General features: G+C 33.6%; 1 protein-coding gene across 1 annotated transcript; it reads left to right on the top strand.

Moving 5' to 3' along the window:
* Nucleotides 1-34,833: 34,833 nt before the first annotated feature.
* LOC110658852 (calmodulin-7) lies at nt 34,834-37,820 on the top strand. Its single transcript, XM_021816615.2, has 2 exons — nt 34,834-35,022; nt 37,171-37,820. Exons 1-2 carry the CDS (start codon nt 34,947-34,949, stop codon nt 37,542-37,544), a joined length of 450 nt encoding a protein of 149 aa, XP_021672307.1. The 5' UTR covers nt 34,834-34,946; the 3' UTR covers nt 37,545-37,820.
* Nucleotides 37,821-72,089: the final 34,269 nt, after the last annotated feature.

Genomic DNA, 72,089 nt, shown 5'->3' with positions numbered 1-72,089 from the left:
ATTGAATTTCATGTGATCAAAGTCATTTTATACAGATGATTTATATTATTGGCAATGAATATTTTGATTTTTGGAATTTGATGAGTATCCAGATTTCCAAATTATTTGCTGTAATTTTGCTAAAGTATATTGTACTATGTTTTAAGTTATAGTTGTGCACCACTGAGTTCACCACTCAGCGATAGCTTTGTATGCTGTCGCAGGTGAAAGTAAGGATAGAGCAACTGAGTAAGAATTCCTGTAGCTGCGCCTTGAAGACACATTCAAATCAGCTCCAGGTATATCATAGGTATACCCATGTATATAGATTTAATGTATGCATGTAATAATATGTATGTAAATTATTTGAGCAGTTGTATAAAAACTCCTGCAAAATATTTTGGTATGTAATTAAATGCAAATTATTGTAATATAAATTTGAGATTTCATTTACCTGTATAGTTTTGTAATATTAATTTTTGAGTCTTGTAATCAATGAAATGTTTCTTTCATGATGAGGTTGGTTTGAAAATGAATTGATTTGATTAATGAGATTGAACTGTGAGATGAAATAAAGCTTATTGGAGTTGTATTTGAGAAAACATATTAGGAGTGTTTTCCTTTTTAGGTTTGAAGAGTTGTTTTCTCAAAATACAGCCGGCACTCTGCCGAAATTTTAAAAAAAATTTTTGTAACACTAGATTTTAATCGATGATTTTATCCATGACCAAAACTTCACTTAAAGGCTTTTTAAGAAATATTCAACATTCCCACCACTATTTAAACGAAAATTGTTTTAAAATCCCCTGTAGTATATTTAATGGGTTACAGGTAGGCGAAGTACGGTAATTCATTAGTTGTACTACGGGATCATGTTACATCTTACGGAGGAGTAGGGTGTGACACCAGGGCCTTGTAATTCACTGGAGCTTCGAAGACTGCATCTCATATTGGCACAAGAGATTACATGGGAGTATTGCTAGTTGCACGGGTCCAAGTAAACGACCTGTGTTCTTTTGCTCTTCAGAGAATTCTTCAATCTGGGCCAGGCAGAAACTTACATGGGTCTTCATGATTTACACGGGTTGTGGTACACAACCCGGTACTTCATTTCTTCCTTGGCTCCTTAGTTTTCTCTTAGCAGTATGTTACACGGGTCTGTGGCTTTGCTTACATAACCCGTGTAAAGTGTATCAGCAACATTTCTCTTTCCTTTAGTCTTTCCAAGCTTTTTTTTGCACTTCTATGCCTTAGAACTTTATCCAAACACCTAAAATGATGCAAAACACATGGAATTTAGAGCTTGACAATGGAATTTACAAAAGTTGATGAAATTAATGATTATGCATGAGATTACTTATCTAAATGCTGTGAAATAATATACAAATGTGCTTAAAAACATCTATATAATACAAGTGTATCATCCCTCTTCTAATCTCTATTCTTTCTGCTTTGTTCTTTTGCCTTAACTCTTTTAATATTTAAGGCAGCTGACACTAATCTGGAGAAGTCGTCTACCTGCATCCCAGTGAGCTAGAGTATGAGGTAATCATTCAAGCCATCCTCAAACCTTCTACATCTGATCTTGTAACACCCCTATGTTCGCTAGTGTGTTCTACTGTTCCTGTAACCAGTGTTGTCCGGATAACTAGGATGCCTAGAACTACACTTAGATATTGATGAGGAGACATAAAATAATGAAATACAAGCAAAGAAAATACAATAAAAACAAAGGAAAAATAATAGCAATTAAATGTAACCAAGTTAAACGAGTCGAGAACCCTAGCGATGGGTGACCGCACCGGGAAATCGCGGCGTGGACTGTTGACTAACCCTAGACTGTGGGGAACCCTGGAAAATATTTTTAGGACTTAAATAAATGTCTATTAAAGTATAAATACCATTAGAAATATCAAAGAAAAATTAATTAATTACTACAAAGAAAAGTGAGCAATCGAAAAACGGACAAAAGTCGGTGTTACCGAAAAATTGGCAATGCAACCCAAACAGGGGCATTGTGGTCATTTGACACCCCGAGTTGTCTTTTGACCTAAATTTCCATTAAAAATACATGATATTACACTTGGAAAATATCATGAAAAATTAAATTAGTGGTACCTAATGTAAATAGCAAAAATGGGGAGTTAAAAGTTGGAAAATGAAACTTATGAATAAACTAACATTAAACAACACTTAGTGCTCCACTCACCCACCAAAGTGGATCACTTAATCTTCATCTTGGACCAACGGATTGTCATCTTCCTCACTTCTCAAAATTTCAGCCGAAAACTTTCTTGAGAGAAACTCCATTGCCGCATGGTTTTGGAGCTCCATGCAAGTGTGATCCAAGCTTCCTTCCTTGCACTTCCCTTCACTAAAAGTTGTCCATACACCTTGGGCAGTAGATAGGTAACAAGAAGATCAAGTTTTGGAGAGGTTTTGAAGAGTTTCCAAAGCGGTTAGTATGTGTTTTTTATTATTGCTTCATTAAAGTTTGTGAGGATGTTATGGGTACTTGAATTGTGGAAAGAATTTTGGAGTTTGATATTCTAAGGGAGATGTTTATTTTTGGCAGCCATGGAAACTCCTTAAGGGCAGTTTATTCTTGTATGTAAATGGTAGATTAAAGTGTTGATGAAGTGTTTGTATGTGTAGGAATAAATTTGGTGATGTATATTAGATGTATGTGAATGTACACTTGATTTTGGAAGCTTGGAAATTAATCCAAGGAGAGGTATGAATCGGCAGCCTAAATTATGGACCAAAAATATGTTGCTTTATGGTTTGGTTTATGGAATATTATGGTTGAATTATGGTACTTGTTGTGGTAGCTTGTACATATGTATAAAGATTTGAGTTTAGACATGTGAATGAGCTTGGTTATGTAGTTAAATTGTGTGTAAATTGGACTTGGTAAATTCTGTACTATAAGGTGCATATTGAGTGTAGTTATAAGCTGCCAAAGTGACCAAAATTGTGTTGTGAAATGTGTTTAGGTTATGGTACAAAACAGAAATGGCATGAATGTGTAACTTGGTAAGTGTTAAAAGTGTCCTTGGATGAGTAGTGAACAAAATGCAATAGGGCAGTTTATGTTTTGGCCTAGAACCTTAAGTGTGTGGCTCTAATTGGTATGAGACCAATTGTAGGTGAAACTAGACACAAAATGTGCCAACTTTCATGAAGGAAGCTTACCAAAATTCTGCTTGTAAGGTAACTTGAAAAATGACCAAATCCGGATTAGTGCATTTAAGGCCTGAAAATTGACCATTTGGGCAGCAATTAGTGTTTTGGCCATAACTCACTCAAAACAGGTTCAATTGACCTGAAATGTTTACCATGAATAGCTGAGACATATATCTACAAGTCTTATGAAGACACCAAAGCCCAGAAATGACCATAAGCAAGTGAAATAGCTTGCACAAGTTCGGGTCCAAAAACTGGCCGAACCAAAAGTGACCTAAAGTGATCAATTTTGGTACATTCTGACCAGTAATAGTAAAATGACCATAACTTGGTCTACATAACTCAGAATGACCAAAATTTTGCTCCGCGTGCAATAAGACATAGATCTACAAGTTTATAGTTTTGACTGAAACCCGAAAACCGAGAGAACTAGGTCATCCGGTTAGGTCAAATTAGTATACCGGAATCCGACAAATTGCACTAAAGTGCACTATACATGGAAATGAATTGGGTAACATATACCAACACTAAAAGGCTATAAAATGTGACATATTGATAACATTGAAACCTAATTCACCTAGACTGCATCGAGGGTCGACATCTTAGGTTGACTAAGGAAATAATAGAATTCGATAAATTAATTATTGAACCTTATTCTTAGAGACAGTTTAAATGAGTACTGAAACACTTCAAATTGTGTGTTTCAGTTAGCAAAGACACAGGGAAAGGGAAGGAAACACTGAGTCAGAGCCAAGAGACAGTTATCAGAGGTTTATGCACAATAGTTATTACTTTTGAATTTTTCAATTGAAATAAATTATGATTATTTGTATGTTATTATTTTAAATTATATTTGTGCATAATAGTTATTACTTTTGAATTTTTCAATTGAAATAAATTATGATTATTTGTATGTTATTGTTTTAAATTGTGTTTGTGTACAATAGTTATTTCTTTTGAATTTTTCAATTGAAATAAATTATGATTATTTGTATGTTATTGTTTTAAATTGTGTTTGTGCACAATAGTTATTACTTTTGAATTTTTCAATTGAAATAAATTATGATTATTTGTATGTTATTATTTTAAATTGTGTTTGTGCACAATAGTTATTACTTTTAAATTTTTCAATTGAAATAAATTATGATTATTTGTATGTTGTTGTTTTAAATTGTGTTTGTGCACAATAGTTATTTCTTTTGAATTTTTCAATTGAAATAAATTATGATTATTTGTATGTTATTATTTTAAACTGTGTTCGTACACAATAGTTATTTCTTTTGAATTGTTCAATTGAAATAAATTATGATTATTTGTATGTTATTGTTTTAAATTGTGTTTGTGCACAATAATTTTGACTTCTCATTTTCTACTTAAAAATTTAATTGAACATTATAGTTTTAAATTGTGTCCGTGCACAATACTTTTATATTAACTGCTTTTACTAGCAAATTTATTTGGAGAAATGAGTTATGAATAATTTTTTATTGTTTTGGTTTTGGGAATATTATTTAGAATTTATTGTGTTGCCTACTTTGTAAATGGAAATTTTAAGATAAATTGTGTTTAGTGATATCGGAGCAAAGCAGGACGGCGATACGTAACGCCTACGATTCCTGGGAACTCTCACGCGTGAACCCAGGAGCTTGCAGGGATGGCGATACGTAACGCCTGCAAGTGCTCTGATAAGTGCACTATATTCCTCCCTCTTTGACTTGTCAGTCTGAGGTGAGTGTGGATGAGTACTCATTATTTAGCTAGCTTCCTCCCTCATTGATTTTGATTATTGGGGTGAGTGTGCCTTGTCATGGTGTACAACACGGCATGTTCGAAAAAATTTGTGTCATGGCCTAAATTGTGTTATTCATTGGCAAAACTGTGTTTTTCAGTTATTTGATCAAATTGTGTTATTGATTTGTAAAACTGTGTTATTCAGTTATTTGATCAAATTGTGTTATTGATTGGCAAAACTGTATTGTTTAGTTATTTGATCAAATTGTGTTATTGATTGGCAAAACTATGTTACTCAGTTATTTGATCAAATTTGTGTTATATGAACTTTGTAAATTGTGAAATGGAATTGTGAATCATTTGATTTGTGAATTGTCAATAAAAGATTTATATATCGCATTTCAAATTGTTATTGTGCACCACTGAGTAAATTTTACTCAGCGATAGCTTTTCATTCTTTGTGAGTAGACAGAGCGATGAGACTAGGCTATTAGTGCTTCAGTGAGAGATCATCGGGTATATTGAGTATACCATAGTTGCATTTTGTATTGTAATGTATGTTCACTGTATGTATATAGTGTTCTTGATTTTGAGCAGTTGTAAATTAAAATTGTACATTGAAGTTGTAAAATAAATTGTAAATTATTTTGGTTTGTAAATATTGTGTTATATTTCTTTTATCTCAGCCTTTGAAAATACTGAAAAATTATTGTGGACTTGTGTTGATTAAATGTTGGAGTTGAGATTGAGAAATATATTTGAAGTGCTTTTTACAGGCTTTTGAAGAACTATTTCATTTAAAATACAGATGGCACTACGCCAAATTTTTACAGAAATTGCTAATAATTCAAATGTGTTAGCTATTTCACTTCAGTTCTAAAGAAAGTTTTTTTTTAACACCTATAAATAGTGCTCAACACTGTGGAAAAGAAGTAAGAAAAGTTTTAAAATCCCTTGTAGTGTATTTAATGGGTTATCAGTGGACGAAGTTGGTAAATCATTAGGTATACTACGGGATCATATTATGCCTTATAGAGGGGTAGCGTGTGACATGTTTTAGTAGTATCAGAGCTAGTTTTTAAATTCTGTTTTCACCTATAATTTGAATATTCTTTCTTCATAGTACAACTGCTCAATGTCATTGTTTGATACATACAGTACATTACATTATAAATATGCACTAACGGGAAGAAGTCTCCTTGAGCTATTTGTTCAGGAGGTCTAAGATCCTCGAATTGACTATGAAAGAGGGTGATCATTCAGTCGATCAATCGATAGAGGTTGAGGTACAAGTTGAGGCCCCAGCTCCACAAAGTGTCGAAGGCCCGACTATACCAGTTTTACCGGTACAAATTACTGCACAAATGGCCCAGCAAATGGCCACTTTCTTTCAACAAATGGCTGATAATCTGTCAGCCCAAGCCCAAGTATAGACCCAACCCCCACAAGGGCAACATGAAATAGAGAAGAGGGAGAAACCTATGGGTCAGAGCTCAAGCAATAATTTGAGGAGCCCCATGCTCAGGGATATAACAGAGGTGGATCATCAAGGCAGAGACCACCAAGGTCCAGTTGTAGAACAACTAAAAGTTCCTACCCTCTCTGCCAACGTGAAACTTGTGGTAAAAATCATGGTGGGGTATGCTACAAGGCCATAGGAGCCTGTTATAACTGTGGAGGCATAGGACACTTTGCTAAGGACTGCACCAGTACCCGTAGAGTTGGACCACCTCCTACTACTGCTGAAGGGTTAGTTCAGAGCCCTGTCTCTAGAGGTTCACAACCACCCAGCAGAGGTAGAGGCAGGGGTAGAGGTAACCCAGTAGGCAGCCAAGGCACAGTGAAACAATCAGAGCAAGACAGTGCTCCAGTCAGAGTCTACGCAATGAGACAGAGAGAAGAAGCCGAGACATCTGATATTGTGGCTGGTACCTTCTCAACTTTTAATCAAGATATGTTTGTGTTATTTGATCCGGGTTCTACCCATTCTTATGTGAGTGCTAGCATCATTGATTGCATTGCTATTCCATATACAAAAAATGAACTTTGAGGTGCTAATAACCAGTCCGTTAGGACAAGAGGTCAGGGTTAATAGAATGTATAGGGATTGTCCTTTGGTGATCCAAGGACACACTTTTCTATCTGATCTCATTGAAATGCCCTTCAAAGATTATGATATCATCTTGGGCATGGATTGATTAGCCAGGCATCACGCCATGATTGACTGTAGGCTGAAAACAGTCACTTTTGGTCTCCCTCAGTATAGTGATGTGGTAATACATGGGGAGAGGCAGCTATTGTCATCAAATGTCATTTCGGCTGCACTAGCCAGAAAAATGATCAGAAAGGGGTGTGAAGCATACTTGGCACATGTGGTAGACACCTAAGTGGGGAGTTCAGCATTGAGGGACATCCCTACAGTATATGACTTTCCATATGTGTTTCCTGATGAATTGCTAGGATTACCTCCAGAAAGAGAAGTGCAGTTTGAAATTAATGTTCTGCCTGGTGTCGATCCAATCTCCATAACATCATACAGAATGGCACCAGCAGAGTTGAAGGAGTTGAAGGTACAGTTGCAAGAACTAGTTGAAAAGGGCTTCATCCGCCCTAGTGTGTCACCATGGGGAGCACCAGTATTGTTTGTTAAGAAGAAGGATGGCACTCTTGGTTTATGTATTGTTTGACCTGGAATCTGCATACTTTTATGTTAGTGTTAGAACTATATGTTCTATTGTTATTCCTTTACAGGGGAATAAATTTTGATGCATTAGTGATTAGTCCTTTAAGATAAGGATTGTGATAATAAGTGAAATTAGTTTTGAAAGAGTTTATCGACGAAAAGTATGTTCTAACACACAATAAATTATAAAGCTGAACGGCAAGCCTACTTAATGTAAGGCAAGAGGACGTAAAAGTAAGTTACAGTAATAGAATTGCTCTAGAAGAGGGCAAGGATGTTACTGTTAGTAATTGTTAATGGATATTGTAATCAGAATAAGATTCGAATATCACTAAATTCGAAAAGGATAAAATATCAAAAAATTTGATCTATTGGGATGTATCGTAGTAACTATGCAATGTTCTTGATGTTAATACTATAAGCTGCAGATTACAGTACTGACTTGAGATTATTGTATAGAGCTACGTACTACTCAATAGTATACCAAGATAAGAATAGTTGCCAACAGCATCTGTTTTGGTATAGTTATGCCAGGATAGAATTTAATTGTTAGAAATAAGTTTTAAAATCCTACTTAGGGATTTAAAACTCAAAAGTTAGAAAATCAAAAGGTTATAGTTTAGTACAGAAGGAAGTAAGTTATAGAATATTAAAAGATAAAAAGAATTGTGAAAGTAAAAATTTGAACAGTTGATTCAGATATAACAAAGAAATGTTACGAATGTGAGGAAAACTATTGACTAGAATGGTCAGAGGACCAATGACTAGATAAATCATTCTAATATGACCTCAAGGGTCATTCAAGAAGGACCATGAATCGAAATATTAGACAGCACAATAGTAAGAGAAGATTGGTGTTATACAAACAAATTAAATATTGTATTAGATTGTTAAAAGTCTTATACAAATTCGAGGGAAAGAAGATTATATGATCATATAGAAAGGAGAAAATAAACGTATGACTATTGTAAGATGGCTATTGGGTAAAATTTCGCAGACGAAATTTATTTTAAGGGGGGGAGAATTGTAACACCCCTATGTTCGGTAGTGCGTTCTACTGTTCCTGTGACCAGTGTTGTTCAGACAGCTAGGATGCCTAGAACTACACTTAGATATTGATGAGGAGACATAAAATAATGAATTACAAGAAAAGAAAATACAAGAAAAACAAAGGAAAAATAATAGCAATGAAATGTAACCAAGTTAAACGAGCCGAGAACCCTAGCAATGGTGACCGCACTGGGAAGTCGCGGCGTGGACCATTGACTAGCCCTGGACTACGGGGAACCCTGGAAATTATTTTTAGGACTTAAATAAATGTCTATTGAAGTATAAATACCATTATAAATATCAAAGAGAAATTAATTAATTAGTACAAAGAAAAGTGAGAAATCAAAAAATGGACAAAACTCGGTGTTACCGAAAAATCGGGAATGCAACTCGAACAGGGGCATTGGTCATTTGACACCCCGAGTTGTCTTTTGACCTAAATTTCCATTAAAAATACATGATATTACACTTGGAAAATATCATGAAAAATTAAATTAGTGGTACCTAATATAAATAGCAAAAATGGGGAGTTAAAAGTGGGAAAATGAAACTTATGAATAAACTAACATTAAACAACACTTAGTGCTCCACTCACCCATCAAAGTGGATCACTTAATCTTCATCTTGGACCAGCGGATTGTCATCTTCCTCACTTCTCAAAATTTTAGCCGAAAACTTTCTTGAGAGAAACTCCATTGCTGCATGGTTTTGGAGCTCCATGCAAGTGTGATCCAAGCTTCCTTCCTTGCACTTCCCTTCACTAAAAGTTGTCCATACACCTTGGGCAGTAGATAGGTAACAAGAAGATCAAGTTTTGGAGAGGTTTTGAAGAGTTTCCAAAGCGGTAAGTATGTGTTTTTTATTATTGCTTCATTAAAGTTTGTGAGGATGTTATAGGTACTTGAATTGTGGAAAGAATTTTGGAGTTTGATGTTCTAAGGGAGATGTTTATTTTTGGCAGCCATGGAAACTCCTTAAGGGTAGTTTATTCTTGTATGTAAATGGTAGATTAAAGTGTTAATGAAGTGTTTGTATGTGCAGGAATAAATTTGGTGATGTATATTAGATGTATGTGAATGTACACTTGATTTTGGAAGCTTGGAAATTAATCCAAGGAGAGGTATGAATCGGCAACCTGAATTGTGGACCAAAAATATGTTGCTTTATGGTTTGGTTTATGGAATATTATGGTTAAATTATGGTACTTGTTGTGGTAGCTTGTACATATGTATAAAGGTTTGAGTTTGGACATGTGAATGAGCTTGGTTATGTAGTTAAATTGTGTGTAAATTGGACTTGGTAAATTTTGTACTATAAGGTGCACATTGAGTGTGGTTATAAGCTGCCAAAGTGACCAAAAATGTGTTGTGAAATGTGTTTAGGTTATGGTACAAAACAGAAATTGCATGAATGTGTAACTTGGTAAGTGTTAAAAGTGTCCTTTGATGAGTAGTGAACAAAATGCAATAGGGCAGTTTATGTTTTGGCCTAGAACCTTAAGTTTGTGGTTCCAATTGGTATGAGACCAATTAGAGGTGAAACTAGGCACAAAATATGCCAACTTTCATGAAGAAAGCTTACCAAAATTCTGCTTGTAAGGTAACTTGAAAAATGACCAAATCCGGATTAGTGCATTTAAGGCTTGAAAATTGACCATTTGGGCAGCAGTTAGTGTTTTGGCCATAACTCACTCAAAGCAGGTCCAATTGACCTGAAATTTTTACCATGAATAGTTGAAACATATATCTACAAGTCTTATGAAGACACCAAAGCCCAAAAATGATATAATCAAGTGAAATAGCTTGCACAAATTCGGGTCCAAAAACTGACCGAACCAAAAGTGACCTAAAATGACCTAAAGTGACGAATTTTTGTACATTCTAACCAGCAATAGTAAAATGATCATAACTTGGTCTACATAACTCAGAATGACCTGAAAATTTGCCCCGCGTGCAATAAGACATAGATCTACAAGTTTGTAGTTTTGACTGAAATCCAAAAACCAAGGAAACTAGGTCATTCGGTTAGGTCAAATTAGTATACCGGAATCCGACAAATTACACTAAAATGCACTATACATGGAAATGAATTGGGTAACATGCACCAACACTAAAAGGCTATAAAATGTGACATATTGGTAACATTGAAACCTAATTCACCTAGACTGCATCGAGGGTCGACATATTAGGTTGACTAAGGAAATAATAGAATTCGATAAATTAATTATTGAACCTTATTCTTAGACAATTTAAATGAGTACTGAAACACTTCAAATTGTGTGTTTCAGTTAGCAAAGACTCAAGGAAAGGGAAGGAAACACTGAGTCAGAGCCAAGAAACAGTTATCAGAGGTTTGTGCACAATAGTTATTACTTTTGAATTTTTCAATTGAAATAAATTATGATTATTTGTATGTTATTATTTTAAATTGTGTTTGTGCACAATAGTTATTACTTTTAAACTTTTCAATTGAAATAAATTATGATTTTTTGTATGTTATTGTTTTAAATTGTGTTTGTGCACAATAGTTATTTCTTTTGAATTTTTCAATTGAAATAAATTATAGTTATTTGTATGTTATTGTTTTAATTTGTGTTTGTGCACAATAGTTACTACTTTTGAATTTTTCAATTGAAATAAATTATGGTTATTTGTATGTTATTGTTTTAAATTGTGTTTTTGCACAATAGTTACTACTTTTGAATTTTTCAATTAAAATAAATTATGATTATTTGTATGTTATTGTTTTAAATTGTGTTTGTGCACAATAGTTATTTCTTTTGAATTTTTCAATTGAAATAAATTATGATTATTTGTATGTTATTGTTTTAAATTGTGTTTGTGCACAATAGTTATTTCTTTTGAATTGTTCAATTGAAATAAATTATGATTATTTGTATGTTATTGTTTTAAATTGTGCTTGTGCACCATAATTTTGACTTCTCATTTTCTACTTAAAAATCTAATTGAACATTATAGTTTTAAATTGTGTCCGTGCACAATACTTTTATATTCACTGCTTTTACTAGCAAATTTTTTTGGAGAAATGAGTTATGAATAATTTTTTATTGTTTTGGTTTTGGGAATATTATTTGGAATTTATTGTGTTACCTACTTTGTAAATGAAAATTTTGAGATAAATTGTGTTTAGTGGTATCAGAGCAAAGTAGGGACGGCGATACGTAACGCCTACGATTCCTGGAAACTCTCATGCATGAACCCAGGAGCTTGCAGGGATGGCAATACGTAACGCCTACAAGTGCTCTGATAAGTACACTATATTCCTCCCTCTTTGACTTGTCAGTCTGAGGTGAGTGTGGATGAGTACTCATTATTTAGCTAGCTTCCTCCCTCATTGATTTCGATTATTGAGGTGAGTGTGCCTTGTCGTGGTGTACAACACGGCATGTTCGGAAAAATTTGTGTCATGGCCTAAATTGTGTTATTCATTGGCAAAACTGTGTTATTCAGTTATTTGATCAAATTGTGTTATTGATTGGCAAAACTGTATTGTTCAGTTATTTGATCAAGTTGTGTTATTGATTGGCAAAACTGTGTTACTCAGTTATTGATCAAATTTGTGTTATATGAACTTTGTAAATTGTGAAATGGAATTGTGAATCATTTGATTTGTGAATTGTCAATAAAAGATTTATATATCGCATTTCAAATTGTTATTGTGCACCACTGAGTAAATTTTACTCAACGATAGCTTTTCATAGCTGTCGCAGGTAGACAGACTGACAAGGCAGTAGACTAGGCTGCTAGTGCTTCAGTGAGAGATCATCGAGTATATTGAGTATACCATAGTTGCATTTTGTATTGTAATGTATGTTCGCTATATGTATATAGTGTTCTTGATTTTGAGCAGTTGTAAATTAAAATTGTACATTAAAGTTGTAAAATAAATTGTAAATTATTTTAGTTTGTAAATATTGTGTTATATTTCTTTTATCTCAACCTTTGAAAATACTGAAAAATTATTGTGGACTTGTGTTGATTAAATATTGGAGTTGAGATTGAGAAATATATTTGAAGAGCTTTTTACTGGTTTTTGAAGAACTGTTTTATTCAAAATACAGATGGCACTCCGCCAAAATTTTTATAGAAATTACTAATAATTCAAATGTGTTAGCTGTTTCGCTTCAGTTCAAAAGAAAGTTTTTTTTTAACACTTATAAATAGTGCTCACCACTATGAAAAAGAAGTAAGAAAAGGTTTAAAATCCTTTGTAGTGTATTTAATGGGTTATCAGTAGACGAAGTTGATAATTCATTAGGTATACTACGGGATCATGTTATGCCTTACAGAGGGGTAGGGTGTGACAGATCTCCTCAGTGGCAACTATCTCTCTAGCATATCTACTGAGTCTGATAAATTCTCTCTCATACTCAGTGACTGAAATTGTCTCTGCCTCAATTAAATGAACTCCCTCCTCTTACTTTCCAAATACTATCGACTGATGTATTTCTTTCTGAATTCAGTTATGAAAAGATCCCAAGTAATGTCCATTGGAGGCTGCATCTTCTCTGCATGATCAATCACTGTCAACCACCATTGGTATGCCTCCTATTATAACAGAGATATTGCACACTCTAAACTCTAATCTGGTGTACAGTGGAGCTGATGTAGAACTCTTTCTGTCCTTTCCATCTAGAATTTAGCAGTGGAGGGATCATTATCCTTCTTGCCATAAAAATCTACTGCCCCATACTTCTTGAGTTTCTCTAGATGGCTTCTCTGTGGAGCCTGTGGGATAGCCCCTATCATGTATCTGAAAAAGTCGAGCATTTGTTGAAATAAAGCATTTTGGCCTTGATTAGATGGGCTAGCCAAGGCTTATAGAGGAGCATTTTCTAGGTTTCTGTTGCCTATACTGATGGGGTTTACTTTATACAGCCTCATCTGCAGCTCGTCGCGAGGCAAGATCCATACCTAATCCCTACAATAGACAAGAGAATATATATGCATTAGTCGTATAAATCCTATTTGTTATACCCTATGTGACTTATTAACATTTCCTTTATCTAGTTCTAAAACTGCCTTAACCTTACTCTGATACCAAAAATTGTAATAACCCCCAATCCAGCAGCATCACGGCTAAACTGGGGTGTTACCAGTAATTCACACAACCTGTAATAAAGACTATATTTAAAGTGCACATAAAAAATCCACATTTACTAAGTAAATTTTTTTCTCACAAGTGGTTTAAGCAAAATACAATATTTACAAGCATGTCATTTATTTAAATACATCTTTTCATCATTTAGTTACTTATACAACTTATATAAAAGTTAATTACAAGAGCAAAGTTAAGGCAACCCTAATTTAACCCTGACAATCACTGCTCCTCTAATGCAGACTTTGATGATCTACTCTCTGTGGACCCTCGCTTCAGTACCTACATGAGGTAAAACCCACCGTGCTAAGCATATAGCTTAGTGGTGCATGTTTAGCTTTAGACGACTAATTAATAGTCATTTATAAATATACATACTATGAACATTTATTCAAGCAATTCAAATAATTTTAAGCAAATAACAATTTATAACAACCTTGCAAAAATGAGCAAAGCATTCCACTGTAACTATTTAATTGAAATTAACTGATCCTACTCATGAAATATCCATATAGAAACATGTTATCCATTAATAGAAATATTATTTAAATTTTCAAATAATTGGAGATTTTATCCGACATGGATGATTATTGTTTCCATATTTCCATTTAATAGCCCAATTCCTACTTACTATAATTTTCCTTATTCCGGATACTAGGGTTTTAATGTGACACCTTCTTTCAGATGTCTTCTTACATTTTCTTTTTACCACTGCAACATCTTCTTTTGGATGTCGTCTTACATGTGCTTTTTACCACTGCAACACCTTCTTTCAGGTATCGTCTTATGTGCCCCGTTTAGAACCAGAACATACATTGTGTCACCGTCTTTCAAATATCATCTTTAAATTATCATTGATATAGATATAACTCAGTTTGTAGATCTATTAACTTATTTCCCTATTTGGCATGCCAAACTATTCAGTTTTTATTTTCAAGCTAGGTGGAATTTTGGGCCTTAACAATCCTACAACATGATCATATATGTATTTCCAACATTCTTATATCCACAAAGGATTGACATTCATCATTTTAACATTATTTGTCATCATCATATAATCAATTGCATTTTCAGAATAAAGACATAACCATGTAACATGTCATTTCATTTAAGCCAAGTAGTGAGACCTTATCACCTAGCATTTAGAATCAATCATATTACTTTCCAATGAGGGAGATTTTCCAACTCATATGGCAATCATAATTAGACCTAGAGAAAGACATTTTCAAGACTAATTCCTTTTATTAAACATGTCAATTTATGTCTTAACTTTCATTAGAAATTAATTTGATCCAATTTAAACATGCAAGAACTCATTTACAACTCTTATTTTATAAATTATTCAAAGGGCAACTTACCATTTTAGGAAAACATGCATTTAGTACCTTATTTTCAATCAATTCTTTGAGTAATCTAGAGACAGAATTAGCTTTTATGGTCTACATACAAATTATAGCTTAAGGTCTTATCTTTCATTCAAATTAAAAATCATCTCATTCCAAGGTCTAGATCTTAAGTTATGCTCCACCTTTTATATACCGTCCAGTTTTTAGATAATTAGTTTCAGCTACAGGTAGGATTCATAGTCCATGTTTATAGGCCATTTTGACCATTTTATAGGTAGTTTCACGCAATGTGGTCCTCATAAAATATCTTTCTACATGTTTTAAGTTTTCAACAGTTCAAGAATCACCTAATTTGGAGACCTACATTATGAGTTATAGCTAAATTACCAACTACTATTGCCAAATGCAATTTCCTAAAAATTTCAAGTTTTTAGATTATCAATTCAAGTTTGCACTCCAAATTCAGGTACTTTACACTCAGAATTTGCACAGGGTCTCTGAAGCAAGATTTTAGGCTTATGTCTTAAGTTTTCAATGCATCTTATAGCACCTCAATTGGAGGTGTACCGAGGGAGATATGCTCTATTTACTACACAAAGGTCACAGGGCTAAATTTGCTAGAATTCCTAAAATTCCAGATTTGCAATATCAAATTTCATTAACATTTCAGCCACTTGACCCTTAAAATTAAGCCCAGGTCAAAACATAAAAATTGTAGGTCTATGTCTTAAAAAAATTTTGGTTTAAATTGCATCCCAATTGGAGCTCTATAACTCAACTTATAAACAAATTAGTAAAGGCTGCTCATTGGATTCACTAATCCTAGCAATTCACAATTCAAAGATTCATAATGTAGCAATTTTGCCTACAAGCTTAAATAAGCACTTTCCTCAATTTAGCTCCAGCAATTTACTCCCAATTATAGCAACTTTTCATCAAAAATTCTAAGTCTAATTTAGTGTATAGGTCTTGGTTATCCACACTAACAATTCTGCCTCACCCTTGGTTTACATTCAGCTTCACTTTCCCACCAATTCCTACACATAATTTTCCCCAAATTATCAATATGCATTACACTCCATGTCCCATTTAACCAAATTCCAGCCAATTACCTTCACTTCCATGCAATTCCTAAGGTGAATTCTCCATGCCAAGCTTTAAGAAAATAGAACACTAATTCTCCTCCTTGCAGCCGTGAGCCTCCCTTCACATTAGGCTCAATTTTCCTTCATCATTTTCATCCAAATTTCAGTCACCTCTCAACTAAAGCTCAGTGTATACAAGACTTAAGAAGACAGTAGTGTTCTTACATAGAATTTAAAGCTCAACCTAGCTGTTTCCTTCATTAAATTCCAGCTCTTTCCTCTTGAATTTCAGCTCACCAATTCTTCATTCTTCCTTCTCTTTCACTTTGATTTCATGGCTTGTTCATCAATTTCTTTAATTCCCTCATAAAAAAGCATTTTAGATTCATGAAATGGAGTTTGTATGAGAGTATTGAAATAAGAAAATAAAGAAAAAGAGAGGGAGAGGTTCGGCTGAAGCTTGGAGAAGAAGATACACTTTAATTAGTTTAAGTGCTCTTATATTCCTTATCCTATCTTGCCATGTGTCCTCATTTCTACTTATTGTAATTAGTGTTTAATTAACTTAATTAATCACACTTAATGATCTTAATTAAACTTAATTATATGCTAAGTTGAAAAATTTTAATTTTTTCCCCCAAACTTCATTAACTTTGCAATGAAGTCCATAGGTGTCTTTTACAAATAATTAATTTGACTACTCATTTAATCTAATTTACACACCATATTCAATATTCGATATTTTTACTGAAATATACTAAATACAATCTATAAATTTGAAGCATTACATGGTTGTTCAAAGTGTTTGATCAAGTTTCATGACTTCTCTTGTGATGCCCCTTACCCGTCTACTGTATAGCCGAGCAAGAAGTGCCACATTCGGTGCCGGAGCACCCTATCTTGTCTTATCATGTCCATTGTTAATTTTAAAATTTATAGAAAACATGTGAAAAAAAAAAATTTTTTTCACAATTTTATCTCTGTGGAAACCCTAGTAGAGCCTCCTCTGTTTTATTGGCATCTGGCAGGTTTCAATAGTTACTTGTCAAAACAATTTCATATCATATCAGTTCTATTCATCTTATCATATAACATATCTTTTCTTACTTATACAATTTCAAGAGAATATACTTTCATTCATTCATTCATATGGGAATTATATGCAAAAATCCATAACTTTATTTACAATCCAAAATATATTTACAATTTTTATTTAAATCACAAACTAGTAACTACATCATGATTATACACAATGAACCAAAATACTAGTCTATATATGGGCCCTACCAAAATACAAAAAGAACAGATGAGGTGACTCTGGACGGTAGCAGATTTGGTCGGAGCTTTGTCCGAACACTACTATGGCGGCTGCTACTGTGGCGGCTGCTGATCTCCAGTACTTACGTGATAGAAAATTCAACGCGCTAAGCAAATTGCTTAGTGGTACATAATCTTAAAGCAGAATAACTAAATGATTTAAAATGACAATAATATGTGTAATTTCATAATTCTAGGTCAATTGCATATTTTATAGCACTTTAGAATCAATAATTTTATCAGGATCTTATCTACGCATATATTTCATTTTCAGTCTTCTTAAACTCATATCAGTGAAATTATCATGAATTCTAAGACATTTATAAATTTCCTACACTTTGGGAACAGTTAAATTTAACAATATCTTTTCTGTTCATTTCTTATATAGTCTATGTCATTTATGACTTTTCTATACTTTGAAAATAAATAAATTATTAGTATCTTTTATGTGTATTAATTTCATTCTCTGGCTTTTTAAAATCATATTAGAGTCTTTAGAATTATACCAGCGTATTTTATGTCATATCGGTGTATTTCATATCATATCTGTATATTTGTGCCCAAGTAACCTATAATAAACTATAATGCTGGATACACGGGAGTATACAGGTTAGATAGCCATATGTCTCCCCTGTATACATCTGTCAGACACAAGGCCAGTGTAGGAGCGGAAGCGTGAAAAACACAAGTTTATACCATTGAATTCAAAAATTTTCACCTAGGGTCACATGCATCATGCAAGATTTATTTTTATCTATTTGATTTCAATGATAAACAACATATTAAAAAACTTTTAATATGTTTTTGGATCTATATTTGCCATTTAAGATTTTAAAATTAATCAGATTAATTTTAGAACCCTAGATTAGATCAAGAACAAATACACTAACCTCTTGATACACTGCAGTGTATTTGTGCCTTTTAGATGCGTCTTCAGGACACCAGATGTTGTCCCTCTAGCTTGTCCACGCCAAGAACACCTATGGCAGCCCTTGAACAGCTTCTAAAGCTTTTTCTATTAATTAGAAAATCAAGTTCTGCCTTTTAAGAGATTAAAGATGTAAATAGGACACTAGAAACGATTTTTAGTATTTTTAATTCAAGAGATTGTTTGCTAATCTCTTAGAATAAATGAAAGATGAAGAAGAAGAAAGGGAGAGCTTCAAAGTGGCGTAACAAAGGAGGAGTAGCTGCTGGTTGTATTTTTTTCTCTTCATAACAACACTTATATAGCTAGGTTAACACATTAAACCCTTGCCAAATGTCACCCTCTGATTGGTTCTAGGTTTAATTGACCCAATCACATTGTGCCAAGTGTCAAACCTGTATTTAATCTTAATTTTAATCATCTTACATGATTAAAAGACATTTGGCAAGTTTATGTGTAATGCCATGTGTCACCATCTCATGGTGCCACATGTCACCCTGTGAAATGACCAAAATGCCCCTGTGTCTTAATTTTGAGTTCTCAACCCAAAATAATGATTTCTCTTCTTCTAATCAATTTATATCAAATATAAATTAATTAATTAATCTTTATTAATTAATTTTTCATTAATTAAATTCATATTTAAACACTTTAAATATAAATTTAACTTATACTATACATCCAAAAATCTGGATTTGGTTTCAAGTCATGCTAGGGACTTTGCAATCTAATTGCAAACCAAACATATTTAATTAATCAATTAAACTCTTTAATTAATTAATTAAATCATATTTAATTAGGTGAAAACTTGTGTATGTGTGTGACTTACTAGGCTCATCACTAATTGGCAATGAGATATGATATCAACTCTTAATATCATCAGAACTCTTTCTTACCATAAATGATTTCTCTAAATCATTTTATGCACCTCATAGACCATGGTTAACACCTAGCATAGCATGCCATGGCTACCCAATTAGTAATAAGGTTTACCTTAAATGAACCTATAATCATATTTTACCATGCACTAGAATCTCTCTGTTACAAAATCTCAACTCAAGCTGGAGTTATGGTTTATGTCAAACCCCATTTGCTATGAATATTATGTTCTCTTTTAATTCCAGTTCTTGATTAAAATATTTTCTCATTAGAAACTCTTTTTTGAATAAATCTATCTATCCTGGCCAGGAACTTGAAACATCAAGAACAATTAAATGAACATAGGATTTTATCTCTATTTACTTAGAGGAACAGATTCCATCTTGATCAACACCTACCTCCATATATAACTAGTAGGAGCCAATACATGCCCATATACCCATACACAGTACAAGTATGAAAGCAGTATCAAACTCAAACCACCTATATAAAAAATAACTGTGCTATCTTAGGTCTAAAAATTATATGCACTGATATGATTTATGATAATGCATTGACAAAAGTAAACTCCATGTGCTTGTCATAAGTGTCACTGGTTCGGCCTACTTATCATTTATAAGTGCCTATTATGTTTGTCATATGGCATGAGACTCACCATTCCATCTTATTTATATCTCATATAATTAACTTGGGAACAAATATGAATATAATCGTTCTAGATAAGTCATGTCCTTATTATGAAGTACCCTCGATATGAACCTATTTATGATACTTTGTACTAGAAATATTGTCACTCATATTCTTAACAACTTAAGAATAGAATTTCTAACAAAATATCAATGGACCTTTTCTATTACACATAAATATATTATGTAAATGGAAAAGTGGAATTGCCTTTTATTAATAAAAACATGTACAAGATACATACTAAATGATATGCTCTAGGGCATACTACTAATAATCTCCCACTAGCACTAGAGCCATTCATTACAATATCTTAGACCCATCTTCTCAAGATATCGGTCTAGCTGAGTCTGTGACATAGGCTTAGTGAATGGATTAGCTGGATTTTCAGCTAATGCTATTTTCTGCATGGCTACATCGCCTCGCCCAACTATTTCTCTGATAATATGGTAGCGTCTTTCTATGTGTTTAGATTTCTGGTGAGACACAGGTTCCTTAGCTTTGTATTTGCTCCATTGTTGTCACAGTGTAGTGGAACTGCTGACTCAATGGAAGGAACTACTGCAAGTTCTGTCACAAACTTCTTTATCCAAACAGCTTCTTTTGCAGCATCTGATGCAGCAATATACTCAGTCTCTGTAGTGGAATCTGTAGTCGTGCTCTGTTTAGAACTCTTCCAATTGACTGCAACTCCATTATAAATGAACACATACCCAGAGGTAGACTTTCTATCATCGATATTTGATTGGAAATCAGAATCGGTATAACCATCCAATTGCAAGTCTCCACCTCCATAGATCAAGAATAAATCTGTAATACCCTCACTGTAGCAATTCCGTACATTCTACTGTTTCGGTGACCAGTGTCGGTCTGGACAGCTAGAATGTCTATAAAAATATTTAGACTAGAGTGAGGAGTCATAAATAACTCAAATAAGTGTAAGAAAAATTAAGGAAAAATTTTAAAAATAAAAATACAATCAAGTTAAATGAGCCGGTGCCCTAGCGATGGGTGACCGCACGGGGAAGTATCGGTAAAGACAGGTCCCGACCCCAGATCCGTGAGAAAATTCATGAAATAATTTTTGGGACTCCAGAGAAGAGTCATTGAGGTTTCTATGGTATTAGAATGCCAAGAAAATGTTTAGAAAAATTTTTCAATCGGTACAGACAATTTTAGTCTGTTAAGCCAAACAGAGGGCATTTTGGTCATTTTATCTTCGGAGATGATTTTTGGCCAACTTGTCCAGTTAAATAAATAATTATTATAATCTAAAATATGAATAAATATTGCTACAAATTAAATTGAAATTAAGTAGAAAAGAAAAGAAAAGAAAAGAAATTTTAATTAGGATTATGACATCATGCACATGTAAGCATGATGTAATAAAAATTTGTTAGCCAATCACTATTCAACAAGCATTCATAAAAAGTTAAAATGAGATAAAAAAAAAAAAAACCCAAAAATCACTCATCTTCTTCCATTTTCTAGAGTTGGCCGAACCATTCCCTAAAGAAAGCTCCATAGCTTCTTCTTTTTTCAAGCTTTATTTCTCTTAATTTCCTCCATAAATCTTCATACAACCTTCACAAAAAATTCATTTCTAGTCTTGCGAAAGCTATTGGTAGTAACAAAGAGAAGAAATATTGAAGTTTTGGAGAGCTTAAATTGATCTCACAGAGGTTAGTGCACTAATTTATTTCTATTTCTTTTCTAAGTATGACAAGCTTGCTAAATTAAGTTAGATTGATATAAAATTAAAAGAAATTTGTAGGGATAGAAAATTTCTAAATTTCAGCAGCCATTATATGAGTTGTGGTCTGATGGTTTTGAGGAAATTATTTGTGTTTATTAGTGATATTGATGAGTAATTGTGATGAACAAATTGATTGGCATGTGTTTATATGAATTGAAGAATTGTGAGTTAGGGTTTTTGACCTAACTTTGATGAAATTGATGTGTGTCTTGAAATGGATGATGTTGAGATGATTTAATGACCATTAGAAGTGCTATATATGTTAAATGAAGTTTGTGGAGTTGGGAGAATTGAGTTTGGGAGTGTTGATTTTTATGCAAGAAAATTGGACCTTTGAGTCCAGTGCATTGTTTGAGTTAAAACTGGAGTTGTGTTGCTCCAATTGGTGTGAGGCCAATTGGAGATGAAACCTAGGACAAAATGACCCATTTTTCATGAAGAAACCATGCCCAAATTCTGTCCATAAGTTGACCAATTTACTGTCCCAATTTGGATGTCCAGACCTTGAACCTAGAAAATTGACCAAATGAACAGTGCATGTTCGTTTGGCCATAACTTCTTCTAGACAAGTCTAAATGATCTAAATTTTAACCAGTAGAAAGATTAGACCTAGGACTACAACTTTCATTGAGAACACTAAGCCCAGAAATGCCTTTAACCAAATGAAATTGTTGACTCAAATCGAGACACCAAACTGACCTACACTATTCTACCCAGAATTTTCTGGACTAAAGCTCACCCGACCAGTTTTGGCAAAATGGCCATAACTTGGTCTATAAAAATCCAAATGCAATGAAACCAATGGAAAAAGTTTTATAAGACATAGATATACAATATTGATCTTTTAACCAAAACCCAGAAACCTAGGGAACTAGGTCAATTGACTAGGTTAAGTTAACATATAAATTCTAGAAATTTTCAAAAGAACCATTTGACCTCAGAACACACATTTAGCTATATCTCCTACTAGAAAACTCCAATTAGGTTGGGCCATACAGATCTGGAACCCTAAGAAACAGGGCTCCAACTTTGTTTTAGACTTGGTCCTCCAATTATGAACATAAGAACCCTAAAATGGGAGTCAGATTTTCTGATCTAAACATGAGTCCTGGTAGAACAGGGTACATGAGTCCAGGCCAGTGATTTGGCCATAATTAATTCTACAGAACTTGAAAATCTATAATAAAAATTTTTGAGTGACTATAAGACATAGAGAAACAAATTCTATGAAGGGAGTGTGGCCAAACAGTGGCCATATCCTAGTCAATCTGCTATGTAAAGACAGTGCACCAAATCTGGACGTAAAGAAAAGTCCATAAAACAATTAGGCATATGACATGAAATGAATTAGAATAAATTGTTAAGCATAAAAATAACATGAATTAATGAAATTATAATTACTTAATAATATTATTCTGCCCAAAGTACACCTAGACTCATCTATATAGCTTGGATCGATTGGTATACCAATTAGAGACTACATATTGCAGTACTGCCCACAGGGATAATCATTGACAGACAACATATGTCTAAGATGATTATTCTACTGGCTTTATGCCTACCTGATGGCCATAGTGCCAATTTTTATTATTACTAGCTTATGCCTGCCCGCTGGCCTTGTGCCTGATATGACCGTTGTATACTTGATAGACATACGGCTGTCTAACTTGTATACTCCCGTGTATCCAGTCTTTATAGTCTATCATAGGTTACTTGGGCACAGAAATAAGTAGAAATCCTTAATTGAAATAAATACATGAGAAGATTATTAAGGTGAACTTCATTGAATTAAACATAAGATACATGATAAAAAGACTCCGATTAATTTATTTTGTCCAAAGTTCTATAAACATGTAAAAGACCTAGAAATTCATAAAATTTTATATTTCCTTATAAGAATACACGTAGAATAATTATTTCAGTTATTTTTTTATTTTTATTTCAATATATGCACCACTAAGCATTATGCTTAGCGCGCTGGTTCTTACCACGCGTAGGTACAGGAGAGCCACAGCAGCAGCAGCAGTAGAGCCTAGACAGAACTTGAGCAGATCTGCTACAGTGTAGATTTTCACCTTACCAGTTCTTTTTGGTAGGGCTCATGTATAGTTAGATTTTGTATTTTGGTTATTGTATGTAATAAATCAGATGGAGATATGCAACTAAATTTTGGATTGTATATAAAATTGTATATTATTGTGAGTAATGTTATATGAATAAAATGCAGGTTTATTTTATTTGAAAATTTTATGAGTAATGTTATGATATGGTACATGAACGATTAACATGAGAAATGATGTGACAGAATGGGATAAAAAAAAATTTCTACAGATAATATAATATAAATGAATTAATATTGTACATGACAAGACAGAATAGGATGCTCCAGCACCAAATGTATCACACTTTGCTCGGCTACACTATGGACCGGGTAAGGGGTGTTACAAAATCCTTAGTTCTTCTCAAGTACTTAAGGATATTCTTGACAGCTATCCAGTGTTCCAAACCTGGATTGGATTGATACTTGCTAGTCAAACTAACAACATATGCGATATTCGGCCTAGTACACAACATTGCATACATTAAACTTCCAATAGCCAAAGCATATGGAATCTTGGCCATCTTATCTCTTTCTTCAGGTGTTGTTGGAGACATCTTAAGGTGGATACCATGTCTCACTGGTAACAATCCTCTCTTAGAATCAAGCATGTTAAACCTCTTTAACACCTTTTCCAAGTATAGACTTTGGGATAAACCAATTATTCTTTTCGCTCTATCTCTATAGATGCGAATTCCAAGAATATAGGTTGCCTCCCCTAAGTCTTTCATGGAGAATGTATTTGACAACCATACCTTTACAGTTGTCAACATTCCTGTGTCATTATCCATCAACAATATATCATCCACATATAAGACAAGGAAAGTGATAGCACTGTCACTAACCTTCTTATATACACATGGCTCATCCTCATTTTTGATAAAACAAATGATTTAATGGCTTCATCAAAACGGATGTTCCAACTCCTCAAAGCTTGCTACAACCCATAAATGGATTGCTTTAGCTTGTATACCTTGGAACCATCTTGGGATTCAAAACCCCTAGGTTGTTCCATGAAAATGTTTTCTTCAATGTATCCATTGAGAAAAGCTGTTTTGACATCCATCTGCCAAATCTCATAATCATAGTATGCAGCTATTGCTAATAGAATCCTAACAAAATATCAATGGACCTTTTCTATTACACATAAATACATTATGTAAATAGAAAATTAGAATTGCCTTTTATTAATAAAAACATGTACAAGATACATACTAAATGATATGCTCTAGGGCATACTACTAACAACCAGCTGTCAAGCACGAGGCCAGAAATAAGGTTAGGCACAATGGCCAATGAGTAAGCATATAGCCTGTAAAACAATCATAACAGACATACATTGTCAGTTCATGATTTGCTCTGTAAGCAGTATTGCTATCTGTAGTCCCTAATTTGTATACCAATCGATCCAACTATATAAATATAAGCCAAGGTTTACTATAGATAATTTAGCACTATTAAGCACTTATAGTTTTATTATTTCATGCTATATACTATTAAGGGTTCTTAACATATTGTTATTTCACTTCATGTACTATATATGCTTTATACCATTTTCATGTCATTATAATGGGAACATAGGTCCCAAGTACATATTCATATAACTTATGTATTTAACAAACCATTTAGGTAATTTACATTTTATGTATTAACTGATTTCATGTCACCTTGTAGTGGGAAAGTAGGTCCCACATACCTATTTCATGTAATTTAGCATGTAATGACTTATTAGGGATAAGTCAATAATTTATTTCAAGAACCTTTCTTTAGGTTCAGCTTTTCTTTCTTATCTTTGCATATCAAATTGAATAAATTATGACTATTGTTTGGCCACACTTCCTTAATGGAAGTTGGTCCTCTATGTCTTACCTTTATTTTTCTTTTTGAATCATATCATTTGGGTTTATAAAACTCAAGTTATAGTCAAATAACCATAACTAGTTCATTTCTAGATTTTGGTTCCTTAACAAGGTAGCTTTTTGACTTAAAATTTACCTAATTAATGGAACATGTTGCAGTCACTTTTAAGCATAGTTATCTCCTTAGAAATTGTTGCCCTATGTCTTATGATCATTGAGAAATTTGAATCACAATTTTTTCAAGTTTTATAAAATTATTTATGGCCAAATAACTAACCTGGACTCATATACCCTGTGTCAATAGGTGTTCAGTTCAGGTTAGTGAATGCAAGTTACTTTTTAAGGTTTTTAAATTCATAATTTAAGGAAGGTTTCTAAAACAAGGTTGTAGCCTTATCTTTTAGGTTTCTGGAAAGGTATGGCTTATCCCAATTGGATATTTCTAGTGGAAGTTATGACTAAAAGATTGTTCTGGGGTCAAGTGAAGTTTGGTCAGATTCCAGGTTTTGATGTAGTGAATTTTTCTAAGTATTTGACCTCTTTCTCTTGATTTTTGAGTTTTGGTCAAAATATAAATTTTGTAGGTCTGTGTCTTATTGGAATTTTGCCACTGGTTTCATTACATTTGAATTTTTGTAGACCAAGTTATCGCCATTTTTCCAAAACTGGTCGGGTAAGGTTATGTCCAGCAGTTTCTGGACAACATAATTCTGAACAGTTTTGTGACCCAACTTAGGCCAGCAATTTGGTTAGGTTTTAGGCATTTCTGGGTTCTGTGGTCTTCACAATAATTGTAGCCCTATGTCTAAGCTTTCCAATGATATAAATTTCAGGTCATTTGGACTTGTTTTGAGTGAGTTATAGCCAAAAGACTTATTACTATTCATATAGTCAAATTATGGGTTCACATTTTAGGCAATCCAGATTTTGTCACTTTTTAGATCACTTTCTAAGCAGAATTTTGGCATGACCTCTATAAGAAAATTGGTCTATTATAGGTCATATTTCATTTCCAATTGGCTTCATACCAATTAGGGTCATACAAGGTCAGTTTTAACTCTATTTATACACTGTTTTCAATAATATCACAACCTGCACAAAATAACACTCCCAATAATTTATTTCTCCATCTCCCAAACTTCAAGTATACATTCATGGCACTTCTAATATCAATAATTCATCTCAATCAATCAATATCCAGTAGTATACACAAGTCTATAATAAGCAATTCAAAACCCTAAAGTCAATTTGGTCAAGGTCAACAATATGTGCATGGAATGATTGACTAATACATAAAATTTCAACAATCAATGCCTAATTCACTTTCACATATCCATGGACACCATAATTCACCATTTAATTCATGAAATTACAAATTTTCTATATTTCTCAAGGCTGCCAAATTGGGCAGTATCCTTAATTACTCATAATTGTTTAAAGCCCTAAGTTAAAATATCAAAATCAATAATTATACATGCAATTTAATTCCTATACTCTTAGTCACCCTAATCAACATTATAATTCACCAATTATGTGTCTAATTTAATCAATAATCAAGCTAATTAAGGGTGCCAAATTGGGCAGATTCAAGCCTAAACAAAATCCCCAAAATTTATGATTACAAACCCTAATTCATAACCAAACCTCAAACAATTCAATTACTATCACTTCCCATACATATACCCATACCAAGTATCATCTTTAAACTCATTTACATCATTCAAATACATCAAAATTCAACAAAACTCTTGGCTGCCGATTTGGAGGACTCCTAATGTAACACCCCTATTAGCATAATCTGGTACATTTCACTGTTTCGGTGACTGGAGTCGGTCCGAACAATTAAGGAGATTAGAACCACGCTTAAGACAACTAGAGAAGCCATAAACACAAATAATTAGTAATGTCCAATTAGTTAAGTATAAACATGAAATCTTGGTGAATAGATGTTAGATATGTGAATTGTATAATTAGATTACATGAATTGTGAAGATTGGACAAACTTAGGGTTTTGGACATTAGGGTTTGGAGACCAAAAATGTGAGAAACTTGTAAATGGTGTTTTTGACCTAATGTGAAGTGAGAAATGGTCATTTGTGACCTAATTAAGTGTGTTAGAAGTGTTTGAATCAAAGCCAAATTCGGATTGGGTATGTACCATGACCAAAAGTCAACTTTGAGGGACCAAAAATGAAATTTTACAAGTCCAATTGGTATGGGACCAATTGGGAATGAAAATGGGCACTAAATGACACAATTTTCATTTGGGAAGCATGCCCAAAAAGTGACCAAAACCTAGTGAACAAATTGACCAAAGTTGGAAAATTGCAGGCTGCCTTGTATAAACTGACCAAATAAACAGTGTTTGTTCATTTGGTCATAACTCGATCTAGGCAGGTCAAAATGACCTGAAATTTTACCAGTGGTTAGATGAGATATAGACCTAAAACTTTCATGAAGAACAAAAACCCAAATTATGCCATTAACTCAATCAAATTACTGAGCAAATTTGAGTCACTGAATCTACAGAACTACAGATTTGCTATATGAACAGTAAAGTTTCAATGGCTATAACTCTCTCTAAAAAACTCCGATTTAGGTGATTCTTAAACCGATGGAAACCTAAGACATATTAGAACATTTCATATAAAGAAAATTAGACCAAATTATGGACTTAACTTGATCAAATTGCTGAACGAATTTGGAGCAATAAATCTGCAGAACTAAATTTTGCAGTATTAACAGTAACTGTATTTTGGCTATAACTTGAGCTACAAAATGCCAATTGGAGTGATTCAAAAAGGAGAATAAACTTAAGACAATAGGGAACATTTTCTATGAAGAAAGTTTTTCCAAATTCCAACAGTAAAAGGACCAATGAAACAGTGCAACTTAGGACTCCAAAACTGAAAATTGGCAATTTTGCCTAAAAGACCTAAGTTTTGAGAAAATGACCAAAACCAACAAATTTAGTGACCAAAATGTGGTATGTGGGTGAAGTTGGAGTTCCCATACCTATTAAGCCTTAGAAAGTCAACAATTTGACTTGAATAGTGTAGTGAATAGTAACCCAAAACACAAAAATTTCAAGAACGTCGAGTTTAGCACATTAGAGTTAGGTAAAAGTGAAGCTAAATTTATTTTGAGTTTATGTTAAGTTCTAGTACTGAAACATTGTAATATTGTGTGTTTCAGTTGGAAAGAATACCGGGAAAGGACCCTAGGAAATGAGTCGAGGCCAAGAGGCGACTCGCTTGAGGTTTGTGCACAACGTGTAATTTTTGTAAATTATTTGCTGCATATTATTTTGAATGATTTGAAAAGGTGAATTGAGACATTATTTATGATGCTTTGATCGAAATTGTTGAAAGTTAGTTGTGTATATTTAAAATGACAATGTTTAGCAAAGTGTTAAGATAAGTTTTGAAACCACAGTGTCATGACTATATATTTGAATACCTCACTAGCACGACTAGTGGGGGTAATTAGTTTCGAATTTTGATTCCTTCTCTAGAGAAGTGTTGAGGTGTGCCAGTAGAAGAAGATGTGAATGGATATTCATATATTTGAGCTAGCTAGCCTTGTGATGTGACTTCTCTTTAGCCTCTGGCTATTGAGATTCTATTTATTTCGAATGGCATGATCTAACTGTGGGTTTTATGAAATGTGATTTAATACTTCAAAATAAAATTGTTTGGGATTAAAATCTCATAATGCATGATTTGTATTTAATACTCATGTTCAATCAAATTTTTGAATAAATGTGATTTAAGTTCTGCATAAAGATTATTTTAGTATGTTGTGCACAACTGAGTCCTAGTACTCAGCGATAGCTTCTATTGCTGTCGCAGATATAGAGACTAGAGCTGCTGAGGTGTGAGGAGCTATCAGCTTGAAGTCATCGGGTATAATTTATACCCTAATTGTAAATATTTCTTTTGATGTATGTATTGCATATAAATGTATGGACATGTAAATGGGTCTTGAGCAGCTTGTACAAAATTTGTATAAAGTTTGTAATAAAGTTTAGTTTGTATTTCTTTTAATGTAAATTTTGTAAGGATGTATATAAATTATTTTGTCTCTAATGAAATATGACTATAACTATTTTATTTAATTTGAATGAAATGTATTGCTAGTATTTTGAGGATTATTGAATTTTGGAAATTGAGAAATGTTGATTGTGGAATCTTGAGATTTGAGATTGTTTGAGAATTTGAAGTAGTGGTTGAGAAAAATTTTTAGAAGTGCTTTTTACAGGTATTTGAAGAACTGTTTTCTCAAAACATAAACGGAACTCTGTCAAAAATTTTATAAAATTTGCGAAAAAATAAAATAGACCAAAAATATTAACTAGTTTTAATTTTAACTAAATGTTTTAAATACTTATTAGAAAATGCTCACCACTTGTCAAAAGTAAGAAAATTGTTTAAAATCCCTTGTAGGGTACTTAATGAGTTATCGGTAGGTGAAGTTCGGTAGTTCATTAGGTATTCTATGGGATCATGTTATGCCTTACAGAGGGGTAAGGTGTGACACCTAATTACCCATAAATTTCTCAAATTTCTTTATCATATTAACTTACCCAAAGCTCAAAATAAGAATTAGTGAAGGAAAATGGGAAGATTAAGCACTAACCTTTTTTGAGCTTGATCAAACTTCACCAAATCCTCTTCCTTTTGCTCTCTATACACTATTCATTGTGTGTGGACTAAGTTTAATGAAGGAACTTAGAAGGAAAATGGCTTGAAGATGGGTAGATGAAGCTTGCCATGGAAACGGCCATGGAGGTTTAGGAGAGGAAAATGGAATTCGGCAATTTAGAGAATAATGGTTGAAGAAGATGAATGAAGTGCTGTCCACTTTGTCCTTAAGTACCTTATATATGTAAACAATCCTCCACTAACTTAGCTTTAATAATATAAAAAATCAATGTTTTAAAAATTCTTCTTAACCCCACTTAACTTCCCTTAATTACACTACCTAAAATTTCATATTTTCATGGGATTTTTATGGGGTTTTAAATTTTAATATCACTCATTTTTAATGGACTTTTTGGTCAAAAGTCAACTTTAGGTGTCAAATGACCAAAATGGCCATCTTCGGGTCATAGTCCAAATTTTTCGAAATTACCGACCAAATTACCGATCGGACGGTTCCTTAAATTTTTACACTGTCTATTTTATTTTTTTTTATTTTCACTTTTACCAATTAATTAAATTTTTCTTGACATTTTTAATGTTATTTACACCTTGGTCAATTTTTACTTAAACCCTGAAAATTATTTCCTTAATTTTTCTTGTATTTTCTCATTATTTATTTCATCATTTTATGTGTCCTTACTATCATTTAGATGTAGCTCTCGGCATTCTGACCATCCGAGCAGACGTCAATCGTCGAAGCAGTAGAATATATAGACTACCTACAGTGAGGGTGTTAAAATTCTTCCCCTCTAAATAAAATTTCGTCCTCGAAATTTACCCAGTGTAACTAATTGAGGAATCACTATATCCTTGTCCTTTCGCTTTTTCGTGTTATAATACTTTACTTTCTCTTTAGCCTGTCTTATTAGTCCTAGTTTTACAATCTTATCCTCATTTCTATTTACCATTGGAAATACGTAGCTCTATACAATAGTCCCAAGTCGGTACTGCAATCTGCAGCTTACAGCACAAACATCGAGAACATTGTATAGTTACCATGGTATATCCCAATAGATCAGATTTTTCCTATACTTATCCTCAATCAGTTTTGCAGCCATCCTCTTTCATCTCATATACAATCTCTTTCTTATTTCCATCCATTATCTTTAACACGAACCTTTTTGGTTAATAATCTAAAATCACCTGATGACCTAAAGGGTTGGTGACAAGTATGTCATCTTCTGACCCATCTATCGATATCCTCTTTCAATAGGAGGTACAATGCATATATAGGGGTGAACATAATTAGGGTCTATCAATACATATTTAAAGGTATTATAATTAGAAAATGTACATCTGAAAACGTCTACCAGGTCTGGCTCCTCTCGAGCTGTAGCGTACACGTGGGGTGTTAATTCAATCTTGTGTTGTTCTATAGTCTCAAAAGCCCTCTATGATGTACCAGCTGTCTCTGGTCTCATCGGTCTTCTACCCCTCTGTACTGTCGGGGTAGATCTCTCAGTCGGCAGTAGAGCAGTGGGAGCACTCCTCTGTAGATAATCTCTCAAAAAATGCTCTGTGGACCCACATCTGAAACATCCACCCGTTAGAAATCTACACTTTCCTCTGTGGTTCTTCCCATAATGTGTAAAAATTGGCACCGGGGTTGATCTCTATGCTATAGGACCCGCAGAACTGCCAGCTGATACACCTGTCTGACCTCCTCTCCTCAGGGCAAACCGGAACCTCTGCCTCTATTCTCTGCTTTGAATCTGACCCTGAGACCCCCTGGGTATCTTGCTCTCTGTGCTTGTTGTCTTTGGATAGCTAGTCCGAGACCACTCTCTTCTTGTCTGTCCCTCCTAAACTACTCATCATTTCTAACTCTTTTTACTGGGGTCCTATATACTGGTTGGGGAGGTGGTGGCATAGCTCCGGTGACCTGATGGAGCAATTGAGTCATCTGCTCTAGGAAGGCCTACTGTGCCCTTACTAAAGCACCCAATGATTGTTCTGCTCTACTGCTATTGCGCCCCTGACTAGATGCAGGTGCAGATGCGTGACTCTCTACCTCTTCCTCTATTGATCTTGGAGACCTGTGCTCTGATGGATCATATACCATCGATCCTATAAAACAGACAAGAAACAGATCTGCATTAGTGTCACCTCGACTCTATTTAAAGGCCCATGCACGTAATGCACTCTATCCATTTCTATCTATCTAGGTCTAGGACCGCTTAAACCTTTGCTCTGATACCACTAAATGTGACGCCCCTTACCCGTCTACTGTATAGCCGATCAAGAAGTGTCACATTCGGTGTCGGAGTACCCTATCTTGTCTTATCATGTCCATTGTTAATTTTAAACTTTATAGTAAATATGTGAAATTTTTTTTTCACAATTTTATCACTGTAGAAAATCGGGCAGAGCCTCCTCTATTTATTGGCATCTGGCGGGTTCTAATAGTTACTTGTCAAAACAATTTCATATCATATCAGTTCTATTTATCTTGTCATATAACATATATTTTCTTACTCATACAGTTTCAAGTGAATATACTTTCATTCATTCATTCATATGGGAATTTATATGCAGAAATTCATAACTTTATTTATAACCCAAAATATATTTACAATTTTTATTTACATCACAAACTAGTAACTACATCATGATTATACACAATGAACCAAAATACTAATCTATACATGGGCCCTACTAAAATACAAAAAAAAACTGGTGAGGTGACTCTGGACGGTGGCAGATCTGGTCGGAGCTCTGTCCGAACACTACTATAGTAGCTGCTGCTGTGGCGGCTGCTGATTTCCAGTACCTATGCGATGGAAAATTCAATGCGCTAAACAAATTGCTTAGTGATGCATAATCTTAAAGCAGAATAACTAAATGATTTAAAATGACAATAATATGTGTAATTTCATAATTCTAGGTCAATTACATATTTTATAGCACTTTGGATTCAATAATTTTATCAGAATCTTGTCTACGCATATATTTTATTTTCAATCTCTTTAAGCTCATATTAGTGAAATTATCATCAATTCTAAGACATTTATAAATTTCCTACACTTTGGGAACAGTTAAATTTAACAGTATCTTTTTTATTCATTTCTTATATAGTCTAAGTCATTTATGACTTTTCTGTACTTTGAAAATAAATTAATTATCAGTATCTTTTCTGTGTATTAATTTCATTCTCTGACTTTTTAAACTCATATTAGAATCAAACTAAAATGTTCAAAAATTAAAAAATTGACTATAATAGCAAAAAAGTTTAAAAAAAATTTAATGAAACTAATTTTAATTTTTTAAAAAAAAAATTGAGAGCAACAAGCATTATATCTAATAAAACATATATTTTGAATCCTATTTAATCAAAATGAAAGATATTATTGGTAAATAAAAATACATCTTATTTACTTGAATACATATAGCTATAACAAAGGTTTTTTTTTAGATATTTACATAATTTTAATTTATATCTTTACTTTAATTTTCTTAAAATTATTAGAAAAGATAGAAGAACGAAATTTAATATATATATATATATATATATATATATATATATATATATATAATCTTAATTGGATATAAATATATATAATTTTATTAAAAGAGTGATATATGTAGAAATATAGAACAATGTATATATAAAATTGGTTTTTATTTTAATCAATAAAATTTTTAAATAATTTGCTATATGGGCTAATTTATATCCAAATAATGATTAAAAATTAGAACGGTGTATTTTTTAGTAGTATAAAATTCGTTTATATTTTAATTTTGTTAACATATTTTCAAATGTTTTATTTTAAATTATCTAGTGATATAAGAAATATAACCGAATTCAGTACTAATTATTATATAATAACTTTACTATTGATAATTTGTAGTTTTACTAAGTATAATTACTTTTTGTCATGATTTATAAATATATTTTTATATAAATTACAAAATTTTGATTATAATTAAATAATTAAATTCATTAAGTTTTAAAATGGCAGAAAGAATTTTTAGAAAGAGAAAGCTATAAAATTCATAAACAAAACTCAATTGATAGCTTTTTTTTTTCCATGAATTACTTATATTATAAGATTTTGCATAAAAGACTTCTTCTACTTAGATTTTGTAAGCTTCTATTTTTAATAATCTATGATATAAGTTTAGTTAATAAATAATTAAATAGTAATAATTTTATAATTATATTAAAAATATTTTTATCCATCCAAAAATTTATCTATTTATATATATATATATATATATATATATATATAAATAGAATAAATTAAATTCCCATCGTAAGGGCTGTAATTTCACATATAAAATTAGAATGTGCGTATTAAAAAAAATGAGCGTAAAATCAGAGAAAATATAAAAAAAAGAAAAAAAATTGGTCGTTGAAGGGCATTATGGTCAAGCGGGAGCTGAGGGAAAAATGGGAAAATTTTGAGGCGGGCATAAATAGAACGCCATCCGTTGTCAGCGCATATATCTCTTCTGTCTGTCTTTTAACGCAGATTTTTCCTTTTTGATTATCTTGTAAATTTTTTTTTTTTGCTTTCTTAAGATCAAAGAAAAAGCAATTAGAAATGGCAGATCAACTTACCGATGATCAGATCTCCGAATTTAAGGAAGCCTTTAGTTTGTTCGACAAAGATGGAGATGGTTCGATTCCTTTTTCTCTATACGTGGATCTATCAAACTATATATATTCCTAGATCTAGCTTAGATTTTGTTATTTGTGTTTTTTTTGGCACAATTTTTTAGGATTTTCTCATGTATATATTAATATTCTCATGGTTGTTGGTTTTTCTTTAGCTCGATTTGGAATGGTTTGGTGTTAGAATAATGTCTTCTAATTTGAATTCAATATTGGATCCCTGTTTGAGCATTTTTGTTCGAAATGTGAATTCCGATTTTCATTGTTAGAATCTGGAAATTGTGTAGCCTGAGACAGAAAGCGAGAAAGAGGGATTTTGATGCTCTTCTTCTTTACAAATTGGTTATTGTAATAAGAGTTATATAATAATTAAAGTCGATTATTATATAAACAGGAATCATGACATAATTTCTCAACAAGTATGGTTCTACATGTTTAGATACATAAAACCATTTCAACTCTCTATTTAAATTGTTATACACGTCTGTTTGTTCTTTTTTTGGATCATTAACAGAATTAGTTAGTTAAATATTCATTCAAACTGTAGATTTGTTATGCAACTTCTAGATTTCTCTAGTTCATTCTTTCCCCTGCATATATATTTTGTATCAAGAAGCATATTGTTTCAATTATTCAATACACAAAACAAATTTTCAGAATTGTTCATGGTATTGGAGCTTTCGTCTCTCAATTTTTTTCAGCCTCAAGTCCTTCCTGTTGCTTCAATGGCAAATAACACTGCTGCTGCAACTTCTGTGGGTCAAAATCTGTCCAGCCCTCATTTTCTATATCCTAATGAAAATCTTGTTCTAGTTTCTCCTGTTCTTACAAGCATGAATTACCATTCCTAGTCTCGAGCCATGTGAATGGCATTTCTCTCTAAGAATAATCTCAAGTTTGTTGATGGGTCATTACCAGCTCGTTCAAGCACTGATCATTTGTATCCTGCTTGGGACCGTTGCAATACTTTGGTACTTTTTGGTTAAGTCATTACTTGTTGCCTTCAATTGCTCAGTGCTTATTGTGGATTGATAAAGCTTTTGATGTGTGAAATGATCTTAAAGAAAGGTTTTCTCAAGGAGACATGTTCAGGATTTCTGATTTGGAAGAGATCTATGGCTTTTGACAAGCTGATAGATCAGTTACAGATTTTTTTACTGATCTATCAGCTTGTTGAATTTTTGACCTATTCCTTCTTGTTCTTGTACAAATCAGTGTCCTTGTTGTGCTTTAACGTCAGTAAAATGGTATTAAGGTAATGACTATGTGATCAGATTTCTCATAGGACTAAATGATCAGTACACTACTGGCTTATTGTCTTCCAAACCAGCACAAACACCTATGGATTCTCCTTTGAAATTAAGCAAGGATCAAGGTGATTCTATGGAGAATGTTCCTCAGTATAAAAGGGTAATTGGTAGGCTTCTTTAAATGACTTCCACCGGACCTGGTTTGTCCTTTGCAGTGCAAAAGTTAAGCCAATTCATGGACAAACCAAATTTTGCTCATCAGCAAGCTTTACTAGATGCTTCATTATGTCTAAGGATCTCCTGGTTCATGCTTTTTTTGTTTCCCCTGCAAAATCTTATTTGATTTTGAAGGCATTCAGTGATTCAGATTGGGCAGGTTGTGTAGATTCTAGAAAGTCTGTCACAGGGTTTTGTATATTTGTTGGATCAAGACTTTGCGAGTTCCAGAATTTCAGAATATTATCCTCAAGCTAGGAATGTTGAATATCCATTCTCTAGCTTGTAGGGTTGGGAGAGGGGGTGGGGGGTTGGATCATTTACAAAATCAGTTAGTTAAATATTCATTAGCATGTGTAGATTAGTTATGCAAATTCTAGTAATACATGAAGATTAGTTATGCAGCTAGAATTCTCTATTTCATTCTTTCTCCTGCATATATATTTTGTATGAAGAAGTTTACTGTTTTAATTATCCAGTACACAAAACAAATGTTCTAAATTGCTCATTCTTCATACAAGATACTTATTGCAGCATGATTACATTCCATAAAATGATTCCAACTTTCTCATGTAGGTTAGTTTTTCCTCCTAATAGAGAGCATTATTACTTTCTTGATATGTCTCTGACCATGGATCTTAATTGGAAGGATCTTTTTTTTTTAACTTAATTAGTTTACAATGTCAGGTTGCATTACCACAAAGGAGCTTGGGACTGTGATGAGATCACTGGGACAGAATCCTACCGAGGCAGAGCTCCAGGACATGATTAATGAGGTTGATGCTGATGGGAATGGAACTATTGATTTTCCTGAGTTTCTAAATCTAATGGCTAGGAAGATGAAAGACACCGACTCCGAGGAGGAGCTGAAAGAAGCCTTTAGAGTTTTTGACAAGGATCAGAATGGTTTTATTTCTGCTGCTGAATTGCGCCATGTGATGACAAACCTTGGCGAGAAGCTTACTGATGAAGAAGTTGATGAAATGATAAGGGAGGCAGATGTTGATGGTGATGGCCAGATAAATTATGAGGAATTTGTGAAAGTCATGATGGCAAAGTGATCATCCTATTGCCACCAAAACTAAAATGGAAACGTTTCCTATTTTCTTTTTTATTTTAATTTTTTTTGGATTTTTGTTTGATGATTTTGAATCAACCTCTTAAAAGGTAGTTGTGATCTATCCATGGTAGTTGAATGTTGGGTGTTACTTTTAATGTGATGTTTCTAATGTCTTTCTAAACTCGATTGCCTTTGGCAGTTTGTTTTGTTTTTCTAGTCTCTATGAACTTGAACTTACCTTGGAGGATTCAATGCAATCTATTGGATTTTTGGATTATCTGTTTCTTTGTCTGGTTCTACAACTAGTTCCTTGGTGTACATTAATGCTTTAGTTATGTTGTAATGTTGGTATGTCCTATGCTTCTGTTTGGTAACTACACTAAGTCTATTGATTTGAATTTGTTTACATAAGTTGCATTGTATCTCACTAGGCTGTTTTCTTTGGAGACTGCAACTTTTGAGTTTCTTATTAGGACTGGATGTATGCTTGAAAATTATTCTAGCAAAATTGAAAATGAAATTTATTATTTATTTGTAAATATTTTATAAGTAGAAAATCAAAATCAGAATCCAATTTTTTATGTTTTCATACTATGCATTGCCCTTTAGAAGACTAACATAACAAATTTTCTATTTAACTCTATATCTGAAATGTGAGAATGTTATCAATTTCGAAAGCTCTTATAGGTGATAACTATTTGGTTTAAATAAAAAAATAAAATTGGATTGATGTAATTTGGTTTATATTTCTTAAAATTTGTTTGGGTGGTTTTTTTATTAATTAATTTTTTAAGTTTTGGTGTTGGTTATTTTTAAACTAAATGTAGTAAATAAATCAAATTATAATTGCTATAATATATTTAATAATTAGATATACACCGTTATTGATCTAAATATCTTTAATATTGTATTCTTTTTAAATGTTATCAACTCAAAATTTGGGTTATAATGTTTCAAATGGTTTCAGTTGCATCTATTAAATTTGGATTGCTTGTATTTAATAATGTAATATTCGCGTTTGTATAGTCTCGAAATGAGTATAAATTGTCCTACTACTTCTACTTTTTTTTTTTTGGTTGCCATGAGGAGCTAGCGCACTATGGTAGATTTATTGCTTGGTTATCAAATGATATTCAATTCACAGCACAAGAAGCGGCATAAATGGATTTAATGTCAATTTCAAAGAAATTTGGTGTTGATATTGCCTCATCTTATTTATTTATTTTTTTTATAAAAAAGACAAAGGGAAAGAAAAAAACTTATATAGACACGAGAAGAAAACGAAACATCCGAACAATCTCCTTGCAAAAGCGGAAGAAGGCTAGGCAGCGAATTAGAGAGGCGAGATAAGCCGATAGGAAAACCATGAGCCAGTTTAGAAAGGAAATCTGCACAAGCATTGGCCTTTCTATAAACATGATGAAAATCAAGCTTCCACTTATGATGACGCAAATGGCAGATAGAATCTAAAATAGAGCCATGATTATTCAAAGAAACCGAAGAACTTTACACAACTTGATAAGTTCCGAGTTATCAAACTCAACAATCTCTTGTTTGAAACCTAAATCCCATGCCAAGTGGAGACCTTGAAAAATGCCCCAAAGTTGAGCTTCAAAAACAACACAGAAACCAAGATTACAAGCAAATCTCCTGTCGCCCCAAGATGGTTAACAACACTCCCTTCTGAATTAAGTTTGACCCATTTATGAGGAGGTATAGACCAATTGACCATGAGATGTTTCTGAACAATCGGAATGTGATGCTTGTCCAAACAAAGATAAGCATGGAGGACTTCCTCTACTTTTAATGCAATAAACTGAGTAGGATCACAAGGAAGCTCCAATCCTGAGAAAATACAAGAGCATTGCCACTTACATAACCACCAGATAGTTATCCCAAACATTATGGGCCAATTAGAAACAGATTTACCAAAATTTTGTCTCAGATTTGAAAGAAACCAATCTCTACTATTGCTAGAGAGAAAAAAAAACATCCCATTTGTCTTGGGACACCAAACCCATCCAACCAAATCTAGCACTAAAACGGTCTCGCAAAAAGTGAAGAACGTCTTCCACAACATAACCACAGGCAAAGCAACTAGCATCAACGGTCAATCCCCGGGACTTGCGTTGTGCATCGGTAAGAGTACGGCCTTAAGATGCCAAACACAAGAACACTCTAATCTTCTCAGGACCCTTCTATGACCAAATAAGGTCCCATATTCTGTCCACAGCAATACAGCAAGTAGATTCCAACAAGAGGAGAGAAGATTGAATAGAAAACCTACCATCTTTAGAGGGAGACCACACCAACACGTCTCTGCTTACTTCTTGCTGCGGTGGAAGAGTAGCAGCAATTAGCACAAGAGAATACTGATCAAGATAATGACTGAAGAAACCCCAATTCCAATTAGCCCTCCAAATCCACTAAAAAGTCCACCGTCCTATCAACAAAAGGAAAGGATAAAACGCCCTGAGAAGAGTGATCAAGAAACTCAACTGGAGGAGGCATTCCAGGGATCCGGCTATCTTTCCAAAAGAGAAGAAAAGAACCCTCTCGAGCTAGCCACCTAACATTCGTCCGAACAAGAGGCTAAACAGCCCCAATAGCTCTCCAAATCGGTAAACCCGGACCAGCAAAAAGGGTGGAAGGAAGACCAACTGTCCCATTTAAATATTTAGAGCGCAAAACTTCCATCCATAGAGAAGAAGAACCACAAAACAACTTAAAAGCTAGCCTCATCATAAAAACCTTATTAACCAACTTCAATCTGTGAAAACCTAACCCGCCATCAGATTTCGGAGAACAAACAGCATCCCAATTTACCATCGAAACCCTAGTGCGAGCAGTAGAGGCTCTAAATGAAGTTTCTAATAATTCTTTCAATTTTGAATTTTAATTAAAATTAATTATAAATAAATAATAAAAAAAAAATTTTAAGTATTAGTATTAAAATAATGGGGACAAATACAAAATTATTTAACAACAAAAACAAGCATGAGAATGATTTTAAGAGAGAGAGAGAGAAACGCGTGGAGACAAATTCAAAGAGAGGAGAATGGGCTATGCGGTCACGTAGTATTCTGTGTTGGTTGGACTGCTTTAACATGCTCCTCTTCTTGCTTAACCACAGCATTTTATATTCATATAATTACGCAACAAATTAAATGAATAAAATTATATATTTAATTACAGAAAACCCCCCAGCCTTTGGCTATAACTTCAAATTGAACTCTAATATCCTTTAACATCACAATTAAACCCCTAACGTTTGCTCACTTTTTTTCCCCAAGAATCCGTTAAAGCTCAACCAATGAGAGGAAAAGAATCCGTTTAAATCTCTCTCTCTCTCTCTCTCTCTCTCTGTGAAAACGAAATAATTATAAATAATAAATCATCAAAATCATAAAACGTAAAGAAAACATGCCATGCGATTTGTTGACGCGACATGAATGTTGTGCATTTAGGATTTGTTTTCTTCTATAAAATGATTTTAAATAAATAAAACAAAATAAATATTAAAATAATTATATCATTTATTTTATCAATTTGCTTTTATTTAGAATATTTATATAATTAAATAATATAATATTTAGCTGCAACATATACATATATTCAAAATTATTAACTAATTTTTTAAGTTTTATTTTATTCACTAATATATATAATATATAAAATTACAAATTTTATGACGCCTCTTACCCGTCTATAGTGTAGCCGAGTAAAACGTGCCACATTCGGTACCGAAACACCCTATCTTATCCTGTCCTGTCCATTGTTAATTTTAAATTTCATAGAAAACATGTAGTAAATTTTTTTTATCACAAATTATTTCTGTAGAAATCCGGACAGAGCCTCCTCTGTTTTATTAGCATCTGGTGGATTCTACTGTTCACCAGTAAAAAATAATTTCATATCTATCTCATATTTACATATACATCATGTACTCATATAATTTGCTCATATCCATTTCAAGTAAATATACTTCATTCCATTCATATGAAATTCATCTACAATAATTTATAATTTATTTACAATAGAAAATTTGAATTACATATCTCAAAAAGATTTACATCATTTACTTATATATAATAAATAAAATGCAAAACTAAATATACATGGGCCCTACCAAAACTACTCTGCTAAGGTGACTAGCAGACAACATCGCGATTTGATCGAATCTGCACTGCACTACTATCACATATTCTTCGTGGTCTTGGTCTCCAAAGACCTACACAATGGAAAACCAATGTGCTAAGCGAATTGCTTAGTAGTACATAACTTTAAAAGAAAAATAACTGAATAATTAAAAATAATAATTCTAAGCTATTTCATAAATTCTAAGTCTTTACAAATTTATTTGACTTTGGGTTCAATTTATTTAACAGGATCTTATCTGTACATTTATTTCATTTTCAGTCTCTTTAAAATCATATCAGTGCCTAAGTAATCTATAACAGACTATAAATGCTAGATACACTAGAGTATACTGGTTAGACATCCATATGTCTACCTTATATACAACTGTCATGTTAGGCACAAGGTCAGTGGGCAGGCTTTCAAAGCCAAAATGAAATTAGGCTCAATGGCCAACGAGCAGACATATAGCCTGTAGAACAATCATATCAGACATATTTTGTCGATCAATGATTATTCATGTAGACAGTACTACTATCTGTAGTCCCTAATTAGTATACCAATCGATCCAAACTATATACATAAGCCTAGGTTTACTTTGGGCAATTAAGCATTATTAGTTTCTCATTAGAAATTTCATGTCACTTTGTAGTGGAAAAGTGGGTCTCACATACCTATTTCATGTAATTCAGTGTTTAGTAACATATTAGGGTTAAAACCCTACCATAAAATAGTTTATCTTGTGAACTTTTCTTTAGGTTCAATTTTAATGTCTTAAATTTACCTATCAATTTGATCACTTTATGGCCACTGTTTGGCCATACTTCCTTGATGGAAGTTGTTCCTTTATATCTTGTCTTATTTTTCCTTTTTAAATCATGTCATTTGGATTTTTGGAACTCAAATTATGGTCAAATAACCATAACTGGTTCATTTCCTAATTCTGGATCCTTATATAGGCAGATTTTAGAGTTATACTTTACCAATTTAATTGGACATGTTGCAGTCACTTTTAGGCTTAGTATTCTTTACAGAGTTTGTTGCCCTATGTCTTATGGTCACTCAAAATTTTAGATTGCAATTTTTCAAGTTTTGTAGAATTACTTATAGCCAAATCATTGGCCTGGACTCAAGTACCCTGTGCCAACAAGATTCCAGTTCAGGTTAGGAGCTTTGACTCAACTTTTGGGATTCTTACATTTATAATTTGAGGAAAGTGTCTAAAACAAAGTTGGATCTCTATTTCTCAGGTTTTCAAAACAATATGGCTCATCCCAATTGAAGTTTCCTAGTGAGAGATATGACTAAAAGATCATTCTGAGGTTAAGTGATCACTTAGGCAATTTCCAGAATTTGCATACTAAATTGACCTAGTTTCCTTACTTTCTGGGTTTTGGTCAAAATACCAATATTTTAGATTGATGTCTTATGGAAAATTTTCCACTAATTTCGTTGCATTTGGGTTTCTATAGACCAAGTTATTGTAACACCCCTATGTTCGGTAATGCGTTCTACTGTTCCGGTGATCAGTGTTGTCCGGACAGCTAGGATGCCTAGAACTACACTTCGATATGAGTGAGGAGACATTAAATAATGAAATACAAGAAAAGAAAATACAAGAAAAACAAAGGAAAAATAATAGCAAAGAAATGTAACCAAGTTAAGCGAGCCGAAAACCCTAGCGATGGGTGACCGCATCGGGAAGTCACGGCGTGGACCGTTGACTAGCCTTGGACAGCGGGGAACCCTAAAAATTATTTTTAGGATTTAAATAGACACCAATTGAAGTACAAATACCATTAGAAATATCAAAGAAAAAATTAAATAATTAGTACAAAGAAAAGTGAGAAATCGAAAAATGGACAAAACCCGGTGTTACCGAAAAATCGAGAATGCAACCCGAACAGGGGCATTGTGGTCATTTGACATCCCGAATTATCTTTTGACCTAAATGTCCATTAAAAATAAATAATCTTATACTTGGAAAATATAATGAAAAATTAATTTAGGGGTACCTAATGTAAATAGCAAAAATGGAGGGTAAATGGAATAATTATTAATTAAAACATACAATATGATTTAATTAAGGTGAGTGGACCACTAAGGGAATAAAAAATTCACTAAGTGGGCAGATTACTCCACTAATGTCTTCTTCTTCCTCTTAAATCCTCACTTTGCCGAATTGAATTTTCTCTCCATTGTCCACCATGGCCACGCCTTGCATGCAAGCTCCACTCCTAATGATCAAGCCACAATTTCTCCAATTGTTCTTCATTAAACTTGTTCTACACATCATGGGCAGCATGTAGGAAGTAAGAAAGAGAAGTTTTGGTGAGGTTTTGAAGAATTTCCAAAGTGGTAAGTTTGTGTTTTTGAATATTGTTTAATTAAAGTTTGTAAGGATGTTATAGGTGTTTGAATTATGGAGAAATTTTTGAGGTTTGATGTTTAAATGGAGAAGTGTACTTTTGGCAGCCATGGAAACACTTTGAAGGCAGTTTATTTGTGCTTGTAAATGGTGAATTAAATGATTGATTAAATGTATATTGTGTAGGAAATTATTTAGGTGATGTATACTTAGTATATGTAAATGTAAAATGAAATTAAAGCTTGGAAAGTAATGGAATGTAAGTGTACCATTGTGGCAGTTTGCTAACCCTTGAAGAATGCTGGAATTCATGATTGGTTTATGGAATAATGATGTTAAAATGTGTTGGTTGTTATGGCAGTTTGAATGTATGTATAGTGGTGTGAAGGTTAGACATGTGAATGAGCTTGGTTATGGAGTTAAATTGTTGTAAATTGAGTTGGGCAAATTCTGCACTTGTTGGTGCACATTGAATGTAATTATAAGCTGCCAAAATGACCTATAATGTGTTGTGAATTATGTTTAGATCATGGTACAACCAGAATTAGTTTGAATGTTAAGTTTGGTGAGTGTTAAAAGTGATGTTTGATATGTATGCAAGAATTGCAATAAGGCAGTTTATGTTTTAGGCCTATAACTTTAAGTGTGTGGCTCCAATTGGTATGGGACCAATTGGAGGTGAAACTAGGCACACAATGTGCCAACTTTCATGAAGAAAGCTTGCCAAAATTCTGCTTGCAAGGTAGCTTGAAAAATGACCAAATCCGGATTAAGTGCAAATAAGGCCTGAAAATTGACCATTTGGGTAGCAATTAGTATTTAGGCCATAACTCACTCAAAACAGGTCCAATTGACCTGAAATTTTAACCATGAATAGTTAAGACCCATATCTACAAGTCTTATGAAGACACCAAAGCCCAGAAATGACCATAAGCAAGTCAAACAGCTTGCACAAGTTCGGGTCCAAAAACTGGCCGAACCTAAAATGACCTAAAGTGACCTAAAATGACCAATTTTGGTGCAATTTGACCAGCAATAGTAAAATGACCATAACTTGGTCTACATAACTCAGAATGACCTGAAATTAAGTATTTCTTTTGAATTTTTTAATTGAAATGAATTATGACTATTGTACATTATTGTTTTAAATTATGTTTGTGCACAATATTTATTTCTTTTGAATTTTTCAATTGAAATAAATTATGATTATTTGTACGTTATTGTTTTAAATTGTGTTTGTGCACAATAATTTTGACTTCTCATTTTCTACTTAAAAATTTAATTGAACATTATAGTTTTAAATTGTGTCCGTGCACAATACTTTTATATTCACTGCTTTTACTAGCAAATTTATTTGGAGAAATGAGTTATGAATAATTTTTGATTGCTTTGGTTTTGGGAATATTATTTGGAAATTATTGTGTTGCCAACTTTGTAAATGGAAAATTTGAGATAAAATGTGATTTATGGTTTGTATGAAATATTATGATTTGAAATTGTTTTGATTCACACTTGGCATGACACTGTTACTATGTTCCTCCTCCATTTATGGGGTGAGTGTGATATATTCCTCCCTCTTTGACTTATCAGTCTGGGGTGAGTGTGATTATGTTCCTCCCTCTTTGACTTGCTAGTCTGAGGTGAGTGTGGATGAGTACTCATTATTCAGCTAGCTTCCTCCCTCATTGATTTCGATTATTGGGGTGAGTGTGTCTTGTCGTGGTGTACAACACGGCATGTGTGGAAAAATTATATCATGACCTAAATTGTGTTATAGATTGGCAACACTGTATTCTTCAGTTATTTGATCGAATTGAGTTATTGATTGGCAAAACTGTATTATTCAGTTATTTGATCAAATTGTGTTATGGATTGGCAAAACTGTGTTATTCAGTTATTTGATCAAATTGTGTTATTGATTAGCAAAACTGTGTTACTCAGTTATTTGATCAAATTTATGTTATATGAACTTTGTAAATTGTGAAATTGAATTGTGAATCATTTGATTTGTGAACTGTCAATAAAAGATTTATACATCGCATTTCAAATTGTTATTGTGCACCACTGAGTAAATTTTACTCAGCGATAGCTTTCATCATTGCCGCAGTAGACAGATTGATGGCAAAGCAGACTAGGCTGCTAGTACATTCAGTGAGAAATCATCGGGTATATTGAGTATACCATATTCTGCATTTTATATTGTAATGTATGTTGACTGTATGTATATAGTGTTCTTGGTTTTGAGCAGTTGTAAATTAAAATTGTATATTAAAGTTGTAAAATAAATTATGAGTTATTTGGACTTGTAAAAATTGTATTATATTTCTTGTATCTCAGTCTTTGAAAAATTATTGTGGATTTGTGTTGAATTATGCTAGAGTTTGAGATTGAGAAAAATATTGAAGTGCTTTTTACAGGTTTTTGAAGAACTGTTTTATCCAAATTATGGAGGGCACTCTGCCAAAAATTTTTTACAGAAATTACTAATAGTTTATGTAACACCCTCACTGTAGCAACTCCGTACATTCTACTGTTCCGGTGACCGGTGTCGGTCCGGACAGCTAGAACGTCCGGAAAAATATTTAAACTAAAGTCAGGAACCATAATTAACTCAAATATTAATAAGAAAATTTAGTAAAAATTTTAGAAATAAAATACAACTAAGTCAAATGAGCCGGTGCCCAAGCGATGGGTAACCCAGAGGGAAGTTGCGGTTCTCGCAACTAGGAGCCCTAGACCCGGAGAAAAATTCATAAAATAATTTTTGGGACTCCAGAGAAGGGTCATTGAGGTTCCTATGACATTAGAATGCCAAGAAAATATTTAGAAAAATTTTTCAATCGGTACAGACAATTTTGACCCGTTAAGCCAAACGGAGGGCATTTTGGTCATTTCGCCTTCAGAGACGATTTTTGGCTGACTTGTCCAGTTAAGTAAATAATTATTATGACTCAAAATATGAATAAATATTGCTAAAAATTAAATTGAAATGTGGTAGAAAAGAAAAGAAAAGAAAAATAGTGGAAATTAAGGATAATGACATCACATGATGTCATTTACTTTCTCCCAACCAATCACCATTCAACAAGCTTTCTTAAATCACTTAAAAGAGACAAAGAAGACCAAAAAAAATTCTGCTCTTCTTCTTCTTCTTCAACCAAAACGTGAGTTTCTCCTCCATAACCCTTCATGAATGTTTCCTTTAATTACTTCCATTTCCCATAAAATTCCACTACTAAACCCTAAGTCACCTTCACTAAAACTTGTCCACTCATCTTGGGAAAGTGTTTGGCAGCCTAGAAAAGGAAAGAAAGTGAAGTTTGAGCTTGGAAATTTCTGCCCTACAAGAGGTTAGTGCACATATGTATCTAAAACTCATTAATTCCATGTTAGAGACTTGAAATAGGTAAGAATTTGTAACTTGAATGAATGAAATTTATGTTTATGTTTACCATGAATTTTGGCAGCCCTAAGGAAGGGATAAGAGTGATTGTTTTGATGGATTTAAAGTGGACTAAAGATCATGATTAAAGAATATATATACATATGGATAATGAGTTAGTGAGTCAAACTAAGGTACCTTGTGTAAATTCTTAAAGGAAATTAGGGTTTAGGGAGTGAAAATTTGACTTGGCTTATGAAATTGTTAAAGGACATTCTAATGGTCAATTAGTGACCATTTGAGGTAAGTTGACCATAATTTGGACTGAAATATAGCATGGCAAAGTGAATGAGTATGCTGCCCAATGAGTGCAGCAGGGTGGCTGTGATTCCAGCCCACTTGGACTGCCATATCTTTGGCTGTGTTGGTCCAATTGGTGTTTGGCCAATTGGACATGAAACTAGACTTATAATGGCACATTTTTGCTGAAGAAACCATGCCCAAAAGACCAAAGCAAGAGGACCAAAAGTTGGCCCCAATCCGGGTACCCTGTAAGCCAATTCTGCAGAATTACCAAATGAATAGTAACTGTTCATTTGGCCATAACTCATTGTAGAAATGGTCAATTGACCTGAAATTTTTACAGCAACAAGTTAAGACATAGAAAAACAACTTTCATGAAGAAAACTACCCCAAATTATGACCATAACCTAACCCAAATGGCAGTGGCAGTCACTATTCATGGTACTGTAGATTTGGTAAATTCTGCAGAATTGAAATCCGGCCAGCTGTGGTTTTTGGACCATATCTGGAGCTACAAAACTCCAAATGGAGTGATTCAAAAAAGGAAATTCAACTAGACAAAATAAGGAACAACTTTCATGTTTACCATTTCCTCAAATTCCCACTGCAACAGGACCCAATGGAACAGTAAATTTGGGTCACAAAAACTGAAAATTCTGCCCTCTTGGTTTTAGATTTGGAAATGGATTTTGTGGTTAATTCCAACAAGTTTTAAATGTAAAATGTGGTACATTGGGAGTGCTAAAACCAATATACCTATTTTCTATCCAAAAGTCAACATTTTTGTTGACCAATGAGGTGAATAGTGACACCAAAACTTGAAATTCAAAATTTGAAATTAGAAATGCATCTAGGGGACTTTAAATTGCAATTGGAAATTAATACTAGAAAATGTAAAACTCAAAATGTGGGATCTTGGTGTAATTAGAATTAATATATCCACTAAGTATGAAAGAGTCAACATTTTGGTTGACTAGTAAGGTGAATAGTAATCAAAATGATTAGTAAATTAAGATGAAAACCTAGAACCAATTCTAAGCTTAAATGCTTAGAATTGTATGACAAATGTAGACTATGCATCCTAGTCAAAATTGTTAAAAAAGAAATTAAGGCCATAAATTAGAAATCCATGAAATATTCATGGATTACTTAAAACATGAAAAATAAGTCACCTAATTGATGTGAATAGATAGTTAGGGCTTATGCCCATCACAAATGAAATTCACAAAATATTAATAACTCAACTTGAAATATAAAATTTGTAATTACATAAGTAGATTCTTGAATGTATAAATGAGAAAAGGGAAAATGTTCTGAATACAATGGTACGTGTGAACCATTGTTTAGAATTGTGATCAATATGAATAACATAATGAATGAATAAATGAACCATATTAATGTATGAATGAGACATTAGTTCTCATTATTGTAGAGAGGAGAAGTATTTTGAGTACAATGGTATAAAAGGATAATTGATGTGAATTGTGATCATATAAATGATCAAATGAATGTATGAATTGTAATTGAAATTTATCATGAAATAATGAAGTCATAAAACACAATATAATAATATTTAATGATATTATGTGCCCTTGTATTGCCTAGACATGTGTGTCAGATTGGATAGTTTGGCATGCCAATAGGGTATTGTTTTAGCAGTACTGCGAAAGGCTTTATGCCTGTATTCATGGCTTTATGCCTGTATTCATGGCTTTTATGCCCGATTATGTGTTATCATGGCTTTTTAGCCATACTGACTGCATACGTGGTTGACGTTCTGCGTCCCATGGTATGACGGCCCGAGGCACCGCGGTGTCCAGTGCCAACGACCCGTTATCCAGTTTAGCCAGCCTGTCATAGGTTACTTGGGCAGTGAAATTTATTGAAATAAGTTAAGAATATTAGTAATAAAAAAAATATTAGAAATTAAATAAATGAGTAAGATGACCTAAAATAAATTAGAATAGTTATTTATTAGAAAGAATCGAAATGAACTAGACCGGTATCAAAATTTACTTATTACGAAACAATCTGAGACAACCTAGAAAGTATTGAGAAAATGCTAAAAGATTAGCAAAGAAAATTATAACATACATAAATATTGCAAATGTGACTTACATGATAATATAAGCATAAATTTATCATTTTTATATCATTTTTCTTTGTACATTATTACTATACATTGGCGAAATAAACACTTCTAAAGAAGACTAAATTACGATAAAACATATTAAATTTTAGAATTGCATGTGAAGTATAAATAAATCTTAATTATTTAAATTATGTTTTATTTCTATCTTTATTTGTATGTTATTTCCTTGTTATATTATTGCACTACTAAGCAGCAATGCTTAGCGCGATGGAATTGTTTCCTTCGTGCAGGTACTGAAGCTAGAACCCAATGGATGTTTGACTGGGAATTTTAGGAGTTCTGATCTGCAGAAGTGTTTGAAGTATTCAAAGCTTGTCACCTCCTCAGCAATGCATGTAGATAGGGCCCATATAGATCATATTTTGTATTTTGTTTAAAATGCTAGATATTGTATTATAATGTAGATTATGAATAGGCAATTAATAGGAATGCGATGTAAATTAATTAATTAGCTTTTTCATATGTAATTAATTTATATATTATGTAAATTATGAAATTTTGTAATTATTTTGTAAATTATGTAAATTAAGGAAATTTGAAAATTTTGCTTATGTAATTTGAGAATGTTTACATATGAATTGAGTATGAATGGAAATGTATGGAAATGATTATGAAATTGAAATGCATGGATGAGATTTGAATTATGAGAAAATTATGAGAATGATTGATGAGATAATTATGATTAGCATGGATAAGATTTTATTTTGGAAATATTATTGAATTTCAAACAGGTGAATATTGAAATACGCCAAACGATAATAAAATAGGGGAAACTTCGCTGGTTTCTCCGTCGAAAAATAATTGATATTAAATTAAATGAATTCAAAATTATTTTAAAAAAAAAAGTAAGATAAGTTAGGGTGCTCCAGCACCGATTGTAGCACGCCTTGCTCGGCTATACTGTAGTCGGGTGAGGGGTGTTACAGTTTAAATGTGTTAGTTAATTCACCTCAGTTCAAAAAGGTTTTTAACACCTGTAAATAGTGCTCACCACTGTAAAAGAAGTAAGAAAAGTTTTTGAAAATCCCTTGTAGTGTATTTAATGGGTTATCAGTAGGCGAAGTTGGTAATTCATTAGGTATACTACAGGATCATGTTGCATCTTACAGAGGGATAGGGTGTGACATGTTTTAGTGGTATCAGAGCTAGTTTTTTTAAATTCTGTTTTCACATATTACTTGAATATTCTTTCTTCATAGTACAACTGCTCAATATCATTGTCTGATACATACAGTACATTACATTATAAATATGCACTAACGGGAGGAAATCTCGTTGTGTTATTTGTTTAGGAGGTCTAAGATCCTCGCATTGACTATGGAAGAGGGTGATCGTTCAGTCGATCAATCTATAGAGGTTGAGGTACAAGGGGATGCCCCAGCCCTACATAATGTTAGTGGTTCAAAGCACCTGACCCTGCGATCTGTGATTTCTGCTCGATTCGCTCGGCAGATGGTCGCAATGTTCCAACAAATGGTCGGTAATGTGCCTACTCAAGTCCCAATACAGACACGGTGGTACAACCACGACCTCCTACTAGACGATGCGACAAATTGATGAAGTATGGGGCTCTGAGTTCAAGGGGATAGATCCTCTAGAAGCTAAACGGTGGTTAGAGAGGATGGATAGGGTATTCAAGAAAGCGCACGAGAGGATCTCGGATTTGAATACTCGGTATCTTTGCTACTGAGGGGATGCTTATGATGGTGGAAAACCATTCCCCACGATGCAGTGGAACTGCAGTGTTAACACAGGTGACTTTCTCAGGGAATTCAGACAAAAATATGTCCCTGATGCTTATGTAGATCAGAAACTGCAAGAGTTCCTAAGTCTGAAACAGGAGAGTAAATCGGTGGCTGAATATGAAAGGGAATTTTTCCGCCTGAGCCATTATGCAGTAAGTCTACTTTCCACCAGTAAGATGTAAGAGGTTTGAAACCAGCTTGAAGCCTAGTATCAAATTACAAGTGGTCAGATTTAAACATAACAACTTCTCTGAACTTATTTCTCAAGCACTAGAATTAGAAAGAATTGAATCAAGCGACACGAGAAAAAAATCGGAGAAGGCAGAAAAGAGGAAAGTCGGTAGAAACGAGTTCTAGTGGTCTTACTGGAAAGAGGAAAAACTTTGGGGGATACAACAGAGATAGTAAGAAGTCCGGTAGAGATAGATCTTCTGGACAGAAACCACCTCGATCCGATCAGCAAACTCAACAGAAACCCAGGAATGCGCTGTCAGATCGACTTTGTGAAACTTATGGTAAACCACATAGTGGGGTATGTTATAGAGCCGTAGGAATATGTTTTAACTGTGGAGAGACTGGCCATTTTGCTAGGGATTGTGTAAATCCAGGTCATTCTGGATCATTTACTACACCAAAGGGATCAACCCAAGTTTCTACCCCAAAGAGTTCACCATCAGTTAGTAGAGGAAAAGGTAGAGGTAGGGGTAGTACACCTAGAAGTCAGAGCACTGTGAATCAGCCAGAACATGGTGATGCTCCAACTGGTGTATACGCTATACGGCAGAGAGAAGAGACTTAGACTTTTGATATTATTGGTGGTACTTTCTCAAATAGTAACTAAGATATATATATGTATTGTTTGACCTGGGGTCTGCATACTTTTATGTTAGTGTTAGAACTATATGTTCTATTGTTATTCCTTTACAGGGGAATAAATTTTGATGCATTAGTGATTAGCCCTTTAAAATAAGGATTGTGATAATAAGAGAAATTAGTTTTGAAAGAGTTTATTGGCGAAAAGTATTTTCTAACACACCATAAATTATAAAGCTAATTGGCGAGCCTACTTAATGTAAGGCAAGAGGACGTAAAAGTAAGATGCAGTAATGGAATTGCTCTAGATGAGGGCAAGGATGTCACTGTTAGTAATTGTTAATGGATATTGTAATCATAATAAGTTCGGGATATTAGTGAATTCGAAAAGGATAAAAGATAGGAAAATTTGATCTATTGGGATGTATAGTAGTAACTATGCAATGTTCTTGATGTTTATACTGTAAGCTGCAGATTACAGTACTGACTTGAGATTATTGTGTAGAGCTACGTACTACCCGATAGTACACCTAGATAAGAATAGTTGCCAATGACATCTGTTTTGGTATAGTTATGCCATGACAGAATTTAATTATTAGAAATAAGTTTGAAAATCCTACTTAGGGATCTAAAACTCAAAGGTTAGAATATCGAAAGGTTATAGTTCAGTACAAAAGAAAGTAAGTTATAGAATATTGACAGATAAAAAGAGTTATGGAAGTAAAAATTCGAACAGTTGGTTCAAATATAACAAAGAAATGTTATGAATGTGAGGAAGACTATGGACTAGAATGGTCAGAGGACCAATGACTAGATAAATGATTCTAACATGACCTCAAGGGTCATTCAAGAAGGAACATGAATCGAAATATTAGACAGGACAATAGTAAGAGAAGATTGGTGTTATACAAACAAATTAAACGTTGTATTAGATTGTTAAAAGTCTTATACAAATTTGAGGAAAAGAAGATTATTCGATCATATAAAAAGGAAAAAAATAAACGTATGACTATTGTAAGATGACTATTGGGTAAAATTTCGTGGACGAAATTTATTTTAAGAAGCGTAATTGTAACACCCTATGTTCGTGTCACGTTCTCTTGTTCCGGTGACCAGTGTTGTCCGGACAGCTAGGATGCCTAGAACTACTCTTCGATATGAGTGAGGAGACATTAAATAATGAAATACAAGAAAAGAAAATACAAGAAAAACAAAGGAAAATTTAATAGCAAAGAAATGTAACCAAGTTAAGCGAGCCGAAACTAGTGATGAGTGACCGCACCGGGAAGTCACGGCGTGGACCGTTGACTAGCCCTGGACCGCGGGGAACCCTAGAAAATATTTATAGGATTTAAATAGACACCAATTGAAGTACAAATACCATTAGAAATATCAAAGAAAAATTAAATAATTAGTACAAAGAAAAGTGAGAAATCGAAAAACGGACAAAACCCGGTGTTACCGAAAAATCGAGAATGCAACCCGAACAGGGGCATTGTGGTCATTTGACATCCCGAATTATCTTTTGACCTAAATTTCCATTAAAAATAAATAATATTACACTTGGAAAATATAATGAAAAATTAATTTAGGGGTACCTAATATAAATAGCAAAAATAGAGGGTAAATGGAGTAATTATTAATTAAAACATATAATATGATTTAATTAAGGTGAGTGGACCACTAAGGGAATTAAAAATTAACTAAGTGGGCAGATTACTCCACTAATGTCTTCTTCTTCCTCTCAAATCCTCACTTTGCCGAATTGAATTTTCTCTCCATTGTCCACCATGGCCACGCCTTGCATGCAAGCTCCACTCCTAATGATCAAGCCACAATTTCTCCAATTGTTCTTCATTAAACTTGTTCTACACATCATGGGCAGCATGTAGGAAGCAAGAAAGAGAAGTTTTGGTGAGGTTTTGAAGAATTTCCAAAGTGGTAAGTTTGTGTTTTTGAATATTATTTAATTAAAGTTTGTAAGGATGTTATGGGTGTTTAAATTATGGAGAAATTTTTGAGGTTTGATGTTTAAATGGAGAAGCGTACTTTTGGCAGCCATGGAAACACTTTGAAGGCAATTTATTTGTGCTTGTAAATGGTGAATTAAATGATTGATTAAATGTATATTGTGTAGGAAATTGTTTAGGTGATATATACTTAGTATATGTAAATGTAAAATGAAATTAAAGCTTGGAAAGTAATGGAATGTAAGTGTACCATTGTGGCAGTTTGCTAACCCTTGAAGAATGCTGGAATTCATGCTTGGTTTATGGAATAATGATGTTAAAATGTGTTGGTTGTTATGGCAGTTTGATTGTATGTATAGTGGTGTGAAGGTTAGACATGTGAATGAGCTTGGTTATGGAGTTAAATTGTTGTAAATTAAGTTGGGCAAATTCTGCACTTATTGGTGCACATTGAATGTAATTGTAAGCTGCCAAAATGACATATAATGTGTTTTGAATTATGTTTAGGTCATGGTACAACCAGAATTAGTTTGAATGTTAAGTTTGGTGAGTGTTAAAAGTGATGTTTGATATGTATGCAAGAATTGCAATAAGGCAGTTTATGTTTTAGGCCTATAACTTTAAGTTTGTGGCTCCAATTGGTATGGGACCAATTAGAGGTGAAACTAGGCACAAAATGTGCCAACTTTCATGAAGAAAGCTTGCCAAAATTCTGCTTGCAAGGTAGCTTGAAAAATGACCAAATCCGGATTAAGTGCAAATAAGGCCTGAAAATTGACCATTTGGGCAGCAGTTAGTGTTTAGGCCATAACTCACCCAAAACAGGTCCAATTGACCTGAAATTTTAACCATGAATAGTTAAGACCCATATCTACAAGTCTTATGAATACACCAAAGCCCATAAATGACCATAAGCAAGTCAAAAAGCTTGCACAAGTTCTGGTCCAAAAACTGGCCGAACCTAAAATGACCTAAAGTAACCTAAAATGATCAATTTTGGTGCAATTTGACCAGCAATAGTAAAATGACCATAACTTGGTCTACATAACTCAGAATGACCTGAAATTAAGTATTTCTTTTGAATTTTTCAATTGAAATGAATTATGACTATTGTACATTATTGTTTTAAATTATGTTTGTGCACAATATTTATTTCTTTTGAATTTTTCAATTGAAATAAATTATTATTATTTGTACGTTATTGTTTTCAATTGTGTTTGTGCACAATAATTTTGACTTCTCATTTTCTACTTAAAAATTTAATTGAACATTATAGTTTTAAATTGTGTCCGTGCACAATACTTTTATATTCACTGCTTTTACTAGCAAATTTATTTGGAGAAATGAGTTCTGAATAATTTTTTATTGCTTTGGTTTTGGAAATATTATTTGGAAATTATTGTGTTGCCAACTTTGTAAATGGAAATTTTGAGATAAAATGTGATTTATGGTTTGTATGAAATATTATGATTTGAAATTGTTTTGATTCACACTTAGCATGATACTGTTACTATGTTCCTCCTCCATTTATGGGGTGAGTGTGATATATTCCTTCATCTTTGACTTATCAGTCTGGGGTGAGTGTGATTATGTTCCTCCCTCTTTGACTTGTTAGTCTGAGGTGAGTGTGGATGAGTATTCATTATTCAGCTAGCTTCCTCCCTCATTGATTTCGATTATTGGGGTGAGTGTGTCTTGTCGTGGTGTACAACACGGCATGTGTGGAAAAATTGTATCATGACCTAAATTGTGTTATAGATTGGCAACACTGTATTCTTCAGTTATTTGATCGAATTGAGTTATTGATTGGTAAAACTGTATTATTCAGTTATTTGATCAAATTGTGTTATGGATTGGCAAAACCGTGTTATTCAGTTATTTGATCAAATTGTGTTATTGATTAGCAAAACTGTGTTACTCAGTTATTTGATCAAATTTATGTTATATGAACTTTGTAAATTGTGAAATGGAATTGTGAATCATTTGATTTGTGAACTGTCAATAAAAGATTTATATATCGCATTTCAAATTGTTATTGTGCACCACTGAGTAAATTTTACTCAGCGATAGCTTTTCATTCTTTATCGCGCAGTAGACAGATCGAGGCGTGCAGACTAGGCTGCTAGTACATTCAGTGAGAAATCATCGGGTATATTGAGTATACCATATTCTGCATTTTATATTGTAATGTATGTTCACTGTATGTATATAATGTTCTTGGTTTTGAGCAGTTGTAAATTAAAATTGTATATTAAAGTTGTAAAATAAATTATGAGTTATTTGGACTTGTAAAAATTGTATTATATTTCTTGTATCTCAGTCTTTGAAAAATTATTGTGGATTTGTGTTGAATTATGCTAGAGTTTGAGATTGAGAAAAATATTGAAGTGCTTTTTACAGGTTTTTGAAGAACTATTTTATCCAAATTACGGAGGGCACTCTGCCAAAATTTTTTTACAGAAATTACTAATAGTCTAAATGTGTTAGTTAATTCACCTCAGTTCAAAAAGGTTTTTAACACCTGTAAATAGTGCTCACCACTGTAAAAGAAGTAAGAAAAGTTTTTGAAAATCCCTTGTAGTGTATTTAATGGGTTATCAGTAGGCGAAGTTGATAATTCATTAGGTGTACTACGGGATCATGTTGCATCTTACAGAGGGGTAGGGTGTGACAGTTATGGCCTCTTTGCCAAAAACTAGTCAGGTAAGCCTAATTCTAGCATTTTCTAGGCAATATGGTTCTGGACAGTTTTGTGAACTAAATTAGGCCAACAATTTGGATTGATTTAAGCCATTTCTGGGCTCTATGGTCTTCATGAAAGTTGTAGTTCTATATCTAAGCTTTCCAATGGTATAAAATTTAGGTCATTTGGACCTGTCTAGAGGGAGTTATGGCCAAATGAATGTGTACTGTTCATTTGGTCATTTTTCTGGGTTCATCATTTGGTCATCCGGATTGGGACAACAATTTGGTTAAGTTCTGGACAGAATTTGGGCATGGTCTCTTCATGAAAAATGAAGCATTTTAGGTCTAGTTTCATCTCCAATTAGTTTTATACCAATTGGAGCAACACAATTTCAGTTATGGCTTAAAATATACACTGGATTTTTAAAGGCTCAACCTACATGGAAAATATACACTTCCAATTTTCATTTCCTCCAACTCCCAAACTACAAATTGACATTCATGGCACTTCTAACTTCATCAATTCATCTCAACACAATCAAATTCTAGCAATTATACAAAGTCTCTAATAGTTAGGTTTAAACCTTGACTCCAATTTGTCAATCACAATATACACATGCAATCAATTTCTCACACATGTAACTTCATTTACCCATCCATTAACATCACTAAACACTATTTACATGCATGAAAACATTAAACTCCCATATTTTCAAAGCTGCTGAAATCCAGGGTTCTAAATTACTAATCATTTTCTTCCAATTTCATGTCATACTCACTCATTTCAACCTCAATTTAAAATTTAACAAGGAAAGGAGAAGAAAACTTGCACTAACCTTGAATGGAAAATTCTTCAAGTTGCTAAAAATTCACCAATCCTTTCTTTCTTGGCTGCCTATATGTGACACCCCTTACCCGTCTACAGTGTAGCCGAGCAAGATATGCCACACAGTGTACCAGAACGCCCTATTTTAATTCAATCATTTTTATTCTTCCTAATTTATTTTTTTTTCATAGTTATAGAGTACAATTTGTGAAATATAATTCATTTCAGTCATTTATTGAAATCATAAATTTATTTGAGGTTCCGCAAATTTTATAGAAAATCCAGTAGAGTACCGGCTAAAAATGGAGAAAACAATTCTTCGGAACCTTTGAAAAACACTTCCAATAATCATTTCCAATCATTCTCAAACTCCAATAACCATCAACATGGTCTCAACATTAGCAATCATTTCAAGTTCTCAACATTAATCCACAATTTCATTCAAATTCAAAATCAACTAAAATTTAATGAAGATATTCTCAAATTATATTAATTAACAAAATTCTTCAAAATATGTACATCAACATATGATTACATAAATTTACTATTTACATGAGTTCATAATTTACAAATCACAAATTACTACCTAATACAAAATGCAAAAACATAATTTCAAAAAGGACTTAAAGGTCCTACCACTGATGCACTGTAGATGAGAGGTGACTCTGACGCTAGGCAGATCTGTGACCTTACCGATGCGTGGTCTGGGCTCTCTGTCTCTCCAGAACCTACGCGTGGCAAAAAGCGACGCGCTAAGCAATAATGCTTAGTGGTGCCAATAATAAAATAAAAAGAAATAACAGAAAATAAATATGCAGTGTATGTTCTGATGTCTTATACAGACAATTTTTTGATTATTATTGGTAATCTTATTTATTTTGTATTTGTTATATTCATAATTTTATTAAATTTATTCACTTTCATTTCTAGTTGCTCAAGTAACCTATACTGAATGACTGGACTGAATAAATGGGTAAACTGGCACTGGGTATCTAGTACCTTGGGCCGTCACACCATTGGTCACATATGCATCTCCCGGTGTGCAACAGAACAGCTAATAAGCTGTAATAACATTAGGCACAAGGCCAAGTATCAACATAATGTCAGAATGGCTAAAAGCCATAAAATCACATAATGGCATAATGCCATGTGCAGTACTGCTAACTGAACCCTATTGGCATGCCAACCTATCCAAACCAATCTTGCTAGGTGTACTAGGGCATGTTACACTTTTAAACTTTACAATTCTTGAAATTTAAGTTTAGGGGTTACTATTCATTTCATTAGTCAACTAAAATGTTGACTTTTGCATAGGCAATAGGTACATTAGTTTTAATACTCCCAACATACCACATTTTGCATTCTAAAATTTTTGGTATTGGTTGCCAATACCATTTCTAAGCTTAATGTTAATTGTTCAAAATTTTCAGATTTCAATTTACTGTTCCATTGGTCATTTTTGCAGTGGGAATTTGGCAAAGTGATCAACATGAAAGTTGTTCCTTTTTTTGTCTAATTACATTTATTTTTTTTTTGAATCACTCCATTTGGAGTTTTGTAGCTCAAGTTATGACCCAAAAACCACAACTGGCCGGATTACAAATTTTTCAGATTTTCTGGACTGACCAAATCTACAATATTTTGAGTAGTGACTACAGGTCACTTTTTGAATATGTTATGGTCATAATTTGGGTTAGGTTTCTTCTTTAAAGTTGTAGGTCTATATCTCAGCTTGTTGCTGGTAAAATTTCAAGTCAATTGGACCTTTCTACACTGAGTTTTGGCCAAATGACTAAATACTGTTCATTTGGTCATTTTGCCAAGGCAGAATGCAGGTTACCCGGATTAGGGCAATCTTTAGGTCAACTTGCTTTGGTTTTATAAGCATGGTTTCTTCACCAAAGTTGTGCCATTATGTATTTAGTTTCATGCCCAATTGGCCTTGTACCAATTGAACCTATACAACTCCATTTATGGCTGCCCAAACCTACTGGACTCATGGTCAGTCCTGCAGGTCAGCCAAGGCAGCTTACCAATCTCAAATACCAAGCCACAACTCTCTTTATTTCCTCATCATACACAGCCAAATGGTCACTAATTGACCATTTAAACTTTCATTCACCAACACATAAACAAAATTTAAGTTTTATGCCTCAAATCCTAACTCCAACAATTAAAATTTTCATACACATGCAATCCATAGTTTACAACACCAACATCATGTTCAATGACAGCCATACACAAAAGTTTTAGAATAAATTGGCACTAGCCTTGACTTAGGCACTTTCCAAGGCTTAAAAACTTCACTTTCTTCCTTTCAAATTGCTGCCCAAAGCTTGCTCTAGTGGTAGGGATAATTTTTAATGAAGGCAAGTTAAGGTTTTAAGGTGGTTTAAGGTGGGAATTGAAGCTTCGATAAGCTTTCAATGGTGGTTGGGTATGGAGGAGAGGAAACGGCTGGTTTGGGTGACGGAGATGAATCTGATTGCTTTTGATTATTTTTTGTCTCAATTATCCCTTTTTAATAGGTTAACTTAATTGTGATTGGTGGGGAAAGGGTTGATGACATCCTGTGATGTTAAAATTGTCATTTAATATCATTTTCTTTCCTTTTCTTCTCTACTCATTTTCAATTTAATTTGTAGCAATATTTATTCATATTTTATTTCATAATAATTATTTACTTAACTGGACAAGTCGGCCAAAAATCACCTCTGAAGGCAAAATGACCAAAATGCCCTCCGTTTGGGTTAACAGACTAAAATTATCTGTACCGATTGAAAATTTTTTTTAAGCATTTTCTTGGCATTCTAATGCTATAGGAACCTCAATGACCTTTCTCTGGAGTCCCAAAAATTATTTTATGAATTTTCCTTCAGGTCTAGGGCTCCTAGTTGCGAGAACCGTAACTTCCTACTAGGTTACCCATCGCTTGGGCACTGGCTCATTTAACTTGGTTGTATTTTATTTCTAAAATTTTTTTGTAAATTTTTCTTATTAATATTTGAGTTAATTATGGTTCCTCACTTTAGTTTAAATATTTTTCCGGACGTTCTAGCTGTCTGGACCGACACTGGTCACCGGAATAGTAGAATGTACGGAGTTGCTACAGGGAGGGTGTTACACTATAGTCTTCCCAAGGTGTGATGACTAATTTTTGTGAAGAAACTTGTGAGGTTTATGGTGAGAATGGGTGGGATTTAGAGCTTGGAAGAAGAGCATTCATGGAGGAAGAATGGAAGAAGGATTCGGCCATTTAAGAGGATTGAAGAAGAAGATGAAGTTAGTGGATTAGATTTTGTCATCTTATGCTATTTATAATCCACTAAGATTTAATTTATTAATTTCAATCCTTAAAGTTTTAATATTCCTAATAATTCCCCTTATGTTTTCTTTAATTACATTGCATATAGTTTTATATTTTCATGGGATTTTACATTGCAAAAGTTGACTCTAGGTGTTAAATGACCAAAATGCCCCTCTTAGGGTTATAGTCAAACTTTTTCGGTAATACCAACTAAATCCCCGATCCGACAGTTCCTTTAATTTTATATTATCTATTTTATTTTTATTTTTATCTGTACCAATTAACTAAATTTTCTTTGACATTTTCAATGTCATTTATACCTCAGTAAACCTTTAATTACGTCCTGAAAATTATTTTCTAGGGTTCCTCATGGGTCTGGGGTCGTCAACTATCTGTGCAATGACTTTCCGGTGCGATCACCCATTTCCATGGTTCCAGCTCCTTTAACCTAGTTACATTTCATTTCTTTTATTTTCTCTTCATTTTTCTTGATCTTTATTTCATCAATTTATGCCTCCTTACCCTAGTTTAAGTGTAGTTTCAGACATTCTAACTGTCTGAACAGACGTTAGTCATCGAAACAGTAGGACGTATGGATTACCTAAAGTGAGGGCATTACAATTCTTCCCCTCTAAATAAAAATTTCATCCTCAAAATTTACTTGATGTGAAGAGCTGAGGGAATTGTTGCCTCATTGTCTCCTCGCCCTCCTAGGTTGTTTTTTCCGTGTTATGGTGTCTCCATAGGACTTTCACTAGTGGAATTCTCTTATTTCTAAGCTCCTTTACTTCCCGTGCCAAGATTCTGATTGGTTCTTCTTCATATGTCAAGTCAGGTTGCACAATTATTTCTTCTGCAGAAATGACATGTGAAGGATCTGATCTGTATCTCCTGAGCATCGACACATGGAACACTTTGTGAATCTTGTCCAGCTTAGGTGGTAAAGCTAGCCTGTAGGCTACTAAACCCACATGTTCTGTGATGCCCCTCACCCATCTACAATGTAGCCGAGCAAGGAGTGTAATACCCCTAAGTTCGGTAGTGCGTTCTGCTGCTCTGGTGACCAGTGTTGTCCGGACAGCTAGGATGCCTAGAACTACACTTCAATATGAGTGAGGAGACATAAAATAATAAAATAAAAGAAAAGAAAATACAAGAAAAACAAAGGAAAAATAATAGCAAAGAAATGTAATCAAGTTAAGCGAGCCGGGAACCCTAGTGATGGGTGACTGCACCGGGAAGTCACGGCGTGGACCGTTGACTGGCCCTGGACTGCGGGGAACCCTGGAAAATATTTTTAGGACTTAAAGAGACATCAATTGAAGTAGGAATATCATTATAAAGATCAAAGAAAAATTAAATAATTAGTACAAAGAAAAGTGAGAAATCGAAAAACAGACAAAACCCGGTGTTACCGAAAAATTGGGAATGCAACCCGAACAGGGTCATTATGGTCATTTGACATCCCGAATTGTCTTTTGACCTAAATGTCCATAAAAAAATAAATAATATTACACTTAGAAAATAAAATGAAAAATTAGTTTAGTGGTATCTAATGCAAATAACCAAAAGTGGAGTGAAAGTGTGTAATTAGCACATTAAACATATTAAATGAATTAACTAATGTGAGTGGACCACTAAGGGATTTTAAAATGTATTAAGTGGGCAGATTGCTCCACTAAAATATCATCTTCAACATTAGAAACCTCCATTGCTGTGAATGAAAAGCTCCCAAAACCTCCATGGCCATTTTTCTTCAAGCTTGATCCACTCCTTCATTTCACCTCTAATCACCTAGGTAGCTTCATTAAAAATTGTCCCCACATCACAAGGAAGAGTTTGATACCAAAATCAAGAAGTTTAGTGAAGGTTTAACAAGTCCCAACCAAAGGTAAGTTTGTATTTTTGAACATTGCTTTGTTAAACTTTGTATACTTGTTATGGGTGTTTGAATTGTGAAGGAAATTTTTAAGTTTGAGGAGTTATTGATATGTCCATTTTGGACAGCCATGGAGTTATATGTTTAATGAAATGTTTATACATATATTTGATGAGAAATTATATTGATTAGGGTGATTTAATGTCCAAGTAAATTAATTCCACATGTATATGGTAATTGTGCACTTGGAATGGAAATTGATGAATTGTAGGACACTTTGGCATTGTGGGACAATTCGGCAGCCTTGGGACTCTTTGATAAATGTATGAGTTCAAGAAGATATTGGCAGAATTATGACATTGAGGATTGATGGATATGTATATGAATTAGTTGTGTAAAGTGTATGTAAAAACTAGAAATGTTTATGTGTATTTATGGTTGTATTTGGACTTTGTGAATTAGAGTTTTAATTGGTGTGTTGAGGATATTTGTAATCTGCCCAAAGTGACTTTAAAGTGAAGTGGTATATGGTTTTGGTAATGTACCAAAACAGAATTGGTAAGGGAAGTGGACATATAGTAAGGTAAATGTGTCATTGATGTATGTTTAAGCAAGGTAATTAAGGGCAGTATGCATTTTAGCCTATAACTTTAAATGTGTAACCTCAATTGGTATGAGACCAATTGGAGGTGAAACTAGGCACAAAATGTGCCAACTTTCATTGAGAAAGCATACCAAAATTCTGCTTGCAAGGTGACATGAAAAATGACCAATTCGGATTAAGTGCAATTGAAACACAGCCCGACTATTTGGGCAGCGATTAGTGTTTAGGCCATAACTCACTCAAACCAGATCGAAGTGACCTGAAATTTTAACCATGAATAGTTAAGACCCATACCTACAAGTCTTATGAAGACACCAAAGCCCAGAAATGACCATAAGCAAGTCAAACAGCTTGCACAAGTTCGGGTCCAAAAACTGGCCGAACCAAAGTTGACCAAATTGACCTAAAATTGACCTAATTTGATGCCATTTGACCAGCAATAGTATAATAACTTGGTCTACTTAACTCAGAATGACCTAAAATTTTTCCCTGCGTTCCATAAGACATAGATCTACAAGTTTGTAGTTTTGACCGAAACCCGAAAACCGAGGGAACTAGGTCGTCCGGCTAGGTCAAACTAGTATACCGAAATCCAGCAAGTTGCATTAAAATGCACTAAACAAGGAAATGAGTTTGGTAAAACGTACCAACCCTAAAACCCTATCGAATGTGACATATTAATGACACTAAAACCTAATTTACCTTAAACGCATCGAGGGTCGGTATATTAGGTGATTAAGCAAATAATAGCTTTCAGTGAATTATTTGTCAAACATTATCGATAGAGACAGTTTAATTTAGTACTGAAACACTTCAAATTGTGTTTCTCAGTTAGTAAAGACTCAGGGAAAGGGAAGGAAACACTGAGTCCAGACCAGGAGACAGTCATCAGAGGTTTGTGCACAGCTAGTTTTTAACTGATTTTGTTTTGAATATTTCATATGATTAAATGACATATTTTTCTTATGTGTTATGTTTAACAAGCATTGGATTTGATTCAATGATTATTGAAATTGTTATAGTATGTATGAACTTAGCTTTGTGAAATGGTATTTCCACAAGTATTAAGCATTGTTATGGATTGAATAATTATGTTTTGGAAAATTGTGATAGAACATGTTTTGAATTGTGATGGTAATTTTCATGGAAAAATACAAATTTATGATTTGAATTGCGATGAGCATAAAAATTATTGGATATTGAAATTGACTTTGAATCGAATTGTATTGTGATTTATGCTCACTGAAAGGATTGTGATATTGTTTTATATCTCACTATAGATGCTTGACTAGGTTATTACCCGTCTCTCTCATTTGTTGAGAAGACAATGGAGTTAGTTGTGTTTTGATTACCATGGTACGTGCACAGGCTTAGATTTTCCTCTGATTTAAGGTTAGATCTAAGTTTATTTTATCGTTATGGCCCTTGCGGAAGATTCATTATTGTGATGGTACTGTGCACGATGATTTGACCTCCCCGACCATAGGGAGTTAGAATCTGATTCGACCTCCCCGACCATAGGGAGTTAGAATCACATCGAAGATGGCCCTATCGGATTAGTCTTGCATAGTTAGTGAGATAAAGAATGATTTGTGAGATACGATGGTTTTGAGCTACAAATGGTTTTTGAGCTCTGACATGGTTTTGAGATACAACATGGTTTTGAGATAAAGATTGATTTTTGAGATACATAATGATTTTTGAGATACAGAATGGCTTTTGAATGCTAAAGAATTGTGATTTCAATTATGGTTTATGTATAATTGATTTTGTTGGAATTACTTAAATGGTTAGTCACGATTTGATAAATTGAATTTTGTGATCAAAGTCATTTATACAAATGATTTACATTATTGGCAATGAATATTTTGAGTTTTGAAATTTGATGAGTATTCAGATTTCCAAATTATTTACTGTAAATTTTGTCAATGTATATTGTACTATGTTTTAAATTATAGTTGTGCACCACTGAGTTCACCACTCAGCGATAGCTTTGTATGCTGTCGCAGGTAAGAAGAGCATAGAGCGATGAGTAAGTTTCTTTGAAGACACTTTGGACCGACTCGGGTATATTATAGGTATACCCATGTACATAGGTCTGATGTATGCATGTAATAATATGTATGTAAATTATTTGAGCAGTTGTAAATTAAAATTGTACATTGAAGTTGTAAAGTGAATTATGAGTTATTTTGACTTGTAAAATTTGTATTATATTTCTTTTATCTCATCCTTTGAAGATACTGAAAAATTGTTGTGGATTGAGTTGAGAAAAATATTGTATTGAATTTTGTTGGAGTTGAGATTTGGAAAAATATTGACGTGCTTTTTACAGGGTTTCTGAAGAACTTTTTTTATCCAAAATACAGATGGCACTCTGCCAAAATTTTTACAGAAATTCCAAATAAGTCAAATGTGTTAGTTCTATCACTTCAATTCACAAAAGTTTTTAACACCTGTAAATAGTGCTCACCATTGTGAAAGAAGTAAGAAAAGTTTTTAAAATCCCTTGTAGTGTATTTAATGGGTTATCAGTAGACGGAGTTGATAATTCATTAGGTATACTACGGGATCATGTCATGCCTTACAGAGGGGTAGGGTGTGGCATGTTTAAGTGGTATTAGAGCAATGGTTTTAAAGTGAATTTCGAACTGTGAATTTGAAATCTTTTTGTCAGAACTACAACTGCTCAAATGTTTGATACATATAGTACATTTACATCATAAATGTGAACTAATGGAGAGGAATCTCCTTGTGTTGGTTGTACAGGAATAGAAAATTCTGTCAAAAAAATGGAAGAGAAGAATGAGATAATAGAACAGTCTGTGATGGCAGAAGAACAAGTTGAGGCCCCAGCTCCACGAAATGTTGAAGGCCTGACTGTACCAGTTTTACCGGTACAAATTACTGCACAAATGGCCCAGCAAATGGCCACTTTCTTTCAACAACTGGCTGATAATCTGTTAGCGCAAGCCCAAGTACAGACCCAACCCCTACAAGGGCAGTGTGAAATGGAAAAGAGGGAGAAACCTATGGGTCAGAGTTCGAACAGTAATTTAGGGAAGAGAAAAGAATTTGAGGAACCCCGAGCTCAGAATTATGATAGAGGCGGATCATCAGGGCAGAGACCACCAAGATCTAGTCGTCGAACAACCAGAAGTTCCTATCCTGCCCGTTTCTGCCATGTTTGTGGTAAGCTACATGGAGGTATTTGTCGTAAGGCCTCTGGAGCCTGTTACAATTGTGGAAAACTTGGACACTTTGCTAAAGATTGTGCTAAACCACCTCGATCTGCTCTCCGGAGTTCACAGACCGTCAGTCAGAGTCAAGATAGAAATAGAGTTAGTACTCCTCACCACTATAACACAGTGAATCAACCCGAATATAGTAGCGCACCAGTCGGAGTGTCCACTATGCGCCAAGTAAAAGGAGCAGAAACTTCAGATGTAGCTGCTGGTAAGTTCTTAATTTTTGAAAGAAACAATTAGTTATTATTTGATCCCAGCACTACTTAGTTGTGTGTTAGTGTCAGAACTATATGTTATGTTGTTATTCCTTTACATGGAAATGAATTTTGATGTATTAGTGACTAGTCCTTTAGGATAATAACTACAATAACAAGTATGGTTGACATTAATTTTGGAAGAATTGTTAGCTAAAAGTATTTTTTAACATACCGTAAATTATAAAGCTAATTGGCGAGCCTACTTAATGTAAGGCAAGAGGACCTAAAAGTAAGTTACAGTAATAGAATTGCTCTAGATGAGGGCAAAGATGTTACTGTTAGTAATTGTCAAAGGAAATTGTAATCAGAATCGGTTTGGGATATTAGTGGATTCGAGAAAGATAAGATGTTAGAAAACCTAGTCCATGAGGTTATAACGTAGTGACTATGTAATGTTCTCGATGTTTGTATTGTAAGCTGCAGTTACTGATGCACACGAGATTATTGTGTAGAGCTATGTACTTCCTCGTGATACTGATAAATTAAGAATATTTGTAAGTAATCTATAAATTGATACGATTGCATCCGAATAGAGTACTATTCTGAAATAAATGTGAAAATTTTAGTCAGAAATGTAAAACTTCAGAACTAGCCTATCAAACGACTACACTTGTAAGGTAGCTAGAGTCAGTGACTCAGTTATATTAATGTGAATTACCTGTACCACAGTAATTGCTATAAGCTTAAAGATATCAGTACGACTTATCATCCTCAAACGGATGGACAGTCGAAACAAGTGATTCAGGTAAATTTTGAAACTCGTTGAGTTTCTATAAATAATAAAATGAAATGATAATAATAACCTGTAAAATGGAATAAACCCTCGAGAATATACTGAGAACTTCTGTCCTTGAATCCGAGAGATATGAGACAGATACATCCCATTAACAGAATTTGTATACAATAATATGTGTCATGCTAGCATACAAACGGCACCCTATGAAACATTGTAAGGGAACAGATAACTATGGATTTTGTGATGAGATTTCTGAGGACACAGAATAGTCATGATGCAGTATAGGTTATAATTGATAGACAAACCAAGTCTGCTCACTTTTTGCCAGTCCGGATGGACTATAGCCTGGAAAGATTGGCCAGAATGTACATATATGAGATTGTAAAATTGCATGGAGTGCCAGTATCAATTGTATCTGACAGAGATCCTAGGTTCACTTCTAGATTCTGGGGTAGTCTTCAGAGAGCCCTAGGAACTAGATTGAAATTCAGCACAGCATTCCACCCACAGACAGATGGCCAGTCTGAAAGGGTTATTCAGATATTGGAGGATATGCTATGGGCTTGTGTTATTGAATTTGAAGGTAGTTGGGATACACACTTGCCTTTGATTGAGTTTGCTTATAACAACAGCTACCAATCAAGCATTGGGATGCCTCCATATGAAGCTTTGTATGGCAGAAAGTGCAGAACTCCCTTATGTTGGGATGAAGTAGGTGAAAGGAAGATGATTGGGCCAGAATTGTTCAGTAGACAGAGGAAAAGATCAGATTGATTAGATATAGACTCAAGGCTGCATCAGATCGTCAGAAGTCCTATGTTGATTTGAAAAGAAGAGATATTGAATATGCAGTGGGTGATAAGGTATTCCTCAAAGTTTCTCCTTGGAAGAGAATTATGAGATTTAGCAGAAAGGGGAAACTGAGTCCTCGTTTCGTCGGACCATATGAGGTTCTAGAAAGAGTGGGTCCTTTGGCATATCGGTTGGCATTACCTCCAGAGCTAGCAAGGATACACAGTGTCTTTCATGTGTCCATGTTAAGGAGGTACAGATCTGACCCATCTCATGTACTATCAGTTGAAGAGATTGAAGTAAATCCAGACCTCTCATATGAGGAAGAACCCATAAAAATTCTGGCTTATGAGGTAAAGCAGCTGAGGAATAAACAGATACACCTGGTTAAAGTGCTGTGGAACCATCATTCAGGCTAGGAAGCTACTTGGGAACGTGAAGAGGATATGAGGAGACAGCACCCACAGCTGTTCAGAGACTAATACCAGGTAAAATTTCGAGACGAAATTTATTTAAGGGGGGCAGAATTGTAACACCCCTAAGTTCGGTAGTGCGTTCTGCTGCTCCGGTGACCAGTGTTGTCCGGACAGCTAGGATGCCTAGAACTACATTTCAATATGAGTGAGGAGACATAAAATAATGAAATAAACAAAGGAAAAATAATAGCAAAGAAATGTAATCAAGTTAAGCGAGCCGGGAACCCTAGCGATGGGTGACTGCACCGGGAAGTCACGGCGTGGAACGTTGACTGGCCCTGGACCGCGGGGAACCCTGGAAAATATTTTTAGGACTTAAAGAGACATCAATTGAAGTAGGAATATCATTAGAAAGATCAAAGAAAAATTAAATAATTAGTACAAAGAAAAGTGAGAAATCAAAAAACAGACAAAACCCGGTGTTACCGAAAAATCGGGAATGCAACCCGAACAGGGGCATTATGGTCATTTGAAATCCCGAATTGTCTTTTGACCTAAATGTCCATAAAAAAATAAATAATATTACACTTAGAAAATAAAATGAAAAATTAGTTTAGTGGTATCTAATGCAAATAACCAAAAGTGGAGTGAAAGTGTGTAATTAGCACATTAAACATATTAAATGAATTAACTAATGTGAGTGGACCACTAAGGGATTTTAAAATGTATTAAGTGGGCAGATTGCTCCACTAAAATATCATCTTCAACATTAGAAACCTCCATTGCCGTGAATGAAAAGCTCCCAAAACCTCCATGGCCATTTTTCTTCAAGCTTGATCCACTCCTTCATTTCACCTCTAATCACCTAGGTAGCTTCATTAAAAATTGTCCCCACATCACAAGGAAGAGTTTGATACCAAAATCAAGAAGTTTAGTGAAGGTTTAACAAGTCCCAACCAAAGGTAAGTTTGTATTTTTGAACATTGCTTTGTTAAACTTTGTATACTTGTTATGGGTGTTTGAATTGTGAAGGAGATTTTTAAGTTTGAGGAGTTATTGATATGTCCATTTTGGACAGCCATGGAGTTATATGTTTAATGAAATGTTTATACATATATTTGATGAGAAATTATATTGATTAGGGTGATTTAATGTCCAAGTAAATTAATTCCACATGTATATGGTAATTGTGCACTTGGAATGAAAATTGATGAATTGTAGGACACTTTGGCATTGTGGGACAATTCGGCAGCCTTGGGACTCTTTGATAAATGTATGAGTTCAGGAAGATATTGGCAGAATTATGACATTGAGGATTGATGGATATGTATATGAATTAGTTGTGTAAAGTGTATGTAAAAACAAGAAATGTTTATGTGTATTTATGGTTGTATTTGGACTTTGTGAATTAGAGTTTTAATTGGTGTGTTGAGGATATTTGTAATCTGCCCAAAGTGACTTTAAAGTGAAGTGGTATATGGTTTTGGTAATGTATCAAAACAGAATTGGTAAGGGAAGTGGACATATAGTAAGGTAAATGTGTCATTGATGTATGTTTAAGCAAGGTAATTAAGGGCAATATGCATTTTAGCCTATAACTTTAAATGTGTAACCTCAATTGGTATGAGACCAATTGGAGGTGAAACTAGGCACAAAATGTGCCAACTTTCATTGAGAAAGCATACCAAAATTCTGCTTGCAAGGTGACATGAAAAATGACCAATTCGGATTAAGTGCAATTGAAACCTGAAAACTGACCATTTGGGCAGCAGTTAGTGTTTAGGCCATAACTCACTCAAAACAGGTCCAATTGACCTGAAATTTTAACCATGAATAGTTAAGACCCATAAACAGGTCCAATTGACCTGAAATTTTAACCATGAATAGTTAAGACCCATACCTACAAGTCTTATGAAGACACCAAAGCCCAGAAATGACCATAAGCAAGTCAAACAGCTTGCACAAGTTCGGGTCCAAAAACTGGCCGAACCAAAGTTGACCAAATTGACCTAAAATTGACCTAATTTGATGCCATTTGACCAGCAATAGTATAATAACTTGGTCTACTTAACTCAGAATGACCTAAAATTTTGCCCCGCGTTCCATAAGACATAGATCTACAAGTTTGTAGTTTTGACCGAAACCCGAAAACCGAGGGAACTAGGTCGTCCGGCTAGGTCAAACTAGTATACCGAAATCCAGCAAGTTGCATTAAAATGCACTAAACAAGGAAATGAGTTTGGTAAAACGTACCAACCCTAAAACCCTATCGAATGTGACATATTAATGACACTAAAACCTAATTTACCTAAAACGCATCGAGGGTCGGTATATTAGGTGATTAAGCAAATAATAGCTTTCAGTGAATTATTTGTCAAACATTATCGATAGAGACAATTTAATTTAGTACTGAAACACTTCAAATTGTGTTTCTCAGTTAGTAAAGACTCAGGGAAAGGGAAGGAAACACTGAGTCGGACAGAGACAGTAATCAGAGGTTTGTGCACAGCTAGTTTTTAACTGATTTTGTTTTGAATATTTCATATGATTAAATGACATATTTTTCTTATGTATTATGTTTAACAAGCATTGGATTTGATTCAATGATTATTGAAATTGTTATAGTATGTATGAACTTAGCTTTGTGAAATGGTATTTCCACAAGTATTATGCATTGTTATGGATTGAATAATTATGTTTTGGAAAATTGTGATAGAACATGTTTTGAATTGTGATGGTAATTTTCATGGAAAAATACAAATTTATGATTTAAATTGCGATGAGCATAAAAATTATTGGATATTGGAATTGACTTTGAATCGAATTGTATTGTAATTTATGCTCACTGAAAGGATTGTGATATTATTTTATATCTCACTATAGATGCTTGACTAGGTTATTACCCGTCTCTCTCATTTGTTGAGAA

This window comes from Hevea brasiliensis, chromosome 3 (assembly GCF_030052815.1).
Source record: "Hevea brasiliensis isolate MT/VB/25A 57/8 chromosome 3, ASM3005281v1, whole genome shotgun sequence".
NCBI lineage: Eukaryota > Viridiplantae > Streptophyta > Magnoliopsida > Malpighiales > Euphorbiaceae > Hevea > Hevea brasiliensis.
This window is presented reverse-complemented; position numbering and strand designations above follow the sequence as displayed.

Bases quoted from the DNA above. Each gene is read 5' to 3' on its own strand.
- LOC110658852 (XM_021816615.2), top strand. From the start codon at position 34,947: ATGGCAGATCAACTTACCGATGATCAGATCTCCGAATTTAAGGAAGCC. The intron at 35,023-37,170 runs GTTCGATTCCTT...TTACAATGTCAG, and splicing joins GTTCGACAAAGATGGAGATG to GTTGCATTACCACAAAGGAG.